The 60,948-nt window shown below is 38.7% G+C and overlaps 7 protein-coding genes across 7 annotated transcripts in view; all 7 read right to left on the bottom strand.

The window, feature by feature from the left end:
* Window positions 1-3,706: 3,706 nt before the first annotated feature.
* On the bottom strand, window positions 3,707-8,482 carry LOC146606998 (OX-2 membrane glycoprotein-like). Its single transcript, XM_085349152.1, has 6 exons — window positions 8,419-8,482; window positions 4,575-4,913; window positions 4,155-4,454; window positions 4,042-4,074; window positions 3,836-3,932; window positions 3,707-3,749 (listed from the first exon to the last, which is right to left on the bottom strand). The coding sequence occupies exons 1-6, from the start codon at window positions 8,480-8,482 to the stop codon at window positions 3,707-3,709; spliced, it is 876 nt and encodes a 291-aa protein (XP_085205278.1).
* A 3,195-nt stretch (window positions 8,483-11,677) lies between these two features.
* LOC146606997 (OX-2 membrane glycoprotein-like) lies at window positions 11,678-13,651 on the bottom strand. The gene is made up of 6 exons (XM_085349151.1): window positions 13,603-13,651; window positions 12,687-13,025; window positions 12,299-12,598; window positions 12,183-12,221; window positions 11,972-12,076; window positions 11,678-11,757 (listed from the first exon to the last, which is right to left on the bottom strand). Exons 1-6 carry the CDS (start codon window positions 13,628-13,630, stop codon window positions 11,678-11,680), a joined length of 891 nt encoding a protein of 296 aa, XP_085205277.1. The 5' UTR covers window positions 13,631-13,651.
* Window positions 13,652-22,966: 9,315 nt separating this feature from the next.
* LOC146606996 (OX-2 membrane glycoprotein-like) lies at window positions 22,967-25,840 on the bottom strand. The gene is given in 7 exon segments (XM_085349149.1): window positions 22,967-23,035; window positions 23,303-23,325; window positions 23,384-23,476; window positions 23,584-23,622; window positions 23,702-23,995; window positions 24,090-24,428; window positions 25,777-25,840. Coding segments are annotated over 7 exon segments (921 nt in total).
* A 5,434-nt stretch (window positions 25,841-31,274) lies between these two features.
* On the bottom strand, window positions 31,275-33,913 carry LOC146606995 (OX-2 membrane glycoprotein-like). Its single transcript, XM_085349148.1, has 5 exons — window positions 33,850-33,913; window positions 32,038-32,376; window positions 31,610-31,915; window positions 31,492-31,530; window positions 31,275-31,384 (listed from the first exon to the last, which is right to left on the bottom strand). Exons 1-5 carry the CDS (start codon window positions 33,911-33,913, stop codon window positions 31,275-31,277), a joined length of 858 nt encoding a protein of 285 aa, XP_085205274.1.
* Window positions 33,914-42,628: 8,715 nt separating this feature from the next.
* Window positions 42,629-45,615, bottom strand: LOC146606994 (uncharacterized). Its single transcript, XM_085349097.1, has 7 exons — window positions 45,552-45,615; window positions 43,972-44,310; window positions 43,538-43,840; window positions 43,424-43,462; window positions 43,228-43,327; window positions 43,088-43,134; window positions 42,629-42,822 (listed from the first exon to the last, which is right to left on the bottom strand). Exons 1-7 carry the CDS (start codon window positions 45,613-45,615, stop codon window positions 42,629-42,631), a joined length of 1,086 nt encoding a protein of 361 aa, XP_085205223.1.
* Window positions 45,616-47,866: 2,251 nt separating this feature from the next.
* On the bottom strand, window positions 47,867-53,546 carry LOC146606993 (uncharacterized). The gene is made up of 7 exons (XM_085349096.1): window positions 53,468-53,546; window positions 50,298-50,636; window positions 49,158-49,460; window positions 49,040-49,078; window positions 48,849-48,936; window positions 48,149-48,211; window positions 47,867-47,984 (listed from the first exon to the last, which is right to left on the bottom strand). The coding sequence occupies exons 1-7, from the start codon at window positions 53,544-53,546 to the stop codon at window positions 47,867-47,869; spliced, it is 1,029 nt and encodes a 342-aa protein (XP_085205222.1).
* A 6,317-nt stretch (window positions 53,547-59,863) lies between these two features.
* LOC146606992 (OX-2 membrane glycoprotein-like) overlaps window positions 59,864-60,948 on the bottom strand; it is a 2,824-nt gene continuing 1,739 nt past the window's right edge. The window contains exons 5-6 of the mRNA XM_085349103.1: window positions 60,201-60,282; window positions 59,864-60,103 (exon numbers count right to left, since the gene is read on the bottom strand). Of these exons, the coding sequence (XP_085205229.1) occupies window positions 60,052-60,103; window positions 60,201-60,282 (134 nt within the window). The 3' untranslated portion in view covers window positions 59,864-60,051. The remainder of the gene's footprint in view (window positions 60,104-60,200; window positions 60,283-60,948) is intronic.

Below are 60,948 nucleotides of genomic sequence, written 5' to 3'. Positions count from 1 at the left end.
ACCGTTGCAGCATGTTTTTGATAATTATTGTCTGTTGTGTGGTACCCTGTGTACGTTCAATGATGACCCGTATAGCTACTAGTACAGCTACTTCAATGTATTTGCAATTGGCACAAATTGACCCAGATTATGTGTCAGATGTCATCGATGATGATCCTGATGTATGTATTGAGCATTAGATTGTGAATTACTCGATTGTTCAAGAAGAGGATGACGTTTTCTTCTCTTTCTTTTCTTCTTTTTAAAATTTTGATATTAAGCTTCCTCAAAGGACTAGTTACATTTATGATTTGTTTCACATTTATGATTTGTCTTTATATTATGTTATTACATTCTGTCTTTATACTATGTTATCATTTCATGATAAAAGGGGAGAACTGTTATGATATTTTGATACCACGGTTAGCATTTACAGGATATTGTTTTATACAGGAAAACTGTTACTCAATAAGGCCTATATACTAGTTGTTTTTCTCTTTCTCTCTGACCCAAGAATTAAGGTGTAAGACTCACAGGCTGGTACCCCAAGGTCGAAAACACCACAGAGACGAGACCACTTCCTTACTCCCATCCTCCCTTCCTTATCTCTTAGAAAAAGGCTCGTTAAAGGCTAGGTGGTTTGTTTCAGAATTCACTAATGAAAGAACTCTGTATTCTGTGTATTTTGCTGGGATGATCATAAATTGTAGCTGAACTGATAAACTACACACAGGATACTTCTTTGCTCACAAGGCAGGAAGACGTTTCCTTATTTGGTCTGTACTGGTTTGAACTGAGAACTTGCTGACACACGAACCTTTTTTTCCTCTATATAAACTGCTGTGTATCAAATAAACCTTTGAGTCGATTGGGAAGGCAACCTAAAGCAGTCTCTGTTTTCTTGTTCTCCCAAGCTGCTCCCGAGCTCGTACTAACACGCTGAATGGCATACCTGAGTGTTACTTTAAATAATTAGGAATCTTAGAAGGAAAGGACAAAACTCTGCTTATCGCTCACGCCACGGAGGAAACCCGGGACGGCAATTTCCTTCAGGAATGACATAGGCACCGATCGGTTTTCTATCGCCCGTTTGCGAGGTGCGCCTGCTGCTTGCTGCACAGGGAGGAGAGGGCGGGGCGGCGCGGTTTCACTGACCGGCTGGAGCAGCATCTAATAACCAACTCGCAAAATAAAACAAAATGAAAACAAACCAACAAACACGAAAACACCAGACATCATAATACAGACTTATAATTTGCAATTTGTTTTTTTCGAAATTCTATACGCGAAAAGTGAGCGCGAGAGCCCTCGGTGCGCCTGCTCGGTGCTGAAGTCAAAGTCAACTGTATTGTCATCTCCGCTGCATACAGTCCAGTATATAGAGAGACGACAAGGCTCCAGTTACAGCAGTGCAAGTAAATGAACAATAAATATAAGAAGAGTAAGAAAATAAATATACACGTTAGGACTCGGGGTAAAGGGATCAATAACAATTTAAAATGTATAATTTACAGTTTGCTGATTTAAAGTCTCACACACAACCCGTCGAAAGGGGAGGGGGGCGGATGTTTCCAAATAGAGCACATTTCATTTATAATGTTGTAAATCCAAGCCCATTATGTATTCATGATTTGAATCCTGGGTTGTGTGAAATCCCAGAAATAAACCCTCGACAAAGTGAATCTGTGAACTAAGGTGTAGGTGTGTTAGATGATGTTGGGATGATCCTTGGGTTGAGGGATGGGTGTTCATACTGGAGTGCAAAATTAAAACCAATGGAAGATGGACAAGAAAAGGCCAAAGCCATCAGGTGCTCAGTTTAGAAAAAAGAGAAAAGAAGAGGAGGAGAAACGAGCAAAAGATACAGGTAAGCAGATGTGTCATTGGATAATGGCAGGTCATCCTGAAACAATCAGAATCAGAATACTTTATTAATCCTTAAGGAAATTATGTGCGTTACAGTTGCTCCAAGAAGAAATGGTAAAAATAGTAACAGTAACAGACTAAACTCCAAACAATACATTATGTTACAGATTTTAATATTAATTAGTCGTTGTCAATTGTTGATTTGTCCTGTTCTCATTGTATGACAAATTATGATGGCTGTTTGGTATCCGTTTGCATACTATGCATACTCTCTCTCTTCTCATATGTGTGTGTGTGTTTCTCTGGTGAAATTCAGTATGGTTGCGCCCCAGGGTGGCTGTGGCTACAATGTAGCTGCCATCACCAGTGTGTGAATGGGTGGATGACTGGATGTGTAAAGCGCTTTGGGGTCCTTAGGGACTAAGCGCTATACAAACACAGGCCATTTACCAGGCCATAAGTTACTGACAATGTTTCATGTTAGCCACTCCTGCTGACTTTCAATTAATTAAAGTGAGTTAAATTTAACCCATGGGGTCAGAGCCGACCCCATTGGTTTACTAGGGAAACCATGGGGTCAAATCTCCAGGGTTAAAATATAAATATCTTTAACATGACAACAGAACATCACTTTTTATTGTAAATTTTTATTTTCTTGGATTTTCAATTTTTTTTTCAAATATTTAAAAAACAGTGTAAAAATTAGATAGCACCAAGTACATGAAAATGGAAATGTACAGGACAATAATATTATTTAATGGTTTGCAAATGTTTCAGTGCAACACATTTTAGTGCTTATTGAACTTTTGTGCTATTCTGCTAAGGAAGAACATGGTTACATGTTTCTAAATGTAAAAAGGAATAACAACATTTAAAACTGTTGAAAAATAAAATAAAATAAAAATACATGTGCTATAAATATATAGCACAGAGGATTATAAAAAAAATAGAATTGTAACAATTTTAACTGTCAATGTAAATGTAACAATTGACATTTTCTTTAGTACAACTTTAATGAAGTTATTTGTCAAATTTTAGCACCGTTGTTTTAGGTAATACACTCTTCTTGAAAAAAAAAGTAAACAAACAAAGTAAAGATTTTTCATTATGTAGTTTTGTTGCTGTTCATCACCACCACATGATGACCCAGATCATCATTTGGTGTCAGCAGGTACCCACTTCTCACGGTGTTTACCTGAAGATGTTTGAGTCCTTTAAATTAAAAAACAAAACAAAAAACAAAATCAAAGAAACAAGCATTATATCACTGCTCTGTCAATAATACAGAATCTAAAAATTCTAAACAAAGTAATAGCTTAGTTGAAAAGACGCATCAGTTTGGTTGACATGCAGTTTACATTAGATTGTAAAAGAATAAAAAGCAGCTCTGGAGGTAAGTCAGAGAACCTCAAATGTCACAACATATTTTTATTTTTTACTTTCCATTGCATGTTGTACTACATTATAATTATGAGTTCACAATCTTAAAAGTCAACCTTTAATCAGTTGTAAAATGTTCCTCCAGCTATTTCTTACATGTTAAACTTATGGTGTCCTGTGGCAACATTTTTTAGATGCAATCAGACAAACCGAATCAAAAATAAGCTAAATATTGTCATGAAATTATTTCTATTATTTTCACACAATAATAAAATGTCACATTTTATTACTTCATTACATTTGATATGCTTACTATATTCTGTTGTTATTAAATGATAGGTTCATGAGCTTTTCTAATTATTGAAATATGTTTTAATTTATATTTAACAGTAACCCAACTTTTTCACAACTCGGGTTGTAACTTCGTGGGTCCAGAATGACGGATCAAGAGTGACTTACCCCTTTATTTCTCATTGTAGATTCAGGTAGGTATAACATTCATCTCAACCTGCCTGTGTGACTGACTGAAATATTCAAGAACAGTTAAATCTGCACAAATATTTATTAACTGGAAAAAAAAACAATCAACAACACTGTTTAAGACGAGTACCTGCTCTGAGATTTCTTTCTATACCAGACAAAGATGAGTGCAGTAACACAGGCCACCAACAACATCACAGACAACAGAATGGCTGAAATTCTGATTCCTTTGAGACAAACAGGAGAAAGGAGAATATAATAATTTGAGCAACTATGAAAAGATGATAGACTCAACAGGACAAAAACTACATTTAAAACACTGAAATTTTAACGCACCTAAATTCCTGGGATCAGATCCTGATTTCTCATCTAGCTCCGGTAGAAGAAACATAAAAGTTACAATCACAAAGTAGTCATCAATTTATAAATCACTGAGTTCAGTTTCTCACCGTTATCATCATCATCAGGAATCGTCACCATCACCTCTCTGTGAGGAGCAGAGAGCACTCGTGCTGCACATCCCACCTGTGTGCTGTTGTTACGTGAACCTGAGAGCACAGCTGTAGTGGTGACAGTGAATGTAGCGTTGGTGTTGGACACACTGACAGTGTTGTACTGTGAGAAGCTGAGGTCTTGTTGTGAGACACTGAGTGTTACAGTGGGAGCAGGTCGACCAGTGGCTGAACAGGAAACAACCCACTCTTCAGTAGAGTTTGACTCTCTGACATCAACAACAGGTTCATGCAGCTCTGTGAAGGATCAGGAAATGTAAGGAATATCTCTTTAACTTCACCAGCTTCTTACATTTTCATATCCACTATATTAGTTTGAGTCTTCTGTGGTTGGTTAAAGAAGGTAAAAGTTCTTACCATAGACTTGGAGGCAGGTTCTACCAATGAATGAGCCTTCAGGATAAGTGTTAAACAGACAGTGATAGCAGCCTTCATCCTGCTCTGTCACATTCCTGATGACTATGGAGCAGTTGTGTAGTCCAGTGTATTTAAACTCAACTTTATCTGTAAAGCCATCATTCACTCTCTGACCATAGTACTTGCTGTAGGTGGCGACATTTGTCTCCACATCAGGAGAGATTTTCTGCCATGTGACCTGAAGGATGTCTTTAGTCTCCAAGAGCTGACAGCTGAATTCAGCATCTTCTCCCACTGCTGCCAGCACAGTCTGCTGTGTTTGGACCACTGCTGTTAGAGCTGTAGGAGATACAGATCAAGATGTAAGGCACTTTGAATGTTCTAATGCAACAATTACATTAGCTCTCATTATTCCTGTATTTAACACCCAGTTTTACCTCCACTCTCACACTACTGTAAATAAGTAAAAAGGATTTTTAAAGCACTTTTAACAAAAAATAAAAAATCTCAAAGCACTTCACAATAAAATAAGAAATGAATATACAACATATTGATGTAAAAAAAAAAGAAAAAAACTAATTAATTAAAAGCTGGTCTATCTAAAAATGTCTTCAGATGCTTTTTAAAACAGTTAATGGCGTCTCTACAGCATAAAAACAGTGGAAGAGAATTCCACGACCTGCCACTGTCTGAAAGACCGAATCACCCTGAGTTTTAAGTCGTGTGAGGCCACCAGCAGCCTCTCACATGATGACCTTAGAGCTCGGGAAGAGGAATGAACTTTCAGCAGGTCAGCTATATACTTGGGAGCTTGACCATGTAGCGCCCTAAAGGTTAAAATCAAGATTTTAAAATGAAACCTAAAATTTACTGGCAACCAATGAAGAGAAGCCAAAATTAGAGTGATATGTCTCTGCCGTAGGGGAGATCAGGTATGGCTGCAACCCCTTTTGCTTTAGCACTTGTAACTCAATTAAATTTGGGGCTAGAGCGCTCAAGCTTTTACACAAAATACCCACTTTTGTTTCCTATAAATGACATCTATTCAAAGCCCTGCAAGAATGCCACAGACCTTGTGTATTAACGTTAAATACATTGCATTTCTTTTTTACAATCTGCCCCAATATCTGGGTGGGTTGTAACACATGCTGGGGAGAATGGCAAACATTAGACAAAAGAAACAAAAAGGGAGTCCACACCAGAGAACATACTTCAAAAAAGGGGTTTATTGGAATACAAGAAGAGTCTCGATCTGTATTTCTCTGACTGATCATAATGTTTTCTGTTACATTAATTATGTTTCTCTTTCTTTGAGTTACCTGGTTTGGGGTGTGGCTGAGGACTTTAAAAACAAAATGTCAAAATACCAACCATGTGCTATCAGAAACAGGGGTGCTTAGGTTTATGTGCGCTATTCTGTGCTTATTTAGTACAGAATAGTCCCCCTCCACTATATTTAAGTGACCTGCTAGGGGGCTTGCTAATTATGTCTTTGAATTCTGTCCTTTTGCAATTTTTTTGAGTGTTAAAATAAAAAAAAAAACATTTTGAAGACATTTTTCCTGTGTCCTCTTTGCTGCTTGGTCCCTCACAATATTCTTTTAACTTTGTTACTTTTTTCCTGTTACTCTTCTGTCAGCTTTTGCAATGGTGTGCAGTATCAGCTCAGTGTTACATGGCAGTCGACATTCCTTTGTAACTGATGTTACTGACTCGCCCTTCGTTGAGACCTCCATCAGATGCCTTTTCTATTTTTAAATATCAGCAGGCACACCCCTATCAGTCTGTCTTTTCCACTATGAAGGCATGCTGTAAAAGTATATGCGTAAGCATATTTAAAATCAATTTTTACATTTTTCCGCTACAACACCACAAATACAAGGATATTTGCACACACTTGTGTAGAGATCAGTATCCTGTTTGCAACAACTGCCTTTTTGTGTTTGACAAAAGGCAAGTATTAACTCACAGGACATGTGAGAGTCATAAGATTCATAACTCTGTCTGCATAAACACGCTTTCACTGAATTATGCCGGAGAATGCAGGAGAAACAAAAACCGGTTTGTGTTCACCCGTCACCAGTTAAATCATTTCCATGAATGTTAAATATGTTGTTAAAGTTAAAGAGTTTGTAGAATCAAATGTTAAAATGTGTCTTCTTAGTCTGGAATTTGTTCTATATATGGAAAAAAAAATTGACTGACCACTGGGGCAGCTGTTGGGGCTGAGTCTGAAGGCATTGATGATTTTACTGCCATGGGTGGAGGGCCAGTGGTCCAAGCTGTGCACGTCTATAAACCCCTCTTTAAATCATTGCAGGATGGAGAAACAGGAATTCTTGAGTGATGAAGACTGTTGTTTTGTCCTTAATGATGATCCTGCTAGATTTTTATACTCTTTGAATTCCCACCAATTGATGTTTCCTGAGTAAAAGGTGATTACAAAGTAGCTAAAGCCAGAGCCCTGGAATCGTAAGTGCAGAGACTAAACCAAGTTTTTTATTATTATTATTATTATTATTATTATTATTATTATTATTAATAATAATAATAATAATAATAATATATAGTATACTATATTTATCCCCGTGGGGAAATTCCTCTCTGCATCTCGTGGCAGTCCTAGCCCGTTTGGCGCCCTGGGCGAACACTCCCTCTGGCGCCCCCCCCCCCCCCACACACACACACACACAAAACATATTAAGTAAGTAATAAAGTATTCTGATTCTTAATGTTTTAGGATACATGACCTGCCTTTGTTGACCGCAGCACAACGAGTTTCCCCTTGTTGCATGAGAGTCTGTGATGTTTTAAGAGTTTGAATCGCGAGCCGATCACATTTCTCTGTAAAAATTTCAAGCACTTCAATAAACAAGCGAGCAATTCCACCTCTCATTGCGTAAAGTTGACAGCGCGTCAGGCAAATAGGCAGGCTCAATCCCCGGCCTCTAGCGACTGTGGAAGTCGCTACACTCCTCCTCTTCTTTTCTCTCTTTAAACTTTAAAAACGGGTTGTGTGTGAGACTTTAAATCAACAAAATATAAAATATACATTTTAAATTGTTATTGATCCCTTTACCCCGAGTCCTAAAGTGTATATTTATTTTCTTACTCTTCTTATATTTACTGTTCGTTTACTTGCACTGCTGTAACTGGAGCCTCGTCGTCTCGTCTCTATATATGCTCGACTGTAAGTAGCGGAGATGACAATAAAGTTTACTTTGACTTCAGCAGCGAGCAGGCGCACCGAGGGCTCTCGCGCGTATAGAATAGAAAGTCTGTATCATAATGTCTGGTGTTTTCGTGTTTGTTGGTTTGTTTTTATTTTGACAGACAGAGAATCCCCTCCGCCGGCCCGTCCTCTCCTCCCTGTGCCGCAAGCAGCAGGCGCACCTCACAAACGGAGGGCGCCCTTACTCCCAGCAAATGGGCGATAGAAAACCGACGGTGCCTGTACCATCCCTATGCGCTGGCATGATGTCGGGGCAGCATGTGTACGAGCAATTTTTTTTTTTTTGCCGATGCCTGTTATGCCGCCCCCCACCACGATGCCGCCCCGGGCAACCGCCCGTGTCGCCCGTATCTAAAAACGCTACTGCCCCAATGATAGTAACGCCTAAATACTCAGCTACACACACAGAAAACACTCTTTTATGCTGCCTGTGGTTCCACCTGTATCACAACATTTTCTAAGAGGTTACTTCACCATAGCGACCTACCACCACTACAACAGAAATGTGCCATCACCTTATGAGGGAACAAAATTAATTCATTTTCACTGAAGTCTCAAAAGTCTCACAAAAAACTCATATAGTATAATCATTAGCATGCAGTCTCTTCTCACCTTTTTCAAAGGCTCCAAAAATAAAAACAGCAACAAGATAAGGTGAAACTCCAAAAAAGGACATTTCATATAAACTTTATTCAGGCTGACACTTTGTCTGGCACTGGGCTCAGCTACTACAGCAAACTGCCGCATGTGCCACTCCCCATGATCACTGAACAGCTGCAAATGATTTACATGTAGATCCAGGGCCGTGCAGAGACGTTTAAAGGGGCGGGTGCTCAAAGTTAAAAAGGGGCACATTGAACCAGGCTGAATAACAACAACACACATTCATCAAGAATCTAATATGGGCAACAAGGCAAAGCAAACGTAGCCTATGTTTTACCTGATGGGTACAATGTTGCTGTTGAGGTGTTTCTGCTGCTCCTGCTGCTGATAGTGCTGAAGGGCAGGGCTGTGTTGATCTGAGACTGTAGGCATTAAAAAGTCCACAGGAGAGATGGTAGCTGATTAAACAAGTGTCATGAGATAATAACAAAATGCAAAGATTGGTGACAGCGCTTGGAACCATAAGGCAACAAAAAACTGTGAGAAATAATTTAGGCTCTGCCTGTGAATCACTCTTTGCTTCTCTTCTTCCTTCCATCATTTCATATATCACTCTCCACTTGCTGTCTATCTGAGAACAAGGCACAACTTGCTATTGCAATAAACTATAATCTAATTATCCACACCTAACAACTCTTGCACTTAATCTATAATAAAATGATGACAGAAAAATGTTATAGCCCTGCCTTTAGTAGCCTCACACAGCTCCTACTGTTTCCTCCTCATGTCCTTACCAGCCATGTCTGCACAATGTTATATCATGAGTAATATTTTTTTAAAAAAAAATCCATCTAAATAAAACACACACATGCACACACAGTGACATTTTAGACCTTCTTCAGAATACTGTATATACTATGGGCATCACTGTGCTGATCCAGAATCCTTACATTATTATTTATTACTAGAGCTACAATAATAAAGCAATGAGGAGGGGGAAGTAATAAATATGAAATAATGTATTTATGATGATTGCATTTGTTTCACTATCCACTCTGTGCAGGGGCAAAGCTTATTACGGTACACTTTTAAACTGTAGAGATACAATAATGTTACTGCTGTAACATCCAATTTTTGTCTTATTTAAAACATAAATCTAATATAATCTGTTTCTTAATGTATGTTCTTTTAAAATACAGCGTGTGTTTTTAATATATTATAATTATAATTATGTGGACATGCATATTAGATCGTTTTTTTAGTGAAATATAATCCCCCCAGAAAGGCAGGAAATGCTCTGTAACTTGCTTTAAAACTAAATGTTCCCTAAAACGGTGACAGAGCTACAGACCCATGACAGCCTTACACAGGTAGCCAGCAGCTATGACCAGCACTACATGTGCAGTTAATAAAAGGACAGGTAATGTTTGTCACGCTGTTGCACACACAGCACGCTCGTTTGTTTCAGTTCGTCAGCTGCAACAAGACAACTTACCAACGTGTACGTAATAAGCCAATACTCCTGGGTGCTACACACTACAGTGTACGCTGTACAGCTACTTACTGGGTTTGTCGCATCAGTCTGTGTCTCTGAGTTAACTTGTGTTTCTCCTACAGCTCCGGACCGCAACAAATGCGCGTGCTCTTTGTGAGCTCGTTCCCGGCTCGTAACCAGCGCGTTCTGCCGTCAAGGGCGATCATTGGTTAAATGTGATCATGTGACTGATGCAAGCCAGATCCTTTTATTTAGCAAAACTGTGATTAATAGTTAAATATTATTGTTGAAGGGCACAGACAGGACTCCGCACGCACACACACATTAAAAAAAAAAAGAAGTTTTTTTTTAAAAAGTTGCCTCAATAAAAGGGCACCTTGGGCACCCATCAGGAAAGGGGCGGGTGCTCAAGCCCCTCTAGCCCCCCACATCACATGGGCCAGCATCTGGCCAATCCACCACCTTTCATTCATTTCATTCATTGTTACAAAAAAAAAAACAAAAAAAACAAAAACAAAACAACGGCCCATAAAAACGAAAAATCACAAGACATGGAAATTTTGTATTTACATTCAGTCTGAAAAAATGACATCAACAACAACAACAACAATCTTTATTTATAGAGCACATTAAAAGCCCGGGGCATGCCAAAGTGCTTTACATGAAACAATAAAACAATAAAATGAAAATCTGCTATGTCGGCCTATATACTGAGTTACATGTGCAGCGGTACAAAGTTAACTGAGCCACAGCATTAAGATTTTTGTGTTTCAAAACATGCTTTAATCCTTAAAATGAAAGTAAAACATACTTTCTCCACTACAACACAGAGCAGTGTCGCATGCTTTCCTCAAGCACGGTGAGCAAGTTTTCGTGATAAGTGAAAACGAGGAAATGTCCTGCGCACTGACGCTGTAGTGCCATCTAGTGGGCTCACTCGGCAAGAAATATAATCCACTCAAATGCAGTGGTTTTAACCCAGCATTACGGCACGGCCTGCTTTGGTTAGGCCCCCTTGTGTTGAGAGTGCTGCATCAGGTCAGGGACAACACATGTTGTGTGCATTTTGACACAATGTGTGCTTGTGTGCTTCCTCAGGAAGTTCAGTATGACACAGAGAACTTACAAAATCTCAAAAGTTTTATAGAGTTTTAGGTGAAAAGCTCATGACATTTACTACACACATCTTCGATAAAGAGCACAGTGTTGATTGCACATTTACCATGAGAATAAACCGTTATACCCACAATACTTGACAAAAATCGTTGATATCGTTTTAGTAGGTTGACAAATATCCCAACACTGAGTAATTTAAAGTTTGAACAATGTATATGTTGATTTAAAAAAAAACAACCTATTGTTTTATTGACCAGTAAATGTCTCAACATGCTCCCCATGAATAAGCCGAGACCCCCAGTGGCCGTTTTTTGCAACTTCAGGTTTTCATGGTTGCTTGTATTAGGAGGAATTACTGCAATAAAAGCAATTTAATCGATCAGCTAAAATTATTGATGAGAACAATTTCAGGTTAGTCACTCCTGCTCATTCTTACACTTTTTGTTTCAAGTAGCTTAATGTTAAAAAATCTGCCAAAAACACAATATTGAATAAATATAAAAATAGATAAATAAAAGCAGAAACTACTGAAGTAGAAACTGCAACATGAGTAAAAATGAATGCTTTGTGTGTGAGTGTTTTTCTTTTATCTTTTCAAATTTTGTTAAAAAAAGACCAAAAAACAAAAACAGAAGATGGACCAGTAGAAACAATTTGTCAAAACATTTCTTGCTGGTAAAGGTGAAAGTCGTGGATCGTGGTGTAATCGCTGAAACCTCTATTAAGATGATCCAGATCTACAAACACCAGAAAAAGAAAAATATTGCATGTCACTCTTAAGGTTGCAAAATCAGAGTATTCTGGAAAGAGGGATGGCTTGGAAAAAACAAATACAAGTTCATCAGAGTTTGATTAGTCAGAAGATGAGCTCTCTCTGTGACAGACAACAGATTTAACAGTTAAATCTGCGCAAACATTTATCAGCTGAAACAAAAACAAACAAACAACAACATCGTTTAAGACGAGTAGATTTCTTTCTATACCAGAAAAAGATGAGCGCAGCAGCACAGAGCACCAACAACACCACAGACGACCGAATGGCTGAAATCCTGGTTCCTTCGAGGCAAACAGCAGAAAGAAGAGTATAATAATTTAAACAACTATCAAAAGTCAATAGACTCAATGATAAAACTTACTTTAAAACATACAAATGTTAACACACCTAAATTCCTGGGATTAGATCCTGATTTCTCATCTAGCTCTGGTAGAAGAAACATAAGCATTACAATAACAGTAGTCATCATTTTATAAATCAGTGACTTCAAAAAAGTTTCTCACCATCATCATCATCATCAGGAATCGTCACCATCACCTCTCTGTGAGGAGCAGAGAGCACTCGTGCTGCACATCCCACCTGTGTGCTGTGTTTACGTGAACCTGAGAGCACAGCTGTAGTGGTGACAGTGAATGTAGCGTTGGTGTTGGACACACTGACAGTGTTGTACTGTGAGAAGCTGAGGTCTTGTTGTGAGACACTGAGTGTTACAGTGGGAGCAGGTCGACCAGTGGCTGAACAGGAAACAACCCACTCTTCAGTAGAGTTTGACTCTCTGACATCAACAACAGGTTCATGCAGCTCTGTGAAGGATCAGGAGATATCATCAACATGTTCTTACAAACACACCAGCTGCTCACACATTTATGTCAAGATGGTAAAAGTTCTTACCGTAAACTTGGAGGCAGGTTCTACCAATGAAGGAGCCTTCAGGATAAGTGTTAAACAAACACCTATAGCAGCCTTCATCCTGCTCCGTCACATTCCTGATGACTATGGAGCAGTTCTGTAGTCCAGTGTATTTAAACTCAACTTTATCTGTAAAGTCAGTATTCACTTTTTGGCCAAAGTACTTGTTGTACGTGGCAACATTTGTCTCCACGTCATGTAAGCTTTTCTGCCATGTGACCTGGAGGACGTCTTTAGTGTCCAAGAGCTGACAGCTGAATTCAGCATCTTCTCCCACTGCTGCCAGCACAGTCTGCTGTGTTTGGATCACTGCTGTTAGAGCTGTAGGAGTTAAAGATCAAGGCACTTTAAATATTCAGTTCAAGTCCAACCCTTACTCACACCGAATGTAACACATGTAACACACACTTATACCTTCATTCTCACACTCACATGCTGCCCAAGTAGTTCTGATGCTAAATAAACGAAAGTATCAAAGAAAATGTTTTTCGTATTAACTGAATGTGTACCAGTCAAGTACATTTCGTTTGACCAGATTCCATTCAATGCAACACTTTACATTTTTCTAATGAGATCACACTTTTTCTTTGCTAACCTCTTCCTTTGAGTACTTTCCTCTAGCCCACACTCTTCCTTCTTAAATTAGTAAATACTCTTAAATGAGTAAATAAACCATCATGTGGATAAGAGAGAAACAAAGAGACCGTTGAATTGTCAGCAGCTCTTAAGAAATTTCACCTCCTTTAAGTTTATTACCTCCTTCTGCTGCTCCGCTTGACAGGAACCACCCGTCAAATCTACTTTCTGCAGTGAAATCCACTTCACTACAGAAGCTCACCACAGAGCAATAAATCGCCACGCATTAAGTGTCATAAAGAAAACACAGTATCTCCCTCACCTTTAGAAAAGATGGCCACCAAAGACATGACGATTATGACTGCGAGAGAATTCAACAGACAGCCTGTTCAAGAATAAATGATTTCAAATGGGCCCCTTACCTTCAAAACAGGAGGCGGCGGGGTGCTTCCTGATAAAGCTAATTTCATTCATAATATCGTCAATCCAAGCCCATTATGTCACAATTAATTCTTCCTGGTTTGTGCCAATCGCAGGGGAAAAACGATACAAACCAAATGTGCGCACTAAGGTGCAGGTCTATTAGTTTACGTTATGACGATTCTCCGATTGGGAGGGGTGTTGTTACGGAGTGCAAAATGAACACCGATGGAAGATGGACAAGAAAAGGTCAAAGCCATCAGCTGCTCAGTTTAGAAAAGGGAGAAGAGGAGGAGAAGCGAGCGATGTGTCATCATGGAGAATGTGTGACGAATTATAATAGCTGTTGGTTGGCTGTTTGCATACTGTGCTACGCTAAAACCGGATGACAGTATAATGTTGTAGTCTAGCTGACTTTGCAAAACAACAAAAATCCTCACACTATTAAGTTGCATTATTTAGGAACTTACTGTAATTACAAAGTAATGTATTACAATAGTCATGAACACCACAACTCCATGAAAGCATGGAAAAAATGGTAGTGAGGATTAAAAAGGTGAAACAATTAGCAAACAAGAGACGGCACTTCTGCAGGCTGAGAAAATAAGATAGAGAGCAGTACTGACTCATAATGCAGGAGTGCATTAACCTTGTCCAGAAAGGCTCTTGCAGTCACAGCAGCTACCATGTTACCATGTACAAAACAAACTAGCAGGATCACTTCAACAATGGTTGATGATGTCAAGCTTGGAAATTTTTTTCTCCATAACTCTAGATTGCACTCCAGATATTAGCCGCACTGAACATCTGTCGGTTGTGATTCGGATTGTGTCATTACAAGAGAAAATAGTGAAAGAGGTTTTGATTGAGTTGAGAAACCACACCAAAGCCCAGTCTTTGTCTGAGGAGGTGGGATTATACAGATTCAGCATTTGTACAAGGGTGTGGTATGACATCCTGAACCAAACCCACCATGTGAGCAAACTCATGCAGTCTCCCAACATGCATGCGATGTAGCAGTCAACCTGCTCAAAAAGACAGAGCGAGGTCTCTACAGCTACAGGGCAACAGGCTTTGATTCTGCACAAATGTCAGCCAAGGATATGTGTGAGGACATGAACATAGAGGCTGTTCTGCCACAGAAAAGACTGAGATCTACAAAGCAGCACTTCTCTTACAAATCATTTGATGAGCCATTGAGTGATGCCTTAAAGAAGCTGTAGGTGACCTTTTTAATGTTGCTGTTGATGCTGCAGCGTCTTCCATCCAAGCGGGATTCACCACATTAGAAAACTAAGTACTAACACATTTTCCAAATCTCTCAAATGATGACCTCACTGAACAGTGTGAGGCCCTCAGTGCTACTTTGCTTTTTCAAGGCCAATTAGAGTTGGATGCCAGAGATTACGAATTTGCCTGACTTAGCATCAACATCGCTGACCTCTCTTGAGCTGCTGAACGTTTTGCATGGCAAATGTAACCACATTTCTGGACTGCTCTGAGAATTGTAGTCACTCTGCCTCTGACTGTGGCTTCAGGAGAGAGGAGCTTTTCAAAGCTGAAGCTTGTGAAGAGATATCTGAGGTCCACTATGTCTCAGGAACGCCTCACTGGCGTTGCCATCATCAGCATCAATCATGCAATTGCTGACCAGATTTCATATGATGACATTATTGATGACTTTGCACCAAGGAAGGCAAGAAAGGTTCTGATTTAGATGACAATTATTTCGTATCAGTGTGTGTTATGCAAAGTGCAATCATGTTAATTCTGCAATTTGGGAATGCCTTATTCTAATTGCGTCTGCCATTTTTACTTATTTAATATTATAGTGTTATAAGCATGTCTTATTTTGACTTCTGTGTGTGCCTGTTTCACAATTAAAGATCAGTTTCTTCCAATTTACATTTAAGTTACTATATTTGCTGATTTGTTTATAAATTCCATCTTATACACTAAGTTTATTTTCCCAGAAACCACATGCCAAATCTCACTGTATGTCCTGTCTGCAGTGAAGTACACTTTACTTTATACGATCACCACACAGCAAACTGACTACAGCAAATCAGCACGCATTTAGGTCGTAAAGAAAACAGTCGCTCACCTTCTGAAAAAAATCGCCAGCAAAGAAGAGACCAGTGTGATTGTACGCCCAGCCATGTCCCTTTCATTAATAACAGCAACATGACATATTACGCTCAGTGTGATATCACTGATTCCATAAGATTCAATATTTTGCAAAACGTCTGCTATTGTACAACACACTTATTCCTCGTTGTCCCCTCTTCTGTGTGTAGTGGAATAGACCATTGTGCATAAGTTACTTTCACTGGTTGAATGGTGCACATAAAGACTTCTGTGCCAAACACATTCAAAACTTTCACCTTTTGTTCCATACTTCCACTGACATCACTGAATCACGTGGCTCCTTTACATATGTCAAACTTTCTGAACAGTCTAAAAAACAAAATAAGTCAAATTAATTAACATTAAAAACATACAGAAATGTCGGAAATCACTTTCTGGCACAACATCCAGCAAAGAGGGACTCGTGGAAATGGGTCGAACAGAAAGGAGTGGGTGTGGGTTAATCAATGGGCGCCGTTTATGGGCACCGACCAGGGAGTAACGGGAAGGAGAGGGTGGTTACGGAGCTGATCAGTTATTGATTCTGACAGACTGAAGCACAAACTCAACTTACGTTGCTTTTTTTTCTGAGAGCTTTGTGAGTTTAAGCATCATGTATACGATCTCTTCGGTGGCCTTTGAATACAGAAGGATATTTTGAAAGTAGCGCCGTTGTTTCCTGCATGTGTTGCTGAATGTAGCTAGCTAGTTAAACATCAACACTAACTCCGCTTACTTCTAACAGCAAAACATAAAGTCGTCATGTCAACAGCATCTGAAAAAATTATTTTTGGTGGTTTTTATGTGCTGCAATTTTGTGTTGTGCGTGTACTTGGTGTTTGGTGTATTTTCATTCATTAATCTCTTTCACCGTGTGAGGTGCATTTACCCACATCCTCATCCAGCAACACACAGCAACATGCTATCACTGTTATGAAACACCATGCTATTTTTAGAGGAAATACTCAGGTACTTAGTACCGATAAAGTGTCAAAAATGTACTCGAAGAATGACAAATGTAGTTAAAGTGCAACTGTAAAAGTACATTACACAGATTCAAGTCAACTTAATGCATGAACTGATTCTAGGCTCTGAGGTCACAGCAAGAATAAATTATTTCAAATGTAAGCCAGCCAGTGTTTACATCCACTTAGGAGACGCACAGCCTCATAAAACATGATCTGAAATACAAAACCGAAGCACTTTTACATTCCACAACTGACTTTCAGCCAGGGGCGTAATTTCCAGGGGGGTTAGGGGGGTTATGACCCCCCCCCCCCCCCCCCCCCCAATAATCAGATCCAACCAATATAGCCCCCCCAATAAAAGTATGAATTATCTTGCAAAAATAGGCTGTTGATTTTCTTTACTCATTTCAGTTATTACCAGCAAAATAGTTGCATTTTTAATCATCTGGGAATTTACCCAGATTTAATTACCCCCCCCAATGTTCAGCACAAAGTTACGCCGATGCTTTTAGCTCATAGTGTATTAACCCACTATCGCTTTCAAACTGGCTTTCTTTAGCCCCTCCCATTTCTGCATAAAGAGTAAAAGGAAAAAACAAACATTCATCAGTGAAGTTTTGGTGAAATGATGGTTCCTTCTTAAGAAAAAAGCAACCAGTTATTTTCTTCAGCAGGTGTCATCACACAAAAAAGACTGTATTCTTGCATATGACAGTGTTGACGAGACTGCACACTTTAGTGATACCATCAACATATACTGTTAATGGTTCATTCTATTGACCTAATTGGACCAAATTAAAAGAGATTCACCAAACTGCTGGATTATTCTTAAATTGCTTTTTCAAAGTTTTAGCATTTAATTTCAACACGAAATCTTGGCCATCAGCACAAAACCTACAAGTGTAAAGACATACCCGCGAAAGGAACAAAGCTTTGTCAAAATCCATGGTGACATGAAATAGGAGTACTTTTATAGGCATCTAACCAGGAAAACAAGAATATTTTAATTATCGTTCAACAAGTACTGCATCAGAGCATCTCGTACTCCTCTGCAATGAAAATCACAAGAAGTCTCATAAGTCTCTCCATGATTTTCACGCAGATTGTTCAGAGAACTACAATTCTCTTTCCAGACAGAAACAGGAGTAAAACCTTTGCTTATATTGTTTTTGTTTGTTTGTTTTTTGTTAGGCTCTTTCACACTCCTTCATCATGTGTGTTCATTGTTGAGCCACTAATTTGCGCTGTTCCTTGTAGGTCATTATTGAAAGGAACTCACTGCAACTTTCTATATAAATTGGGACACTGTTAGTAGAGAAAATAGAAACGGAACAGGACAGCCGTGCTCTGCCAGCACCACACCTGTTATTAACATATTTAAAGTGAAAATTAATATTAATTACCCCTGATAGTCCCTAATCCCCTCTTAAATACTCATCTGCACTCACTTTAAAGAATTTTCTTTCAAAAGGTCTAACTTACATATTATCATTAATGTGCAGTTTCTTCTCAACTTACTCAAAGGCTCCAGGAATTAAAACAGCAACAGCATAATGTGAAACTCCGAGCACTGACATTTCATCCAAACGTTATGTACTCAAACTAATTTTCAGTGTCTGGTTCGTCACCTCAGCGCTTCAGGTCAGAAGCGCAGCAAACACGAGATCAGTTTCTAATGTCTCACTGAGTGGGCCAAAGTCTCCCACTCTACATCGTTATAACGAGGCCAGAGATCTTTCTGATGTATCTTGAGTCGATCTGTCCCCGTGTAAATGAAAATAATGTTTCTGCGCAGGGTGCGTAAATGTGCATGTCTTTTTCAGCGGGCGGTGTGCTCCGGGTACTTATAAAAATTCTAGTTTCTAAGGTATAAAATACGTAGTAGTCCATTCCTCTTTTTACATTCCAATATACTGTATCTCCAAAGTACGTTCGTCTTGCAACTACCACCACACGGCAGACAAGACAAAACTGAACCGCAGTGGTCTGCACAGGGCACACATGTCAGGCACACGCGCGCGCGCACACACAGAGACACACGTGTGCAATTCTTACAACTGCGATGTTTCTTAACAGTCAATGTATGTAATAAACCTATTTGCGCACAGCTGACCACTTATCTTAGAACTTATCTTTTTCTCTCTCTCCTCGCATTTCAAGAGCAAGACCAGATTAATGCGTTTCCTCCAAAATCAGAAAACCTGTCACAGCAGCTTCACCCACCACTCTTAATGGGTTGTGTGCTTGTAACAAATTAAAGGACGTGATCTGTCGTTGTGTAAAAACGTCTAACTCGCATGCTGCCACACACCTATGTGTGTAATATTAATGTACACTTTTTACTCACCTTTGTGAAAGAGTCCACAAGTAAAAACGGCAATAACGTAGTTTACAGTTCCAAACTGTGACATCTTCACTCCATACATCCCTCCAAAGATTGAAACAAGCGCAAGACGCTTCCACGGTGATGCCTAAAGTATTCTTCACGAGAGCACATAAGCCAACAGCAAAAATGATATGTGCGGGAGAATATTACAATATCTTAATTCAGTACAATCCTAGTCAACACGCATCGCCTAATTACCGCTGTTAACTGCGCGTGTAACCCGGTTTTCCCCTCCTCTCATTCTCTTTATATTGTGCAATCCTCGCTCTCCACCAGACGAAGTGTTTTCCTGTCTCCTCTGCTCAACCCGCTACTGTACTCGATGAAAGAGTAAATGAACGCTTGAGCACTCATATATCAGAGGTAACGGCCTACTTTGTTTTCTTTCTGCAAAGGTAATATAAATGACACATGAAATGAAATCCCGTACATAGAAATCACAAGCACTCCGTGTGTTGGTGGTAGAAACTAGAATCAGCAAACTGATGTGCTGCCAAGTATCTGTGTACTACAGCTGTGCAATGTTTCAATCAAACACTTCTCCAGGCACAGTTTATTCTCATAAATAGATTTACTGTAGCAGGTGAGAGAGAAAAAAATCATAAACATGAAATAGATAGCAGGAGGAAACATCTGATGCTTCCTAAGAAAAAATATCACATTAACTTCTAAACTGAGAGAATTTGAGAACCAGTATATCGATGTGAAAAGCCTCGCTTCTGCCACATTTTGGTTGGGTGTATTATGAATGTGTGGATGCATTTATCAGATAGGAATATTGTTTCTCCGTGATTCCAGGTCAAAACGTCTTACCTTTAGACTTGGAGGCAGCTTTGTGAAACTAACAGACTTTATCTCTCTGCCACCTTCTTGGTGACTGTTGAGCAGTTCTGCAGTGCACAATTTTTAAACTCCAATTTCTTTGTAAAGTCTGGATTCGCTTGTTGACCAAAGAACTTGTTGGCAGTCATCTTTCTTTTCTGTTAAGATTTTCTGCCATATGACTTGAGGGACATGTTCAGAATGCATGAGCTCAGGATTTCTGCTATTGCCAGTCTGCTGTAGATCTGCACGGAGAAAATGGCAGGACTGTTACTGGTGCAGGGCTTAAGCCGTGTCCGACACAGAACGATTAAAACATCGACAGGACTGAAATTACAGTGAAACTCAGCACTCCACGTCACACGCTTCTTAAACTGAAGGTAACGAATCATTTTACAACCAAATCAAACTGATACAGAAAACAAATTATTTGTCTTACTTTTGGAACAAAAAACGCCATCAAAGAAAATATAAATATGACTGTACGCTCTGCCATTGGCCCGCCAAAATTCAAAACACATGGCTCTTGAATCAGTAGGTGTTCCGCTCAGTCAGGCTACAGTCTCACTGAGTGAGTGCGTGCGTCAAAACAGCAAATTAAATAGGGCCTCCTCCATTAATAAAAGTGACATGACATATCACAAATTTCACTTAAATAGCTAACGAGTCATCGATTTCATAGGTATTTGCTTTTTACAACACATATATTTCCCCCTCCTCTTCAGTGTGTCATGGAACATCCTCACAACTATCAGTTTCGATCTGAGTGTACTGAGATTAGTCCAAGCCGAAACTGTGCGCTTTTCTTGTTTAAGTCTTAGATGACAAAATGCGCATGAAAGTCATGAAGTCTTCAGTGAACTCTCTGCGCACTGTTCTTGAGTTAGTCTGAAGACCACATGAAGCTTAGAGGTTTTCAGTGACTGTGCAAAAGTTATGTGACATATGCGCGCTATGAGCCTCAAGGTCCGCTCTGTGATTTTACGTACCCGTATTTCATGACTGCACTTGTTGCACAGGTGGAATCCTATCACAGTACCACACTGCAGTTCTCCAGGCTTCTTTCACAAATGTCTGTAGAACAGTGTAAATGCCTGGGTGCTTGATTTTATACACTATGTGGACATGGAATGATTGAACACCTGAATTCAATAACTCTGAAGGCTGAGTGAATTATTTCCACTTGTGTGTGATGTGTTCTGTAGTGCTCATTGTGTCTGCTGTTGGTCCTGAGTGTGAACACACAAATGATGTCCTGCAATATTTGTTCCATGTGGTGCACTGGTTCAAGGTTTTTTTCACACACACAATAAGTCTCATTTGTCATTATTTATCATATTTACTGTGCACTGTGCAGCTGGTAACTGCAACACAGAGCTGATTAGTGAAGCGAAAGCAAGGAAAGATGTTGTAGGAGGTCATCCTACGGCTGTAGTGCCACCTAGTGGAAAAAAGTGCAAACAAAGGCAGTGGTTGGTGTGGCTCACCAAGGAACCCTTCCCAACAAATCTGAATGGATACATTCACGAATCAAGAGTTCCTTCTTAATGTCCACAACAAAAATTGAACTACAGCTGAATTTAAAGGATTATTCCATATTCTTCTTCTAAATTTGAATCCATATTATGACCAGGTGGTCATTTTGAGCAATAGCAGGTGAGTGAGTCACATTTAGGCATAAATTACAACTAAACAGGCGCAATATGGAACCGTTATTATTCTATAGAGTAGTTATACTTGAAGTCACAGCAACAACCCAATATCCGCCAATCGGCAACACAAGTACGAAAGGAAAAAAATGATCTATTTAACAGAACACTTCACAGATCAAAGATGCTTTTATTATTTGGAAATCACTTTTTGGCACAACACTGGGATTTCTTTTCTTTTTCTTTTTTAATTATCGGGAGGAGGCCCCAGGACACGCTGGAGAGATTACATTTAATGAAATACAACTGCATCTCTTGGCTGAGCTGGTCTGGGCTTGTCTGCCACCTTCACTTCAGGTAGTGGACGAAAAATTGTTTTTTTCATGTGTGTTCAGTATATGTAAAACAAACAGTTTTACGTGCAGCTGTGCATGTGCCGCCAATCAAAAGCATCCATCTGATCATCTGTTTGATGAAAACATTTTTTGTAGAAATCTGAAATAAACCAAGACAAAAACAAGCAGGTTGACTTTGTGAAATTTATTTACCTTTGAAAATGTGTCAGTCAGCAGTACAGTGAGAATAACAGCAGTCTGCATGTGTTTAGACTGACAAACTGTAAGCCTGAAAATTGCTGTCTTTATGTGTGGAAAGGTAACTCATATCAACAGATAGTATACCTGCAAAACTACATGGAGACAATAAGGAGTGTTTTGCATTAAGTTCAGTTTGACACAGAGAAGAAGCAAAAGCGTCAAATGTTTCTTTACACTTTCTGATGAGCAGTGCAATGTTTGCAGATAAAAAAAACATTAAAACATTATTAAAACAATACTTGACTAGCACTAGGATGGTCTTACATTACTAAGGTGATAAATATTCCTGGTCTGAGTAACTGAACACAAATGTATGTGTTGGTTTTTTAACAATACACGTAGTAATAAATTGAGCATAACATGTTCACAGTGAACAAACAGAGACCTTCAGCTGCCATTTTCTGCAATTTCAGGTGGAAAAGTGTTGTTATTTACAAAAGCACAGTGCAGTTTTCATTGTAGTTGTCTCTGGTAGTATCAATTTAATCAATAAAATCAATTTAATCAAAGTTATTGATGAGAAAGGTTCATGTTAGCCACTCATGCTCGTTTTCACAGTTCGCATTTCAAGTAACTTAATGTTTAAATATCTGACAAAACACCAAAACATGACTTTTTATAAACAGCACCATTTCAAAGATATACAAAAAATAAATAAACAGCACAAAGCACTGAGATAAAAAAAAAGTAACACTCTGGCATAATGAACTGACACTCCTCAGGAGGTGTCTGCCTTCTGCCGCTGAGTGTCTGAGTGTCCCTTCATTTGACTGAAAATGGTCCAGTTCTAAAAATAAAAACAAAAACATTTTAGCATCACTGTGTTAATATTGCTGAATAAAAATATTTTTGAACAAAGAACAATAGCTTAGACAAACCAAAGACGGGTTTGATGAATTAGAAAGAAAGTAGAAAAGTAAAAGGTAAGTTGGAAAGAATTGAAATGTGAAAATATCCTGAAGAGTGAAAAAGAAACCAGCAACTTTCCGAGTGCAGTCTGGCAGGATGAAGAGAGACTTACTCCTGAGTGTTTCTTGTTTCAGTTATAATTCACCATGAGCTCTCTGTGTGACAGACAACAGATTTAAGAACAGTTGAATATGTAAAGATGCTGTAATATCAGCAGACGAGTATCTGCTTTGAGATCACTTTTTATACCTGACAAAGATGAGTGCGGCGACACAGAGCACCAACACCACAGACGACAGAATGACTGAAATCCTGATTCCTTTGAGAAAAACAGGAGATAGAAGGATACAATAATGTGAACAACTATCAAATGACAAAAAAAATTGATCATAAAAACTGGCTTTAAAAACACAAATGTTAACACACCTAAATTTCTCTGATTAGATCCTGACTTCTTATCCAAACCTGGAAAAAGAAACACAAACATTAGAATCACAGAGTAATCATTAATTTATGAATCGGTGATGTTGAAAGAGTTTCTCACCAGCATCATCAGGAATCGTCTCCATCACCTCTCTGTGAGGAGCAGAGAGCACTCGTGCTGCACATCCCACCTGTGTGCTGTGTTTACGTGAACCTGAGAGCACAGCTGTAGTGGTGACAGTGAATGTAGCGTTGGTGTTGGACACACTGACAGTGTTGTACTGTGAGAAGCTGAGGTCTTGTTGTGAGACACTGAGTGTTACAGTGGGAGCAGGTCGACCAGTGGCTGAACAGGAAACAACCCACTCTTCAGTAGAGTTTGACTCTCTGACATCAACAACAGGTTCATGCAGCTCTGTGAAGGATCAGGAAATATGTTATAAGGACCATGTTGTCAAGAATAAACCAGCTTCTGGTGCATTTAATCACATTAAGGTAAAAGTTCTTACCATAGACTTGGAGGCAGGGTTTACCTGTGAAGGAGCCTTCAGGATAAGTGTTAAACAGACATGGATAGCAGCCTTCATCCTGCTCCATCACATTCCTGATGACTATGGAGCAGTTTTGTAGTTCAGTATGTTTAAACTTAAATTTCTCTGTAAAGCCATCATTCACTCTCTGACCATAGTACTTGCTGTACGTGGCAACATTTGTCTCCACATCATGTGAGATTTTCTGCCATGTGACCTGAAGGACGTCTTTAGTGTCCAAGAGCTGACAGCTGAATTCAGCATCTTCTCCCACTGCTGCCAGCACAGTCTGCTGTGTTTGGACCACTGCTGTTAGAGCTGTAGGAGATAGATCAAGCTGTGAGGCACTTTAAATATAATGTTCAAGTCCAACTTGCTGACACATGAGGTCCAGTGTTACTGGCTATCCCAGTTCCTGCAACACACAGTTGTACCTTCAGCCTCACACTGACACTCTGCCTAAACAAATCTGGTAACTGTGTTATTGCAACAGGAATCAAAGTTGCTTTTTTTTAGTTCTACTGCAACACCCCGAACACAACCATAGAGGTGCACACACACATGTGCAGATCACTATCCACCCTTTCTAGCCACAAGGCAAGATTTTAAGGTTACATAATATATTAGATGTAAGATTCATCCCAGTGTCTCCATAGACAGACTTATAATTATGCCAAGGAATGTAAAAAAAACAAAAACAAAAAACAGGCTGTTTTGAGCTTCATTGTTAGCGCCCAAGGTCAAATTTGACTTATCATTTTGGCTAATATATCATATGAAAGTTAAAGTACATGCAATAGTATGTAATGCTTAGAGGTCATACATCACAGGTCAAGGTCAAACTTTTTTTTTCAGTTTGCAGTTTAGGAAAATCTCCAAATTTTAAAGCTAAACCAATAAATGACTCACTGGGGGACATATGCACTTTCTCTGTTTGAGTTCTTTAAAAACATTTGTTAAAACAACATTATAAAATGACTATTATAAAAACTCCATTCAGCATTAACAATTCTCACATTACCATGTTTGATAAATAATACATTGTGTGGATTATGGCATGAACCTGTGCAAACATTTTCAGACAAACGTGACTCAGGGCATCATTAGCCATCAAGCCGGATACACTTCCTTAGATCGTAAGCTGACATAATATCACAACTGCCACGTTGTCCCTTTTGCCCTTCTTGTTCTTCTACTTTTTCTTCTTCTTTGCCAGTCGACACCAACAATAAGCTGCAGGACCTTATTACTTTTTCAAACTATGACATTCACATATTGAAAATTGATTCAGAGTGAGATTAATTCACCCCCCCCCCCCCACACACACACACACGCACGCACACGCACGCACACACACACACACACACACACACACACACACACACACACACACACAAAAGAAAAAAACATACTGGGAATGCTGAAGTGTTGCTATGATTTTCCTAAAGAACAAGCTCCAACAGCCCCGTGACCGTCACTAACCCCTCCTAAATATTCAGAGAAACCACAGAAAATAAACTTTAACACTGTCGGTGGTTGTACTTGTCACAACAAAATCTAAATTCTCAGGTCACCTTAGTGACCTCTACTGTATAAAAATAAAAATAAAAGTCTATTCTATAAAAGGGTCTAACTCACATACATACAGAAATACATTTTTTCTCACCTTTGTCAAAGGCTCCAGAAATGAAAACAGCAAGAAAATAATATAAAACTCCAAAGGAGGACATTTCATTGACTCGCCATTCATTTAAACTCCAGGTTCCTGCTTCTGCAGTTCCTCGAGTTTGATCCAATCAAATGCGTACAGCTCGCGTGGAGTCAAGTTACTCAACGTTTCACGTCACTTCCAGCTCTAAAAGTCGGAGCAGCTCCACCATCATCTCTCAGTTCGCTGTCCAAACGGAGATGTGAACGCACTCGAGGACAATAAATTACGCTTAAAGTGTTTCGTTCTGACAGAGTGGGCTTTCCACCCACCCCATTAATGCTCCTGTTCAGTCTTTCAACAGACTACCTGCATGTCTCTGGACAGGGATAGCGTTGGTCGAGTGCTGATTGATTGACAAGTGGACGGGAATAGAGTGAAAGCGGAGTTTACCAGGAGCGGCAGAAGCACAGAAAGCTTACATAATAACACGAGAGGATTAAAAGCACAGACAGCGGCTGCACTGAACACGTTTCAATGTTCGTAACTTTCGATTTCTCTTCAGATCTTTTTCCAGGTCAAGAGCAGCACAATCCTACAGACTGTTTGTACACACATGAAACCCCAATCAGCATTCAAACATTTTAATTGTTTGTTGTTTTTACGATTTTCCCCCCTAAATATCTGCAGTTACAAGTCGTTCAGCTGTTCAACTGTCTGATTTTTACACGCGACTTTTGCTACTCTTCTCCTACATCTGATCTGTGCAGAGATTCATTTGTAATCTAAAGCTCGTTAACCCCGAGCTTCTCATGCTCAGTGTACATGTATACCAGCAGGTGGCGTAGGCTACTCAGTCTTCATCACATTAGTTGGCTGGTAGTGATGGTTGCGCGATGCAGGGCAGGTTCAGTCACAGATCACAGTACATCTACCATATGCTTGTTGTAGCGACGTGTTTATGTTTTTCAGTAGTTGTCATAGGTAGCTGGTTTTGGCACTTTGTATAAAATAAAATGTTAACTGAACAGTTGTGACTGCTCAGCCTATGGTTCAACAGCAAACTCTTACATCAGTTGGCAGAGAGGAAACAAAAAAGTCTCACTGTATAGGAGTCAGTGGGTTATCACATACAATAGCTGCAACAGCATGAAAGGCAATAATAATAATAATAATATAAACATGTGCAGCCTGGAACTACAGCAAGACGTTACCTTCTTGTAGTTCCTTCTAGCTACGTTGGTACCTGACTTTAACACATATTCAGAGTGTCGAGGCAGACTAGAAAAATATGGTTGATGGAAGAATGGTCAGTTTACTCGCTTTATTGTATCACACTGGAGCATTTATGAAATGTTAATAAGCAGAATAACCATCTACAGATACTTCTGTCTCCTAAGCCTGGTCACCATAAATAAGGAGGCACGTCTCTCTGCAGCAGTCTGTTCTGAACGTAACCACAGTCATTTGTTTTACATTTTGTCATGTTACTGTCTCATTCAGTTCATTTTCACCTTGAAACTCTGCACACAATACGCCAGAGTGACAAAGTGAAAATGTTTGCTTGTAATTCTTGCAAATTTATTAAAAAGAAAACCAAAACTATAACACACATAACTATTCACAGATGTTACCATGACACTGGAAGTTGAGCTCAGGTGTATCCTGTTGCCAATGATCATCTGGCAGATGTTTCTATATGTGTGATGAATTCAGTTGAATTGGACAGGATTTTAAAAGGCGCACACCGGTCTCTATCAGGCCACATAGGTGACAGAGCACAAACCAAGCCATGAAGTCCAAGGAATTGGTTGTATATCTCTGAGACGGGATTGTAGGAAAGTGTGCAGAAAAATGTGTGCAGTATTGAAGGTCCCAAGAAGCACATGGAAACACACCTGGACTTTACCAAAAGGCAAGGACTCTCAGAACATGAGAGACAAACTTTTCTGGTCTGATGAAACAAACATGGAACTCTTTGGCCTGAATGCCAAGCATCATGTCTGGAGGAAACCAATACCATCCCTATAATGAATGCAATTCCTAATGAACGAAGCCTTAGCTTGATGCTCTCAACTTCTTCTTTTTTTTTTTTGTATCCAATAATAAACATATAATGTGAAAAGATCCCCAATAAATTACCTTATATGTGGTGACATCCAAAAGTGGGGATCTATTAATGTGTTTTCAAAAACATTTCCTGTGGAAATTTTTTAAATAAATCAAGGTTCACACAACTAGGTTGTCTTTGTGAGTTTGATTTACCTTTGCAAAGAGGTCAAACAGCAGTGCAGTGAATAAACTGTTGCATTAGATTTCATTTCAGCAACACGAGCAGCTTGTTTGTTCATTTTCACAATTCTCACTTAAAATCACTTGATGTCAAAATATTTGACAAACAAGACAAAATTTTACCTTTTATGAACAACAGTTTTTCCTAATAATAAAGAAATATACAAACATACAAATATACAAAGTTTTAAAATTAAAAGTGCATTTCCCCCCCAAAAAAGCAGAGTGCAGTAACAAAGACCGACTAAATAAATGACTGAAATCCTGATTCCTTCTAGACAAACAGTGGAAAGAAGGATATAATAATCTGAACAGCTATTAAATGACAAAACACTGAACATAAAAACTGGCTTTAATAACACAGATGTTAAAAGACCTAAATTTCTGTGATTAGATCCTGATTTCTTATCCAAACCTGGAAAAAGAAAAACAAACGTTAGAATCACAGAGTAATCATTAATTTATGAATCAATTACTTTAAAAGAGTTTCTAAACAGTCACTTCTCTCTGATAGTGACAATTTGCATTCATCAATAACCAAGAAACTGACCTCACAGCATGAGTGGTGCTGGTTTCAGTCATTATGGAAATGTAATGTTTATAAGTTTGGGGAAACCTGGAGTCAGCTGAGACTGAAGAATTCACTTGGCTGAGTAACAAAACATTTCTCCCACTGAAAACGTTACATCCAGATCAACAGAATCAACTTTTTTGGGACCGAGAAAGAGTTAGAGGAAAGAAAGTTTTGGCACTGTGTCACGGACCGGCTCTGGAGGACTCAGGGGGCCGTGAGCAGTTATTATTATTATTATTATTATTATTATTATTACTATTTGGGGTCTGTGTCGTCTTCTGTTCTGTCCACGTTTGTATGTAGAGTGCGTGTGTCTGCTTCTCTCTCTCTCCCCCCGTCCTCGGGGCTGTTGACGGAAGCGCGCGTCGTGGGAGAGGCGTGTCCGGGCGACTGTCGTCATCGGGAGTCCCTCTTCGCTGTTGCCGTGGCCCACCTGCAGCTGATTACCTGACCAGCTGGTGGTAATCATCCCTCCCGGCTAGAAAGAGGTATTTAACCTGGACCCACGGCGACAGTCGACGTGGGATTATTACTCCTGACTGGTATAGTCTGTGCGCGACGTGTGCTCTTGGTAGTCGGCTAGCGTGTGTGGCTAATTGTGGTTTTTCCTTCTTCCTCCAGGAAAGTCGAGCGAAGAAGCGAGTTGGGGAGCACACACACTAAGGGGGCTACAGCACGGGACGCACTGGGAGTAAGGGATGAGCACCATTGGCTAATTACATCTGAGTTAACTGTTGGACTGACCCGTCTATTCACTGTAAATAAAGTGCACTGTGGCATCGCAGAGTCTTGCGTTTTGGGTCCTACTTTCCTCATCGCCACGGTCTGCCAGCCAGACCGTGACACACTGTGCTCAAAGCTTTGACTCTGCATTTTCTGCTCCTCAGTAATTCTGCAGTTTTTATGAAACAGAGCAGAACTGAAGATGAAGCCTCGGGGTCAAGGAGGAGAGCCACAATAAAAGACACACACAGACAATCAACTGAGTTTTTACAGTGACTTCTTTCAGATATGTATACACATTTTGTAATCGGTCCATGATGAACAAAAACTGGAGTCAAACACACACAAACCTCTGCAACATTACAAATCAATTTCATGTAGTTTTTCCTTCTCTCAGACCTGCACTACAGCCTACAGCACATCTGTCACGATGCTGCAATTAGTGTCACTCATATTAGAAGTGAGTTAGATTCATGTCTGAAACTTTTGGTACAGAATATTGACTTTAATAAATGTCTGCAATGTTACAGGTCATGCAGGAAGTAAAAAAGACCTGACTGTGAATAATGTTTTGTGCTCTTCTGCACATTGGACAGTCAGGTGTTACAAAGTTACAAAGACTTCATGTTAATGGTGCAGGAGTTTCTAACAAAGCAGCCCTCCTCTGGATGAATCCTGAGCTGTCACATACACACACACACACACACACACACACTGTTACGTCCCGTGGCCTCGTTTCCAGATTTCTGTATTTCAAGTGGAAGGTTTTCTTTCTCAGTGTTCAGCTGTTATAGTTTCACAGATTTTTAAATATTTTGCAGGTTGATCATGAAGATCCTAAAACGTTTGTTTCAGCTGTGAGATACTGATGCTGAACTAAACAGACCGTGAGCCCAGAATTACTAACACACTAAATAACACACAGACATTAAATTAGCCTCTACTTACTTCACTTAGTTGAGGCTTCATGTCTGATTTGCTGTAATGTATTTAAAGCATAAAGTAAAGGGGACAAAGCTGAATGGCATGTAAGGTTATGGTGTAAGGATAAAAGCAGTTTCCAGTTACGACGTAAGTTAGGAGGAATAAGCAGAATAAGCCAATATTTATGTAATGCAACTTTGGGTTCTGGTGTTTAGGTAAATCGATAAATAGATAAACAAATAAATAGCACAAATCACTAAGAGTAAAATTGCAATGTACCATTATATTAATTAATATATCTAGCTAGCTATCTTTGTTTCTTATTTTGACTGTCCTGTCTGGCAGCCGTTGCAAGCAGAGTGTGGTCTGTGGCTCCGCTGCAAAGGAGGGGCTGTGCCAGGGAGGCTGGCAGGGCTGCTGGAAGCAATTCAGTAACTATGCTCTCCATATTTCAGAGACTCCAGGACCTGGAAAAAATGAGGACAGGTGGAGATAGACTCAGAATTGAGTCTAGCTGGCTCTCATAAAGATGAAAGTCCTGGATCATCATGGTTGGTGTCTCCTAGGAGTCCATTATCTGAGGTGATTATCATCGTGTTTCAGTGGAGGTGTTTCAGTCCCATAAAAAATAATAAAAAACACTGCAGCAGTTGTCTGTTAATAGTGCAAAATCAAAGCATTCTGAGCAGATTAGCTTAGACAGAACAAAGACAAATGCAGCAGAGTCTACTGAGGTGTAGTACACATCAGATTGGAGGGGGGGGGGGGGGGGGGAGCTCTAGAAGCAAGTTGGAAGATTTGAAATGTGACAACATAACAGAGTGAAAAAGAATGACAAAAATTTCCACGCACAAAATGACAGGATGATAAATAACCAATAAACCTGAGTGTGTCTGGCTTAAGGTTTCAGGTGTTTCGTTCATCTTGAACTGTGTGTGCGACAGACTGAAAGATTTATGAAGCTGCACAAACATTTATGAGGGGAATCAAAAGGAGAAAGTGTTTAAGAGGATTTCCTGCTATGAGATTTCTTTTTCATATAAGCCACAAAGAGGAGTGCAGCGACACAGAGCACCAACACCACAGACGACAGAATGACTGAAATCCTGATTCCTTTGAGAAAAACAGGAGATAGAAGGATACAATAATGTGAACAACTATCAAATGATGAAAAACATTGAACATAAAAACTGGCTTTAAAAACACAAATGTTAACACACCTAAATTTCTCTGATTAGATCCTGACTTCTTATCCAAACCTGGAAAAAGAAACACAAACATTAGAATCACAGAGTAATCATTAATTTATGAATCGGTGATGTTGAAACAATTTCTCACCATCATCATCATCATCATCATCAGGAATCGTCACCATCACTTCTCTGTGAGGAGCAGAGAGCACTCGTGCTGCACATCCCACCTGTGTGCTGTGTTTACGTGAACCTGAGAACACAGCTGTAGTGGTGACAGTGAATGTAGCGTTGGTGTTGGACACACTGACAGTGTTGTACTGTGAGAAGCTGAGGTCTTGTTGTGAGACACTGAGTGTTACAGTGGGAGCAGGTCGACCAGTGGCTGAACAGGAAACAACCCACTCTTCAGCAGAGTTTGACTCTCTGACATCAACAGCAGGTTCATGCAGCTCTGTGAAGGATCAGGACATATCATCAACATGTTCTTACAAACACACCAGCTGCTCACACATTTATGTCCAGTATGTTTGTTACAAGCACTTGTTGTTTGTTAAAGAAGATTAAAGTTCTTACCATAGACCTCGAGGCAAGTTTGACCAGGGAAGGAGCCTTCAGGATAAGTGTTAAACAGACAGTGATAGCAGCCTTCATCCTGCTCCGTCACATTCCTGATGACTATGGAGCAGTTCTGTAGTCCAGTGTATACAAACTCAACTTTATCTTTAAAGCCATCATTCACTCTCTGACCATAGTACTTGCTGTAGGTGGCAACATTTGTCTCCACATCACGTGAGATTTTCTGCCATGTGACCTGAAGGACGTCTTTAGTCTCTAAGAGCTGACAGCTGAATTCAGCATCTTCTCCCACTGCTGCCAGCACAGTCTGCTGTGTTTGGATCACTGCTGTTAGAGCTGCATGGAGATACAGTTTGAGATGTGAGGCACATTCAGTTTTTGTTCAGGTGAACTGTAACACACAAAGTTGCAGTTTCACTGCTAAAACTTTTTTGTTATTTTTCTCACTGTTCATAACATGTTTTACAGTCTTTTTATTTATTTTTTTTTTTTTTGAGTTTCCTTCCTGAATAGAACTGCCCCAATAGTATACAGTAACTGCTGCAGGGGATTTTCTAACACTACAAGGAGGATTTTAGTATTGACCGACATTTCAAAAAGAGCATTGCAAATTAAGAGTAAAGAAATGAGCAGACCTGACGAAACATTAAATATGAATATTTAAAAGCAAATAACAGAGTGTAAGTGTTTTTCTGTAAACAGCGCGGCAATTCGGCTAAATGAGAGGAGGCCGAAGGGCAATTATTCTGTTTTTGATATAAGATTGAACCAGTCAGGGGACTGTGAGGTCCTGAGACTCAGGGAGTATCCAGAGAAATCTGAGGTATTACAAACTGCTCCACTATGAACCTCTAAATCTCTGTGTAACAGCTGAGTTATACAGTGGACAGAAGAACATTTATGATCAGAGCCCCATCAGTCCCTGTGTTAATGAAGATACTGTAACTGTCCCTTTTGCTGTGGTTTGCAGGCAGTGAGCAGAAAAAGTACTTACCAAAAGTCATTTAGTGTGAGACATTTTTCATTATGTGCCTCTGTGCAGAAATGTGACTCAAATCCTGAAACCCTGCAAACTTGTCTGCTCACTCTCAGTACAGAATATCGACTTTAGTAAAGGACAACAGTGTGCACAGTTATTACGTAAGCTCATATTTATTCTAATGGTTCAGGGTTTGACTGTAAATAATGCTCTGTGTTCTTCTTCACATTGTACACGTGAGCTGTTAAAAAGACTTGATGTTCGTGGTGGAAGAGTTTGCAATGAAGCAGTCCTCTGGGTGAAACATGAGCTGTGCAAGGACACGCAGGAACATTTATCCACACGCAGCTTTTTTTAACACGAGCCTCTCTGATATTAAACACACTGATTTTCCTTCAGCTGCCTCTCGTTGCGCTGAGTCATCGTGCTGTTTCTGGAGAGAAACACGTGCGTGAAAGCGGCTCCATTACTGCACACTCATTACTGTTCTCCTGTCAGGATTGTTTTTCATCCGCTAATTTGCCAATTTTTCCCAATTTGTAAATTTGTAAAAATCAGATAACCTCACCCCTCATTGTTAGTTACTGCATTGCACAGTTTACACAAACTCAAGTTCTCATTTATCATAACTTGAGTAATATCTGTCACTTTGACGCCTACGTGCTGAACATGGGAAAGTCCAAATACTTCAAATGATTACAAAGTTAGTAAAACTGAGTGGTAAACTATCGAACACACACACAGATATATATATATATATATATATATATATATAGAGAGAGAGAGAGAGAGATTGTATAGAGTTGTATTAACACAGACTTTGTTCCCACCTTTGTCAGAGACTCCAAGAATAAAAATAGCAATCACATAAAATGAGACTCCAAGATGCGACATCGTGGCTCCACACTTACCGCTAAAACTTCAAACTGAACGGAAATGTGAATGTTCCGGGGAAACACCTCCGACACTGAGTCACAGTATATGTATCTACTGTATATATATATATAGAGAGAGAAACAAAGAGATATTTATTTATATTAGCAAGTGCGCTTAAAGTGGTTAAAAAACTGTCTGTCCATAAAGAAAATAGAGTTTAAAAGCTTTTATAATTCATGTGTTCTAAGATGTTTTTGTGTATACTTGCTGCTAAATTGCAGGTTGTTCATGTGAAACTAAACTGTTGGCTAATTTCAGGTTGATCAAAACGAGCAGCTTAACGAGTGCACATGAGAACAAAATTATTAATATCATTATTATTTTTATGAAATGATTTTCTTTCTCGGAGCAAAATATAAAAATGCAAACATCCAAAATTCAAACTGGGACGTTTGGAGAAGCTGCGTTTAAAATACTTTGCTCTGCTAAACAACACCTTGAAAATAGTTTTTAAAAGGAGAACTATTCATATGGGCCTAATAACCCCTCATCTGTCTCTGAAGGTAAGTCTTTATCTTTAAAAAGAAAAAAATAATACTTACCTTGTACACAGAACTACTGTGTTTTTGCTACTAAATCATTCGTGAAGCAGGGTTTTTGTGTGAATTATCTTGTAGCAAGTGTCACCTGGCAGTTTGCTGCCTTCCGTCGTGTCAGCAGAGGAGCTTTGAAAAGTTAGGGTGAGTGACGTGAGGTCAGCGCTCTTCTGTGGGAAGTTCCACAGACGATTAACTCAGAGACTTTGGCTGTTTGATTTTGATTATTCAGTATTGTAGGTGCTCATTTTTAATGCGTGTTTTTCGACTTTCTAGTGTGACCAAGGGTTTTAATGGTTGAATCAATCAAGTTCTAGATCGGCTGTGAGCGGGGAAATCAATCAATATAGTACGTATATTGATTGTTTTTAGTGAGCATTGTAGTGCTATTTGCTTGGACCTTTGGTTTGATAGGTCTCATGTGCGGCTGGGATATTAGTAGAATTTGTTGTAAATCCTGTCTGGGAATGAAGGGGAAATGTATGCTTAACTGATGGAATAATAAATGAAACATTTATTTCTTTGGATATTCTATTCGACACTTCAGTGCTCGGTTAAAATCTTTTTATTAAAGTTTTCGTTCTGAATTCAAAGTCCGTCCAGCTCCGAGTTAATTGGTAGTATAGTCGTTGCCTCATGTGAACCACTTCCATGATAGACTCACTAGATGGCACAATAGCCCCAGTGACTACATTTTTTTTTCTTTTTCATTTTTTTGTAAAGAACTTTAATTAACTGTGCATCTGGACGTAGCGTTTTTACAAGGAGAAACGATTAGTCACTCATTCAAGTGACTTCTTCTTCAGATGGTTATTTATAAATGGCCTTCTTGACTCCGCGCTTAAACCAGCGTTCCTTCCTGTCCAGGATGTTACATCCTCATCATTGAAAGAGTGTCCACTGGCCTGTAGGTGTAAATAGACTGCAGAGTCTGGGCCTGATAGCTCAACTGTGTTGTGCCATCCGCTTCACCAGAGGTTGTTTGGTTTCCCCGATGTATAAATCCTGGCAATCCTGCTGGCACTTAACAGCGTACACTATGTTACTGTTAGTGTTGGGGGACCCAATCCTTGGGTGGACCAGTTTTTGTGTGTTGATGTCGCTGCCAAATAAAATATAAAATGACTAAAACACTATACAACAATACCTGACAAGAAACACTGGCATGGTCTTACATGGTAAACATTACTGGACTGAGAACTGAAAACTTTATAAATGTAAATATCGATATACGTATTTCTATTTTGTGTGTCTTTTGTACACATTTTGAAAAGCCTCTATAAATTCATCATGAATAAACAAAGACCTCATGTGGCCTTTTTGTGTAACTTCACTCAAAATCTGTTGACGGCTAAGTGTTTAAAATATGGGACTTTAATTATGTTTATTTGTTTTTGAAGAGTGTTCAGCAACAAAAGCCGTTTGACCAGTCATCCAAAATTATTGAAAAAATAATTTTAATGTTCAAAAAAGTAATAAAAAAATAAAACAAAGAATTTACATAAAAAAAACAATGCACAATACAATATTATTAATCTGGTTTTTCTGTCTCAAATCTTAACACCACACTGTAAGGAAAGTCGAGAAAACTCAACACAAGTAAACTGTAAACTCTTGCTTCAATCACATTCAGTTCAGGTTTTGAAAAACACAAATTCCTGCTGAGTAAACAAATGTGTGAGCTGCTAATAAGAGATCTTCTGCTGTTCAGTCAGGTGCACTAACCACTACACTGCAAATCCACACAAAACGTATGTTTATCCAGAAAAAACCGTGTATCTGCAAAACCTGCAGCCCAAAAAAAGTCAACGCTGTCAAAAAGCATGTGTTTGTGCTGGTGACGGTGAAAGGGTTGGATCATGGTTTAGTTGGCTTCTCTCAGGTCTCCACTTTTTAAACCAGTTTTACTCAGTGACTCAGTGAGGCAGTGGGCAGCCATTGGGTGCCCGGGGAGCAGTGGGGACGGTACGGTTCTCATGGTTCCTCATTTTTCCGAAGTTGTCATTTAGGAACGTGTTGGGTGCCCGAAAACGTGACATGTTGATGATTTGTCACCCAGCGTTAAATGTTACGCTTTGGGAGTGAGAACGTGTTGCAGCAGTACCTCAGGGTAGCCATCTATTGGATTCAAACCCCTGCCCTGCGATCATGGGGCCATCACTCTACCTACTGAGCTATCCCCCCCCCCCCCCCCCCCCTCCTTTTTTTTTTTTTTTTGAACAGTGAAATTTGTTTTATGCCCAAATTATTCTGCAGATCATCAGGATGAAAAGTTATTGGCTGTGTTTGCACAGCCCTTTTAAAAAAAAAATGCTTTCATGACATTATTGTGTGTCAGGTGGTGTCAGGGATATCCAGACTGACAAGTAGGACATTGAATGTTACCTCTCCGGTGGGAAGGGAGCCTGAGATTGTCTAAATTGTGGTCTGTTCTATAGTAAATGCAGATTTAAAAAAATTAAGAAAACAAATAAGATGGGGTTCTACAGAATATGATTGTTTGCTTGCAGGACACCAGGAGAGATGAGTTCTCTATGACAGATGGTGTGGTCAGTGAAGATGGCCGCCTGCAGGTTCAAGGTCATTGAATCTCCAGCCCAAATCCACTGCCACTGTACTTAAGGGAAGAGAAGTTAAAGACTTTCTCCTGCACTTACATTTGGATCACCTAAATCCATGACAGTCATTCAGGAAGTAATGTCTGGACTGGAAACAAGCCATCCTTAAAGTATTACAACATACCAAGCTTCTGTGTTTGAATGCAAAACAAATGTATTGTTTGATCTAGAGACTGCACTTATGACTGAACAATATATAATGAAAATAAAATGCATGTAACTTGTAAAACAAAATTGTAGGAAGTCTAAACTTAGTTTCAGAATCATGAAATCGGAGACTTTGTTATTAACCTCACAGTGAAACAGTGTTGGCAGTATAATTATTTGTTGTTCAGAAGAACAGTGTCCAGTATGTTGGCTGATTTACTTTTTTGCATTTGGAAGTAAAAGTTGGGCTGATTTTGACGCCATTACAAGAAGTGTTGTTAACTATTCTTTTTGAATCATACTTGCATTCAGTGTTGTATTTATATAAGTGTTGTACTAGAAATTGTGATAAAACAATGTCAAGTTCCCACAAATTGCTCAATTTCCCACAAATTGATTTTTAATTTAGAACTTAAAACGTTATTCTTAGTACTATATACTTGAAATTAATAAGTTGTCATAACATATTATCTTAAGTAAGCTTTACTCAGTTTTTTGAGGCGAAGAGTTTGAATAATTTTTTTGAAGTTCTGGGAAATAGATTGTTACGGAGCCCCGGAAAGGACACTGGAGAAAAAAGTCATTAAGAAGAACTTTTACAAGATTTTGCAAAACCTTTGCGAGATCCCGAGTTACTTTTGCAAGATCTCGCAAAAGTTCTTCTTAATTTTTTTTTTCTCCAATGTCCCTTGCGGGGCTCTATAGCAAACTGCTCCATTGTACAAACCTGAAATCTGTGTGTAACTGCTGAGCCGTACGATGGGCAGAAGAACATTTATGATCAGAGCTCTTTTTTCTAATACAGCTCATACAGCAGGAGTGTATGGGCTGCTTTTGAACTGACACTCAAACAAGATTTACAAGTAAACCAGGATTAAAAATGATCAATGATGACACATATGATCTAAACATGTAAACACAGTTATGACCACCATCATGCACCTGACCAAAGACATGACTTTCTTACAGTCTCATTAACTAAAAAGAAACTGCGTTACAACTGTGACTGCTATATTGCGAACTCTGTGCGCTGAACACTTGACCGCTGATGCAAAGCTCATTTTGGTGCGCTTACTGTGTTTACATCTTCAGGGGTATTCAGAGCAGGGAAAGTTTCACACACTCGACTGACAGCTTTAGGTCCATGTCACCATTGTTCATTCTGTTTACATTTCTTTCTCATTTTGAATAACTCAACACTTTATATTTGGAATGAGAGAAGGGGAGGAAAAGAAAACAGGAAATTAAGGAGCAGGACTTCCAATACTAAACCTTTAATAAAGACACTTTATTAACCAACATTACTTTAAAAAAAACCCAAAACCCAAAACAAACCAAGGTTCGCTGCCACGATGCTGGCCTAGTTAAAATAGCAGCTCAATAAAATAGTTAATGGTGGAGACTGGCCACCAGGGGAGGCAACCTACAGAGAGGAATGCCCAAGGGGTGCCACTAATTACTCACCCCTGCAGTCTCTCTGCAATCCTTACTACCACTCTTACTGCAACTTAAAATGTTGCACTATATTTGCTTTTCAGTGTGTACACTCACATGCATGAGAGGGAATTCCACCACAGGCGGAAGCAGTTGTGTCTCCACTAAAGCAAATAAAATTAAATCTATAAATCAAGCAATACAAAACACGAAACACCTCAATAAATAATAGAGAAAGAAACAGTAACACACACACAGAGACACACGTACACACATGCACTTTAAAATACAACTTCAATTAAAAGCAACATCTGGCACATCCAAGCTGAACACCAACTGAGTGCAGTGCAGCAGAGGTACATGCAAATGGTACACCAGCACCATTAAAACGTAATAAAAAGTTAACACTAAAACACCATAAAACAAAGAATAACCAATCAATGCCAGTCAACATGACAGCAACAAAGCAACACAAGACTACAACAAGACAAGAAGATGCGACATCGTGGCTCCACACGCTAAAACTTTAAACTGAAAGGAAATGCACGGCTGAGAAAGTACTGAGTTATTGTTCCGGCGAAACACCTCAGATCATTGAGTCACAGGATATCTATATATAGATATTTATTTATTTTAGCAAGTGCATTTAAAGTGGTTAAAAGAAACTGTCTGTTCATAAAGAAAAGAGAGTTTGGAAGTTTTTATATTTGTTCTAAGATGTTATTATGTATTTGCAGCTAAAGTGCAAGTTGTTCATGTGACCCTAAACTGTTGGCTAGTTTCAGCTTCAGAGTCACTGATGCGGATCAAAACGAACTGCGGCTAAACTGAACCTGCTTTAAGAAAAGAAATTACTGGGCATGAGCTATGTTCATGTCAACATCTGAAACACAGGCAAAATCCATTAAACAAATCAGCTGACCAACAATAAATCTATGGAAATTGAGACATTAATATATTAAAGATAAATCAGTAAAAAACAATCATGAAACAGGTTTATAAGGCAAACATTCAGCATTCAGTCAAAACTCCAACACTTAGATGTCACGGACCCTCAGGGGTCCGTGAGCAGCTATTATTATTATTATTATTATTATTATTATTATTATTATTATTATTACTACTACTACTATTTGGGGTCTGTGTCGTCTTCTGTTCTGTCCACGTTTGTATGTAGAGTGCGTGTGTCTGCTTCTCTCTCTCTCCCCCCGTCCTCGGGGCTGTTGACGGAAGCGCGCGTCGTGGGAGAGGCGTGTCCGGGCGACTGTCGTCATCGGGAGTCCCTCTTCGCTGTTGCCGTGGCCCACCTGCAGCTGATTACCTGACCAGCTGGTGGTAATCATCCCTCCCGGCTAGGAAGAGGTATTTAACCTGGACTCGCGGCGACAGTCGACGTGGGATTATTACTCCTGACTGGTATAGTCTGTGCGAGACGTGCGCTCTTGGTAGTCGGCTAGCGTGTGTGGCTAATTGTGGATTGTCCTTCTTCCTCCAGGAAAGTCGAGCGAAGAAACGAGTTGGGGAGCACACACACTAAGGGGGCTACAGCACGGGACGCACTGGGAGCAAGTGATGAGCACCATTGGCAAATTGCATCTCTGAGTTAATTGTTGGACTGACCTGTCTATTCACTGTAAATAAAGTGCACTGTGGCATCGCAGAGTCCTGCGTTTTGGGTCCTACTTTCCTCATCGCCATGACATTAGATCTCTGATTAGAAATTATCTGCTTAGCTCAAGCTGAGTGAAATTCTGACTAACGGGAAGTGAACATGAGGATTAGTTTGAAAATGTGCACACATTAAAAATATAAAACGACTTTCTTATCCTGTGTTTTTGATTGATTAACCTTGTTTATGTAATTTTTATTCTTGATCAGTCAGGACCCGTCATACACAGAAAAGCAAAATTATTAATATCATTTTTATTTTTATGAAATGACTTTCTTTGTGTGAGAAAAATAAAATAATGCAAACATCCAAAGATCAAACTGTGTTTCAAATTCTTTGCTCTGTTAAACAGCACCTGGGAAATAGCTTTTAAAAAGTGAAATTTTCTCATTTGCTAATAATTCTGTCCTCCTCTGTCTCTAACGGTGAGTCTTTATCCTTTTTTTTTTAATGATGACCTTCTACACAGAGCTACTCTGTAAGGCGTATGTCCTTGAGATCACTTCCCACACGTTACCGTGCTTCGTGAAAACGTGTGCTGTTGCGGTGACTGTAACTCTGCATGAGACTAAAATTTACTGCATGAAAGTTTACATGTTATCTTCAAGTGTATATTTTTTCTGCTCTGTGTGTCTTCACATCACTAATTAGACATTCTGTATTTTTACACTCAGTTGAAATATGAGTAACAACATGCAGGTCCACTTTTTATAAAGAAAAAAGCTACCTGCCAACTTAATTCACAGTCCATATGGACCTAACAGAAGTGTTTGTAATGCTCACGTTGGACAATGTGTAAAGGCCACTGATCATACAGATTTCCTTCCTTTTGTTTAACCCACAGAGACACCAAGAGGAGGAAGGGAGGAAACAGTTTCTGAGTGTGGACATAACATTAAACAGACAATTAAAAATTGAAAAATAAAATACAATCGTTAGTATGAAATATCTCTCATTTTTTGCCTCAATATAACAGCAAATAATTTGCAGGTTGATGATGAAAATCCTAAAACTATTCTTTCAGCTGTGAGCTACTGATGCTAAACAGGCTCAGGATTACTTACACACCAAATAACAGACAGGTAACCTAATTAGCATCTTTATAATTCACTTCGTCGAGGCTTCGTCTCTGATTTGCTGTATTATCAGACTAAAAGTACTTTTCTAGATAAACAAAAGTACTAAATAAAACCACTAAAACACTATACCAACAATACCTGACAAGAAACACCAACATGGTCTTACATGACAATTATTACTGGGCTGAGAACTGAAAACTTCATGAATGTAAATATAAACATATGTATTTGTGTGTCATTTTTTCAAATTTTGAAAAGCCTCCATACCTTCATCATGAATAAACAGAGACCTCATGTGGTCTTTTTGTGTAATTTCACATGAAAATCTGTTGTCGTCTAAGTGAACACAATATGGGATTTTAATTGTGGTTATTCGTATTTGAAGAGTATTCGGCTGCAAAAACAGTTTAACCAGTCATTCAAAATTATTGTATAAAAAGGTTTAATGTTTAAAAAAAGTTATAAAAAATAGTACAAAGAATTTACATTAAAAAAGCAAATCACAACACATTAATATGATTCTGGTTTTGTGTTTCAAATCTTAACATCACACTGTAAAAGTGAAAAAGCAGAGAAATTTCAAAACAAGTCAACTTTAAACTCTCACTTCAATCACATTCAGTTCACTTTTGAAAAACACAAAAATTCTTCCTGAGTAAAAAAAACATGTGAGCTGCCAATCAGAGGCCTTCTTCTCTTCAATCAAGCGCATAACCCACTACACTACAGATGCACACAAAACTTGGTCTCTGTAAATTAAGTACATCCAGAAAGTAAACTGAAGATACATAGAAATTATTCACATGATACAGTCCTGATCAAGTGATCAGACCTCTGGTAACAAAACAGTTATACTGTTTTGTTGTTTTTTTATACCTTCACCCTAAAGAAATTTTGAGGTATCGGCAAAAGTTGTGTTCAAACAATCGAGGTATTAAAGGTTTTACAGAATTGCTACACCGCTAACATCTAGTGTTTGAAATCATTTGAGCACGTTTTCAAAGATCAAGTGAATCATTAGTGTTGTACAAATTAATACTGGCACTAATTTGTTTTCAAAGACAAAGAGGGCGAGGACACTGATTACTGAAGGAAATGGAAGTGAAAACAGACACTTTAGTTACTGTAAATTCAGTTTTAACTGATTAAGACCAGTTAAAAAAAGAGTTCAGAACATGCTAGCTGTCCATTTAAACATGTGTGCCGTCCAGAAAAGCCGGACATCTAGCTGCAAACCCTGCTCCAAAAAACAAGTCAATGCTCTTAAAACGTAAGTCTTTGTGCAAGTGAAGGTGAAAGGCTTGGATCGTGGTTTGGTTGGTTTCTCTCAGGTCTCCGCTTTTTAAGCCTGTTTTCACTTTGGTTGACTGAAGGTGTTTCATGCCTTAACATACAACAAAAACAGTGAATCATGACTCTGTTAATACTGCAAAGCAAAGTATTCTGGACAGATTAACAGCTTAGACAGCACAACGGAATATGTATCAGAGATTGTTTGATGTGCAGTAAACATCAGATTACGAATAAATGAGAGAAAAAAGAAGCTCTAGAGGTAACTTAGAGGTCAAATGTCTCAGCATATCAGAGAGTGAAAAAGAATGAAGTAACTTTCCAAATGTGAGATGACCGGATGATAAAGATGGAATTACTTCTGATTGTGGTTTCAAGTGTTTTAATCGTCTCCCTGTGTGACAGACTGAAAGATTCAAGAACAGTTAAAGCTGCACAAACTTTGATCAGATGAATGAAAGAGAGAAAGTGCAACACAGATGATGTTTAAGACGAGTACCTGCTCTGAGTTTTCTTTCTGAGCTGGAGAAAGATGAGTGGAGCTAAAAAGCCACAGGCAACCAACAACACAGAGGCAACCATGACTGAAATCCTGAGAACTTTGAGACAAACGGGAAAGGAGAAAAAAAAATTAATCTGAACACCTAGAAAGTAACAATACACTGAATCTGTAAGAAGTACAAACATTAACATACCTAAATTTCTTTGATTAGATCCTGATGTCTCATTTAACCCTGGAAAAAGAAACACAAACATTAGATTAGAGTAATGATTCATTCATAAATAAATGACTTTGAAAGAGTTCTCACCATCATCATCATCATCATCAGGAATCGTCACCATCACCTCTCTGTGAGGAGCAGAGAGCACTCGTGCTGCACATCCCACCTGTGTGCTGTGTTTACATGAACCTGAGAGCACAGCTGTAGTGGTGACAGTGAATGTAGCGTTGGTGTTGGACACACTGACAGTGTTGTACTGTGAGAAGCTGAGGTCTTGTTGTGAGACACTGAGTGTTACAGTGGGAGCAGGTCGACCAGTGGCTGAACAGGAAACAACCCACTCTTCAGTAGAGTTTGACTCTCTGACATCAAGGACAGGTTCATGCAGCTCTGTGAAGGATCAGGACATATCATCAACATGTAATTACAAACACACCAGCTGCAAACACATTTATGTCCAGTAAATGTTGACATAAATGCCTGAAGCATTTGTTGTTTGTTAAAGAAGATAAAGTTCTTACCAAAGACATAGAGGCAGGGTTTCCCTGTCAGGGAGCCTTCAGGATAAGTGTTAAACAGACAGTGATAGCAGCCTTCATCCTGCTCCGTCACATTCCTGATGACTATGGAGCAGTTCTGTAGTCCAGTGTATTTAAACTCAACTTTATTTGTAAAGCCATCATTCACTCTCTGACCATAGTACTTGCTGTAGGTGGCAACATTTGTCTCCACATCATGTGAGATTTTCTGCCATGTGACCTGAAGGACGTCTTTAGTCTCCAAGAGCTGACAGCTGAATTCAGCATCTTCTCCCACTGCTGCCAGCACAGTCTGCTGTGTTTGGATCACTGCTGTTAGAGCTGCATGGAGATACAGTTTGAGAAGTCAAGAACTTTCAGAAAAGTAAACTGTCATTATCATGTCACTCTTATTAAGGCCTGTCATTGTCCTAAAGGAATTTTTCATACCTTTTTTTAAATTCAAATTTCAAATTCACATTCGTTTTTTTTCTACCACTATTGTGTGCATAAATGTTTAACTATTGTGAAATGTCCATCTTTCTTAGAGGTCAAAGGTCCAAACTGTGATTTTTATTATTTATTTCAAGTATATCATAATACATTTGTGTGAGTTTATTAGCAATAAAAATATTTTTCAAAGGCAGTAACTTTTATGATGATAACAGAAATATAAAGCAATAAAAAGAAACAAAGAAAGTTCTGTGGGCGATGTCCATAATAACGTCTATGGACAAAGGTATCACATCGTAACGTGACGTGATAGCTTTGTACCTTAAAAGCTGCTGGTAGCTGCGTCTGCTTTTAAAATGACAAGCAGCAGAAGTATTTGAAGAATCTCAAACTGTAGGCTGAGCAAAATCAGGAACAGCGTTACTTCATTTAGACAACCTTCATCTTGCTGAACGTAACCTTTCTCTTTTCTTTTGTTTGATACAATAATGAGTGAAAAATAAATTAGGTTATTTACACTCTGCGCCGTTGAAGTCACGTCATGAAAAAATCAACTTTTCCTGTAGCCCCTTTCAAATTTAAAACGCTGTAAAAGAAACACTTCGTTTCTTAACAAGGCGTTTATTTGAAATTTGACGAACTCGTGTAATATCACACTCAACGCTTACCCACTGAAAAGCGGTTCCACAATTCAAATTATACGAAAAAAAGAGTGTAACACGTCCGTGTGGTCTAGGGTGACCAACCGTCCCCACGCCTAATGATGTTTAAAAGATCCCAAAGCGCAAGTGCATCTTTTCAGACGAACTGCAAAAGAATTTCCCTCGTACCGACCCAGTACTGGTATTTTTTCTTATGTAGATGAGGCATTATTTCTGTACCATTATTTAATTCCAGAGGCTTTTAAGTTATTTTTTGCAATTGTTGACTTGTAAAAGCCTATATGACATATTTTATTCCATAATTCATTAACCGCACAGAGAAGGCATCGTTTAAATATGTTATAAATATGTTTCTAAGCAAGTTCTTCATGACTGAGCCAAGTGTCCTCTTTTTTTGGAAATAAAATAAGATCACCCTATGGTCACATACATAGACGTAGGTATTCTGGAATAAAAGTTTCTTCTTACCTTTGTCAAAGACTCCAAAAATAAAAACGGCAGTGACATAATGTGTAATTCTAAGCTGTGGCATTGTTGCTCCATGCTGCACCGCCAGAAGTACCGCCAAAGCTGGACAGTATGGTTGCGAAAGAAACCGCTACTACTTCCGGGTAAATTGTTGTAATAATTTCTGTAATGTATGTAAAGAAGCAATAATGCCTGATGATAAAACACATATTTCATGATTATAAGGACATAGTAACAGAATTTGTCAGTAACTGATGGTTACTTATTACTTAAAAGTGCAATAACATACATCGCAGTTGCCTTTATGATCCCCGTATGATAATAGTACAGTCCAGAATCATATTATCTTTTACTACATTTCATGTGGTTTAAAAAAAAAGCATTTCTGTCACTAAGAGAAAAGAAATGTTAGAATTTTCTCTAAAGTCATGTTTTCAGATGGGATATTAAGCTATAGGACATTTGTTGTGAGAGGTCTCTCTGTGGAAAGCTGTTATATTCTCATCTATTTACAACTAAATTGCAGGTTGTTTGTATAGATCCCAAAGTCTTTCAGCTGCTGAACACAGATGTTCATCAAAACCAGCTGCACATCGTAGTGTAAAGTTACCAGATAAACTGAAACTCTTTGAAAAGAAATTAATATTGAATACACGATATTCTCATGTGAGTCAAGAATAATATTCAAATGAAACATACTATAAATATATATTTATTCTACTGTTTCACAAATCCTTTGTTTTGTTATCTTTCTACAGTTACACGCATAATTCCTTTTAAAATATGGCATTCCCCTTTAGAGAGAGGTGCCAAACATTCATAATGAATAAATATACATATATATTTAATGATTCCAAAATAAATCAATAAATCACACACTTAAATAAATCAACACTGAGCAGCACGGTGGTTAGCACTGTTGCCGCACAGCAAGAAGGTCCTGAGTGCAATTCCACCATCAGGCCGGGGTCTTTGTTATCCCTGTGTTTGCGTGGGTTCCCTCCGGCTTCCTCCCACCGTTCAAAGACATGCAACTTGTGGGGATAGGTTAATTGGATAATCCAAATTGCCACTAGGTGTGAATGTGCAAATGGTTGTCTGTCTCCGTGTCTTGGCCCTACGACAGACTGGCAACCTGTCCAGGGTGTGCCCCGCCTCTTGACCTATGACAGCTGGGATAGGCTCCAGCCCCCCCCCCCCCCCCCCCCCCCCCCTCCCACTACCCTGAAAAGGATAAGCAGAAGCGGATGGATGGATATATTTAATGATTACAAAATAAATCAATAAATCACACACTTAAATAAATCAACACTGTCGCCCATTTTTTACAATTTAAAGTAACATGATGGGCCAAAACAAAACAAAAACAATTATATGCAGTATGTGTATTTTTTACATATTTGATTACTTCTCTAACCTAGAACACTAAAAAGAACAACAACATGAAAATATGCACAGTGAAAACAAACAGACATATTTTTCATATTTACAGTATGTTACATAATTACAGACACGGTACAGTTGTGTAAAAAATTCATTATGGTAAACAGAAAGTTAATTAAGCCCCAGTACGATGATTTCTTTTGGTGTAGTCCTTTGTTTTTCTTCAGGATTGAACTTCTTTGTTGTTACCGTTGTTGTGGAAGTTTTCCATTAAATAAAGCCTGCAGACAAGTGGTGAGCGGTAGCTAACATTCTTTAATCAAAACAAAGAACAGAAAACTAAGCTTGGTGGAGAGACGGTCAGCAGAGTCTCTCAGGCTACGTCCACACTAGCCTGGATAGATTTGAAAAAGGCGTTTTCATCACACTAGCGTTTTCAGTCGTTTCACAGAGTTGTGCGTCCACATTGAAACAGCCGAAAACGCTTATGTTCCAGCACTGCGCATGTCAAAATTGAGAGCCATCAAAACAACTGCTGTATAATGCACTCCACTATCTTTGTTTAATTGGTCACATGACTGCATCACATGACTAAAATGCGTCTTTCGTGTTAGAAAGTCTGCGTTTTCAGGAGAGTTTTCAAGTCTCAGTGTGGACACGAGGCCAAAACGGAGAAATACGATGCATTTTCAAACCAAAACGCATTAGTGTGGACTAAGCCTAAGAGACAAAAGACTCTTCCTGTGGAGTGGTCTGCTTCCCCCAACATCCTTACCAGGCCCCCACCATCTGTCGAACTGCATGAATGTGAAACATGCTAAGGTCCAGTGGCACTAAGGCAGTATAGGATTAATTAATGTGACTAATACATAAATAAAAGAAGTTCTTATACACCATCTTGTGGGATACTTTCTGTCATTCAAATCTTTGTTTCAGTTTTCATCAAAAATGAGTCTTCTTGCGGGTGCTGATGACAACACTTGGTTATGATTTTGTTGAGTTCGCTCAGGAGTCTCTTGTCTGACTTCCCTGCACTCTTGTGTATCAGTCCTTAAAATGAGAGCAAACAAAAAAGTTACATTTTTTAAATATTACTGTATGATTGAGAATAAAGTTACAGCAAAGTGTGAGAACATTTAAAAGATTGAAAGTGAAATGTAACAACAGAGGCTGAAATTTCCAGTTGTACATTCACAGGATGAAGAATCACTTACTCATCAGTGTCTCTGTTTGCAGTTTCAGGTGTTTCATTCAACTGAATCGCCATGTGTGAAAGACTGAAAAATGTAAGAAATTTATTAGATTTATTATTGCTAATACACTCACACAAATGCATTATGATATACTTGAAATAAACAATAAAAACCATAGTTTGGACCCTTGACCTCTAAGAAAAATGGACAGTTCACAATAGTTCTGAAAGTTCTTGACTTCGCAAACTTTATCTCCTACAGCTCTAACAGCAGTGATCCAAACACAGCAGACTGTGCTGGCAGCAGTGGGAGAAGATGCTGAATTGAGCCGTCAGCTCTTGGAGACTAAAGACGTCCTTCAGGTCACATGGCAGAAAATCTCACATGATGTGGAGACAAACGTTGCCGCGTACAATAAGTACTTTTGCCAAAAAGTGTGTACTGACTTTGCAGATAAGATTGAGTTTAAATACACTGGACTGCAGAACTGCTCCATAGTCATCAGGAATGTAACAGAGCAGGATGAAGGATGCTATTGTCTGTTTAACACTTATCCTGAAGGCTCCTTCATTAGTAGAACCTGCCTCCAAGTCTATGGTAAGTTCTTGAAACAAACATAGTGGACATAAATGTGTCAGCAGCTGGTGTGTTTGTAAGAACAGGTTGAAGATATTTGCTGCACAAAAATCTATGCAACATAGACACGGTTTAAGAGGAGTACCTGTTCTGAGATTTCTTTCTAAGCCAGACACAGATGAGAACACCAAGCACCAACACCACAGAGGATGAAGTCACTGAAATCGTGATTCCTTTACGACAAACAGGAGAAAGAAAGTGATAAAAATTTGAACATCTATCAAAACAAAATAGGATCAGGAAAGCTGACTTTAAAACATACAAATGTTAACACACCTAAATTCCTTTGATTAGATCCTGATTTCTTATCAAGATCTGGTAGAAGAAACACAAACATTACAATCACAAAGTAATCATTAATTTATAAATAAATGACTTCAAGAGAGTTTCTCACCATCATCATCATCATCATCAGGAATCGTCACCATCACCTCTCTGTGAGGAGCAGAGAGCACTCGTGCTGCACATCCCACCTGTGTGCTGTTGTTACGTGAACCTGAGAGCACAGCTGTAGTGGTGACAGTGAATGTAGCGTTGGTGTTGGACACACTGACAGTGTTGTACTGTGAGAAGCTGAGGTCTTGTTGTGAGACACTGAGTGTTACAGTGGGAGCAGGTCGACCAGTGGCTGAACAGGAAACAACCCACTCTTCAGTAGAGTTTGACTCTCTGACATCAACAACAGGTTCATGCAGCTCTGTGAAGGATCAGGAGATATCATCAACATGTTCTTACAAACACACCAGCTGCTCACACATTTATATCAACTATGTTTGTTTGAGTTCAATTCGATTCAAATTAGGCCTAATTATTCAAGACCTTGCATGTGAGCTGTCAGGATATCAAGATTTTAAATTCAAATCTAGATTTAACAGGGATCCAGTGTAGAAAAGTCAATATAGGAGAAATCTGCTCTCTCTTTCTAGTCTCTGTCAGGACTCTTACTGCGGCATTTTGGATTTGAAGGCTTTTCAGGGAATTTTAGGACATCCTGATAATAATGAATTACAGTAATTCAGCCTAGAAGTAATAAAAGTATGAACTAGTTTTTCAGCGCCATTATGAGAGAGAACATGTCTAATTTTAGAGATATTGTGCAAATGGAAGAAAGCAGTCTTACATATTTGTTTAATACGTGCAATGAAGGACATAGCCTGGTCAAAAATGACTCCAAGGTTCCTCACAGTGTTACTGGAGGCCAAGGGAATGCCATCCAGAGTAAGAATCTGGTTAGATACCATATTTCTAAGAAATTTTAGTGCCAAGTAAAGCACATTTTATCTGAATTTAGAAGCAGGAAGTTAGAGGGCACACAGGTCATTACTTACTTAAGACATCCCGGCAGTTTAACTAAGTGTCAACTGCATAACAGTGAAACTGCATGCCCTAAACCTGTTTCTGTACTGCGATGAGGGTACAGTATTCTTGAAATAAGCCATTCCTCTGCATATGATTAGTTAGCTGTTTTACAACTTCAGTTCTAATCTGTCATCAGAGTCACTTATTGTTGGAAAAGGAAGGTTTAAGTTCTCACCATAGAGTTGGAGGCAGGGTCTACCAATAAAGGCTCCTTCAGGATAAGTGTTAAACAGACAGCGATAGCAGCCTTCATCCTGCTCCGTCAAATTCTTGATGACTATGGAGCAGTTCTGTAGTCCAGTGTGTTTAAACCTAAATTTATCTTTAAAGCCATCATTCACTCTCTGACCAAACTGCTTGCTGTAGGTGGCAACATTTGTCTCCACATTATTTGAAGTTGTCTGCCATGTGACCTGAACGACGTCTTTAGGCTCCAAGAGCTGACAGCTGACTTCAGCATCTTCTCCCACTGCTGCCAGCACAGTCTGCTGTGTTTGGATCACTGCTGTTAGAGCTGTAGGAGATATAGTTTAAGATGTGAGGCACATTCAGTTTTCAATTAGTCCATTTTTTTCAGTTTTCTGTTTAAATTCAACGTCAGTATTTGCAGTAGTCATTAGTCTATGTACCGTCATTAAAGTTTTACTATAAATATGGTTGCTAAATATAGGTTAAGTGCTTCCAACATATATTAAATGTGAATATTTTCAATAGGAATAACTTTGTAAATTTTGTCATAGGCTGCCATTTACACATATGTCATTACTATGCTTAAACACATTAACTCCAGTTCAGTTCTGCTCAGTCATCAGACTGTATTGAATTATGTCAAAAGTCCTCCGCGAGATAAAACATAATTTAATGGCCAATCTGCAGCAAACACATGTAACTGCACATACTGTGAGTGGACGGAAATGCTTCAGGACCTGCCTGAGAATCTCCTGGATTATGAGATTGCCTTAAATTAAAGTATTCTAATGGTAGTTATTAGTACTTGCACTCATAAACTCCAGAAAATGACGGTATTTTTAATTTATTTTCTAGAACAAACACGGTATAAAACAGCGGTCACGTTGCCGCACGGTGCAACTCGAGGTTGTTTCGTACTGCTTTGAATGTCGCCCATGTTCCCTTTTGGCTCCGCCCTCCAAACTTTGAAAAGTCGGTGAATGGCGGGCTCACCGTTCAGTTTGGGGAAAGCGGAGCAGCCAGAGGGAGCACTGAGAGCTCAGACTACGCGCGAGGAATTTGAACGCGAGAGCTGCATACCTGCACCCGTGAAAATACTTTGTCGTGATTACGCTTTCTCTCCCGATGAAACGCTGGACAGAGAGAGGACTTTTTGTCTCTTCTTAAATTTGCTCGAACATTTTTACAGCGCCATCATAGATACGTAAGCGCGCCTCTGCGTGTACACTATAGAGACCTAAAAACCAACTGCGTGTAAATCTGCCTCCCACTTAAATACTCAGTTAAACCCAAACAGTCCAAAGTACCAGTTCACCTTAATGAACATCCTCACGTTTAACAAAGAAGAGGAAGAAGTCAGTATTTTCGGGAAGAATCGCTTATTGGCCCATGCACGTGTGTAACATTGACACCCAGTTTCAGCTCACCTTTGTGAAAGACTGCGAAAATAAGAAGATTAGTAACATAATAACATGTAACTCCAAAGCGCGGCATCATGCCTCCGTACTTTACCGCCAAAACATTCAAACTGATTTGACGTGTAGGCTGGGCAAGTCAAAGCAGTTCCGGGTTAATTGTTCATCATAGCACTTATATAATCACATATAAACTAATAAAGTAGCTAAAAAAATAAGATAAAATCACACCTGAGTGGTATTATAATGTAATAACAAATAAATTATTCAACAGGCAATGTTCAGTTATCACTTCAACATGCGATATGAAGAGCGAGTCTCCCCTCTTGTGCTGCAGTGGTACAGTCCTCTTTTTATGTAACCACATACCAGCGCACCAAATATCGAAGTCAACTTTTCTGTTACACTGTCCAAGTTTTTTTTCCAGCTTGTTCTGAAACTTCCTGACAGGAAATCACAGCAAAACAAAGATAATAACATTTCAGGTATATAAATTGTGGGTTTATCTTGAGAATCCCAGAGAGGCTGTAGGCTACCCTTTTGTGTAAATTACATAATATTCTCAGCACCACTGAAGACCTTAGAGTGAAAAAAATAGAGCTGAAACTTTTTTTTATCATCACATACAAATAAACAACCAGTATGCAAAAAGTGACACAATATATCAGTAAAGACACAGAAGAAGAAGCATTTAATGAGATATTGTGGAGAAACAAAATATCACATGTGTGTTTGCATTTTCTCCATTTTGCACAGTTGTTGTTGACTTTACAAAGATTTATACATTTAGACAATTCTTCTGGCAACCTCCTTTATCAAATTACAATATTCCTGTGAGGTTAACAGTGTCATGTATTTTCTATCTCCCCTGAAGCTGGGTTTGTGTTTCTTTTCATTTACAAACCAGGAACCTTTTATGCATTATGCAAATATGCTATGCATGATGGCAGCAAATAAAACTTTGCCTTTAAAGATCAGGGACATTTATGTTTCCATAAACTCATGTAATGCTGAATAAATAGATAGTTTACTCCATGAAACATCACATGGTTCTTAACAAGTCAACAAGTTCATTACATACTGCCTGGCATACAACATGTTTAAATTAATTATACGTGTGTGTTACACTGATGACATTATCTCCCACTGGCTATTTTGGTTTTTAGTTGGCTTCTATCACTATATAACATCAGGTCATTGTGATTTAAGAAAACTTGTATTTTTTTATTGCACTATTCCGCAGCCACACAAATCTAAATGAGACTGGAGTTTTCTGCAGGAGATCAGTGGCAGTTCCACAGCCTGTTCTTTCCTTAAGGAAAAATTCACAGCTGGGTTCTTCAAACAGTGTCAATCACCATTGTGTTATTAATAATGTGGCACCAAAAGAAAAACAAAAAACTCAGGAACTTAACAATCATGGCTTCATAGTTAGCTAACTTTCATCAGTTAGTTAAAAAAAATTGTCCAAGTTGGTTGATCCTCCTGTCTAAATCAGTCTGTTACTGGTTTTCTATAAAATCTTCACACGCTCCTCCTAAACACTCAAATTGTGAATTCTTTTTTCAAATTTTTGCTTTATTTGACATTACCAGATGGACAAATATTCCTTCATTAAATACCTGAGAACTATGACTTCATATGTTGTGTTTTTTGCACAGATGCTGTGCACTTTAATTATACTCTGCATTACAAAAAAATGCAAAAAAATAAATAATTAACTCTACAAAGAGAAACCTACTCAAGATATATTTCCAATTGTGACTCGTCAGTGAGCGGTATTCTGATCTGGGCAGGAAGGATTGTCGAGTGCATCCCATTGTGACAGTACTTGTGTCTCAAGCTTCGATGCAGTTTTTTCAGGTTCAACATTGGTCAACATTCTTTTTCTGAAGAGGTGTTTGTTGTCTGAGATCGCTATTAAATAAATGTCCTCTACCCCTTAAAACAAAGATAAAATATGTTTTCACTCATAATTTTCATCAATACATTAATATTGGATGGTATGTTTTATGAACAAATCAATAGCTTTAAACAGTGGAATGCTGGACACGTGCAATAAATAACTTTGCAAGTACAGAAAAGGATAAAGAGTGACTTACTTGTGAGTGTCTCTGCTTTTAGGTGTCTTACTCATCTCAAGGTCCATTTGTGAGAGCCTGAAAGGTTTATTGACACTTACACAGAGAGCACTCGTGCTGCACATCCCACCTATAATAAATGTACAAAAATGATTTTCAGTTTCCTTTGGTGTCATGTTGTACAATTTATAAAATGTCCCTGATCTAAAAATCACAGATTTTCCTGTAAAAAATAATATAACAAAGAGAACTGTCATTTGAGCCGAAATTTAGCTCTGATTGCAGTTTGAGTCTCACTCAGCCTCCGTCTGGGATTTTAAGGGGTGTATATGTAAAAGCCGTAATGTAAGCAGAGATCCCGCTTATTATTAACACACGACAAAGCCTGGGATCCACTCGGATGTTTAACAAGCAAATAATCTGATAGTGTAATATAGATTTTTTACATTGATGAAAGCAATTTTACAGTACCCAACTCCTGATTGTCCCTATTCCTAAAAGTGGAAAAACACATAAAACATTTACTTTCACTACTGATCACCTACTGATCGGAAGGTTGGTGGTTCGATTCTTGGCTCCTCCAGTCTGCATGTCAAGTATCCTTGGGCAAGATATGAACCCCAAGTTGCTCTGCGATGTGTCCATCGGAGTATGAATGTAGTTAGAGAGCACTAAGTATAGATAAAGTGCTTGTGAGAATGGGTGTGATTGGGCGAATGTGGCATGCTGTATAGAGCGCTTTGAGTACTCCGAGAGAGTAGAATCAGTCTATTTACCATTATTGGCTACAAAGCATGGATCTTCCATTTGTCAGTCAAGTGCACTGTCTGCTACAAATAAACATAAAGGTTTATCTTGATGAATCAAGGTTTTTCATTCTGCTGTAATAATGCTTAAGGAATGCTGAATAATGTAAAGAGGATGTAACCGTCCCCGAAACACTTAAATATAAGTGTTTGCTTTATATGTTTGTGTGATACATTCCTGTTTAAATTAGTTCATTTATTTGTAGGAAAGGGTTAAAAAATTATTGGATAAGATGATAAAAAGGGTAGCAATGATTAAAAACTTGTCTAAAATATGTGATTACAAAATAAGAGTTTGTCAAATGTGTAAAGTGTGTAAGGTTTGTTTGAGGTAGAGTTTGTAATGGTCACATGACCAGAGTTTAGCTGAGAGCACAGTCATTGAGGGTCAGAGCATGGACACAGAGCTACATATGTGGCTAAAGTCACAACAGTAATGTTATTCTGCATGTTGTCTAAGAGGCGCACACAGTAATGGTTTTCATATATATTGTGTATATAATATTGTATGTATGTCTTACACTGGCAGTAAGAGGACATTTTCAGTGATATCCATTATATTGCATTTTTATTTAGCTCAAGACTGTTTATGGACACTAAGATGAGAGACTTTGATACGGTCAGAGATATTTGCGTTGTGAACGTTGTGTTTTCTTCAGTTTTCACAATGCCTGAAGAAAATAAGAGAGAGAGAAAAATAAACTTCCGAAGACATCAGTGTGATGCGTGGCAATTGTTTGTTGAACCCCTGTAGTTACAGAACACAAAGCTGAATGCTAACAGAAAGTGCAACCAGGGTCACCTGCCAATCAAGCATGAATCTGACCACGTTTTTCTATACAACCTGCCTAACACACGTGTGTTACACAGGCTTGTTGAATGAAGCCTTGAATATAATTCAACTACTGAACTCAACTTCTTCATTATATTAATTAAAGTAAAAGGAACTTCCGCTTTTTTAGCAGTCAAGTTCCCTCACCCATGATGTAAAAACTGAAAAAACATTTTCAAGTAACAACAGTAACAAGCTAATATCTAAAAGCTGTCTGCTTTTAGAGCTGATTTTCAACTGACAGAAAGTGTCCTGAATTGTTAAAATAAAATAAAATAAAATAAAATAAAATAAAAAAAAATAAAATAAAATAAAATAAAATAAAATAATGTAGCGGTACACTGTTGATATTGCACAATCAAGAGTTTGCCTGATATTTGCAATTCACACCAGATTAGAAAGGAAATAGAAGCATAAAAGAAACTCCAGAAATAAGTTTAAAAAATTTCACAATGTCACAACTTATCAGAGACTCAAAAGGAATGATTTCACTTTATAGGTGTAAATCAAAGGATGATAAAGAGTGATCATCGCAAACTTTTATCATCTGAATTAGCTGATAAATAAAAGGTACATAAGCAATTTTAAGAGAAGTACTTATCCTGAGATTTCTTTCTAAGCTCGACAGAGATGAGAGCAGCTGATGATCAACAACACAGACAGGGTATGATGACTGAAATCCTGATTCCTTAAAGAAAAAGACAGTCGAGAAGGAAATATTAACCTGAAAACCTATGAAGCAGCAACAGATTGATTGAGTCATTGAATTTTTTAACCAGGCAGTGGTGACAGAGCTCAAGGAAGACTGTTATAGCGGACGCCCAGGACCACTATCTCTGAAACGTGATTCTGTACCCTTCGCTGGTAATAACGTCCGGTCAGAGACGGGGAATGACGTCAGAGTGGAAGAACTTTATTTACCACGAGCCCACATCAAACACACTCTCGTTGGCAAGTAAGGATGTGTGTCTGAAATTAATACAAATAAGAAATAATATAATGTTTAGCATTTCTCACACTTCAGTATTACAGAGAACACCATACCACATTACAAATGAACAGAACCAGAAAAAGAGCTTATCATAACAACATAACAGGATGGCATAAACACAGAATCATAATCAATTTAACCCTGGAGAACCCATGGGGTCAGAGCCGACTCCATTTGTTTTCTAGGGAAACAGGGTCCTCCAGGGTTAAGCCAATTCCCTCATTTATGAGTCAACACCACCCTCTAGTGGACACAATTACTCACTCAAAGGCCGCCAGGTTTACGCAGGCTTTATAAACAAGAACAAACTCGTATGCTAACTTAGTAACTCCATCAGGTAAAATCTTTGTGAACATTAACTCTCGGCAACAACTGAAACAACTTATAAATAAGGAACATCCTGTGGAGCCAGGCGACAACTTACTTACCTACAGCTGCTAACACACAAGGCAATAATAACAGCTGTTTACATTGATACATAACAGCAACAGAAATAAAATACTTTCCCAATGTGACTTACTGCGTCTATGAAGGCACACTTGCACGTGTTGTGCAAAAAACTGATTTTCAATGTTTCTGTGTGTTTTTTATGTGTAATATCGTTACATATGTTGCTAAATAGACTTTGGTGAACAGGTATTACAAAGGGGTTATATACAAAATTAAAGATTTACCTGTTTCTCAAGTATCTTTGTAACTGTGTTATTGTACTTACATTATAATCAATCAGCTCCCTTTTGTCCACTTAAAAATTGGCAAATACCGGAAATCAGTTTTTGGAAGACAATCACGTTTTGGCACAACACCCGCCTTAGTCTGATTCAATCCAAGTCCATAACTTGCCTGCAGGGAGACACAGCAAGGAGAGAACGGGTGTGCACTCTGATTGGCTATTGGCCCCTGGGGGAGTCATGCTCCTCCCATGCAGGTAACGCATGCCCTGGCAGGAGGACTTTTTAGCAAGGACCTTGACACTGTTGAAAGAATTTGCTTCCATAGAGACAAAAACCTGCAGATCTTTGAAGGATCATTTGGGAATCTCTAAACAGTGAAATAGTAAAACAACACAGTGATGGTGCGCATGAGGGAAAGAGCTTATACAGAGGTTAGATCCTGCCTTGAGACAGACACACGACTTATATCAGGTGGTAGCGTTGTTGTAGTCACTCCTGTCATCTCAATATGTACCCCACATATTTCTGGTGCTCAACAAAACTGCTTCCTCTCATTGACATGTCTCATTTCTGGAGAGGAAACGCATGTGTAAAAGTTGCACCTTCACTATAGTATTTCTGTCCTTCTCTTCTGTTCTTCTACCTTTAGCTTTGCTTGTTTTTGATCTGCTAATCTTTGCTACTCTTGGTAGAATGCGTTTATTCCCACAATGAACTTGCTGTTGCTACATTCGCGCATTATTGATATATCACCACCAATCGGAGTAATACATTCAAGTTTACTACTATGGTCAAATCGCATTAGAAATTAACAATTAAAAATTAACCTGCTAATGCAGGCTATTCCTTGAGTATTACTATTTACTATTACATTACATTACATTACTATTTAAACAAATTACACCACACGAAGTGAGAAAATATATGTTTATACTGTACAAGGTTGCACCATTAAACACTCTAACATGCCAGCTCACCATGATGATCATCACTAAAAAATGTAAACTTTCCCATCTATAACTAAAATACCTAACTCCCATATCGTCATATATACATTTGTTTTATTAAGATACAACTTCTCATATTTGTCAAGGACTCCAAAATATAAAAACGGAATTAACATAGTTTCATACTGTGCCGCCAAAAATTCAAATTGTACTGAACTCAGTTTCAGGTAAATTGTTCATCAGGTCACCATGGAAACACATAAACTAACAACTGAGTAAAAACCCTAAGACAAAAAGATAATATGTGAATATTATTATACAATAAACAAAGGCTATATTTAACAAGCACAGTCTTATTCCCAGTTTAAAATATGTGTCAGTCTGGTTTTCCCCTTCCATTTTAGTGGTATAGTTCACCCAAAGTACTATATGATTGACTAAATACTTCTACTATTACTCAACTCAGTTTAAAGAAAAAACCCAACATTCATATGACCGCTTTGACCAAGTACTTGTCAACAGTGAGAAATAAAAACTCCCTTTTAACAGGAACTGCTGGCAGAACCAGGCTCAGGGAGGGACAGCCACCTGCTGTGACCGGTTGGGAGTGAGATGAGGGAGACAAGACAAAAGACACACTGTGCAAGAGAGCCAGGGATTAATAATAACTAATGATTAAATGCAGAGAGGTGTATAAACACATAAATAGGGGAAAAGAAGAAACACTCAGTGCATCATGGGAAGCCCCCAGCAGCCTAGAGCCATTGCAGCGTAACTAAGGGAGGATTCTGCCACTACTACCATTATTACTACGGCTACTACAATTACTTCTAATCATAATGATCAGTTTTTGTGTTAATGGTGTTAACACAAACATGTTTCCTTTCTAGATCTGTATGTGTTTCAACAAATTATGTTTAACCTGGACTGAAAGTCTTTATGACAGGTAAGTAAAGAAAAAGAAAAATCCTTGTTTTGGTTTGCAAATTGTAGGTTTATCACAAGGATCCCAAAGAAGCTGTATGTCATAAATTACAGTATATTTTCAGCCAACCAGAGCCCTTTCAAGCAAAAAAAGAAAAAAAGAAAAGAAAAGAAAAATGAAAGAAATATTGTACAAATGAAATCAGACACACGGTTTAGACACATTTAATTAGCTCAACAATAAATAATATTTGAAAATAAATTATTAAAGATACATCAGTGCAAACATTTAGGATAACCACACCACAGGTTAATAACACATAATAAAGACTGGGACTAACTCACATTCATTTCACCACAGCTAAAGCTGGCATCTAGCTTAAATGTAAATTAAATGCATTTAAGCTAAATGCCAGCACATTTGCATACTGACTGCACTGTATTACTTAAAATAATATTTAATAATAGTACAAACACTGGAGTGCAAACTGCCAGAAAAGTGCCAAACTGAAAGTACACATTTACTACATAACATTTAAACATAGAAATTATTTTGTTGAGGTATTTGTTCAGATTTGCTAGGAACGTTTCCTTGAGTTGCCTCATGTGAGCCATGTGGACCCTGCATTTCCCTGATAGGACCACTAGATGGCAGCACAGCCCCAGTGTAATACCGCCTACGGGGTATTTCCTTACTTCCACACACACACACACACACACACACACACACACACACACACACACACTCCGGTTTACTGCTTAAATGTTCTGCATGCAATTCAGAAAAAACGAAAGCTATATTCCTATCACATCCTTGTGGCTTTGCACCGCTTCTTCTCCATGATATTTGTGTATTTTAATTTTTTTACATTCAGAGTCGGATGAAACATGTTTTGCTCAAAGCTCCATGACATTAAAGTGCTGAGTAGCGCCGTTCATAAGAAATGTCAATGGACAGGTCCACGCATGTGAAAGTTTGAAGCTACCTGCCAATGCTTGACCTTAATTCACAAAGGAAAGGGGTTTGTAATGCTTGCATCGCAAAAGGCAGCTAGAAAGTCTAACATTGGTTATGCATGCATGGAACATGATCCTTCTCTCTGGTTGTGCTTCCTAGAACTCCTAGAAAGAAAGAGAAAATAAAAAGAAAACAGTTTATCAGCTGGCTCATCTGTTAAGTAACTGCCTAAGATGCTATAAAACAGCACTAAAAACTCACCTTTTAATCACATACACTGCAACAGCTATACAGCAAACAATTATAGTGATGCAGATCAGTGCGATCGCTGACGGAGACGGTCCTGTCCCGGGAGAGAAAGAGCACCTGGTTAGTTTGTTCCAGAAACAAAATGACTGACGCTTCTCTGAAAGAGGAAAGGGGGGAGGGGGGATTTACATGGTCACACATTTACTGTTAAAGCCAAACAACTAATGTCCATCATCCGTCAGATGACCTCCCCAGAGAGCTACAGCTCATCAGCACCGCTCACTGTATCGTGACGTGGGTTTTTTTTTTTTAACTCGCCAGAAGCGAAACTGGCGTCATCGCCGTACTGAAAGCATCAGCTGACTCACAGCATAGCATTCACTCAGTCTGCTCTTAGTCACTTTTGTTTGTTATCTTTCTAGTGCGACACTCCTTGACTGCTTCATTGTCACGCAGTTTGTCCCAAGTCATCAGGAAATGGATTTAACATGACTTGGAATTTCAGGGAATTCCTGCGTTCCTGATAAGTGAAAAAAGGAACAAACAAACAAACAAAAACGACGCAGTTTAGTGAGCCTGAATTTTCCTGTTAGCTCTTAATCACAAACAGTAGTCTATGTTTTAGTTTGATTAGCACCAAATAGAACACAAAACCTGTTTAAGCAAGATTTGCATCCAAATATCACACTCTGGGCAGGCTGTGGTGCAGGAGTGACATCACTTTCAGTCAGTGCGCACTCTGCTGGGAACGTTCCAGGAA

The sequence above is a fragment of the Diplotaxodon limnothrissa genome, unplaced genomic scaffold, assembly GCF_057381915.1.
Source record: "Diplotaxodon limnothrissa isolate DT_005_m unplaced genomic scaffold, D_limnothrissa_male_GT1.1 unmapped_scaffold_1, whole genome shotgun sequence".
In the NCBI taxonomy this organism is placed as follows: Eukaryota; Metazoa; Chordata; class Actinopteri; order Cichliformes; family Cichlidae; genus Diplotaxodon; species Diplotaxodon limnothrissa.
Note: the sequence above shows the minus strand (reverse complement) of the source record. Positions and strands in the feature narration are given on the sequence as shown.

Bases quoted from the DNA above. Each gene is read 5' to 3' on its own strand.
- LOC146606997 (XM_085349151.1), bottom strand. From the start codon at position 13,630: ATGTCTTTGGTGGCCATCTTTTCTAAAG. The intron at 13,026-13,602 runs GTGAGGGAGATA...TAACTCCTACAG, and splicing joins GGTGGCCATCTTTTCTAAAG to CTCTAACAGCAGTGATCCAA. The intron at 11,758-11,971 runs GTTGTTGTTTGT...TGGTGTTTGTAG, and splicing joins ATCTACTCGTCTTAAACGAT to ATCTGGATCATCTTAATAGA.
- LOC146606995 (XM_085349148.1), bottom strand. From the start codon at position 33,913: ATGTCGCATCTTGGAGTCTCATTTTATGTGATTGCTATTTTTATTCTT. The intron at 31,916-32,037 runs GTAAGAACTTTA...GATCCTTCACAG, and splicing joins AACTTGCCTCGAGGTCTATG to AGCTGCATGAACCTGCTGTT. The intron at 31,385-31,491 runs GTGTGTTAACAT...TTTTTCTCAAAG, and splicing joins ATCTAATCAGAGAAATTTAG to GAATCAGGATTTCAGTCATT.
- LOC146606998 (XM_085349152.1), bottom strand. From the start codon at position 8,482: ATGTCCTTTTTTGGAGTTTCACCTTATCTTGTTGCTGTTTTTATTTTT. The intron at 4,075-4,154 runs GTGAGAAACTGA...TACCGGAGCTAG, and splicing joins TCCTGATGATGATGATAACG to ATGAGAAATCAGGATCTGAT. The intron at 3,750-3,835 runs GTACTCGTCTTA...TGAATATTTCAG, and splicing joins AGAAAGAAATCTCAGAGCAG to TCAGTCACACAGGCAGGTTG.
- LOC146606993 (XM_085349096.1), bottom strand. From the start codon at position 53,546: ATGGGATGCACTCGACAATCCTTCCTGCCCAGATCAGAATACCGCTCA. The intron at 49,079-49,157 runs GTGAGAAACTCT...TTCTTCTACCAG, and splicing joins TGATGATGATGATGATGATG to ATCTTGATAAGAAATCAGGA. The intron at 48,937-49,039 runs GTGTGTTAACAT...TTTGTCGTAAAG, and splicing joins ATCTAATCAAAGGAATTTAG to GAATCACGATTTCAGTGACT.
- LOC146606994 (XM_085349097.1), bottom strand. From the start codon at position 45,615: ATGCCACAGCTTAGAATTACACATTATGTCACTGCCGTTTTTATTTTT. The intron at 43,328-43,423 runs GTATGTTAATGT...TTTGTCTCAAAG, and splicing joins ATCTAATCAAAGAAATTTAG to TTCTCAGGATTTCAGTCATG. The intron at 42,823-43,087 runs GTAATTCCATCT...TTGTATGTTAAG, and splicing joins ACTTGAAACCACAATCAGAA to GCATGAAACACCTTCAGTCA.